Source organism: Lathyrus oleraceus, chromosome 2 (genome assembly GCF_024323335.1).
Source record: "Lathyrus oleraceus cultivar Zhongwan6 chromosome 2, CAAS_Psat_ZW6_1.0, whole genome shotgun sequence".
Lineage (NCBI taxonomy): Eukaryota > Viridiplantae > Streptophyta > Magnoliopsida > Fabales > Fabaceae > Lathyrus > Lathyrus oleraceus.
This window is the reverse complement of record NC_066580.1, coordinates 54,094,221-54,166,309: the sequence shown is the minus strand read 5'-3', so window position 1 is coordinate 54,166,309 and position 72,089 is coordinate 54,094,221. Positions and strand designations below refer to the sequence as shown.

At 35.4% G+C, this 72,089-nt stretch overlaps 1 protein-coding gene and 1 non-coding gene across 3 annotated transcripts; one reads left to right on the top strand and one right to left on the bottom strand.

Moving 5' to 3' along the window:
• The first annotated feature begins 24,685 nt into the window (after nt 1-24,685).
• Nucleotides 24,686-25,792, top strand: LOC127118070 (dormancy-associated protein 2). Of its 2 annotated transcripts, XM_051048213.1 has the most exons (3): nt 24,766-25,000; nt 25,109-25,229; nt 25,269-25,646. In XM_051048213.1, exons 1-3 carry the CDS (start codon nt 24,910-24,912, stop codon nt 25,405-25,407), a joined length of 351 nt encoding a protein of 116 aa, XP_050904170.1. In that variant the 5' UTR covers nt 24,766-24,909; the 3' UTR covers nt 25,408-25,646. The 2 variants fall into 2 exon arrangements, with proteins under 2 accessions (NP_001414270.1, XP_050904170.1); NM_001427341.1 differs by having other exon boundaries at nt 24,686-25,000; nt 25,109-25,792.
• Nucleotides 25,793-37,321: 11,529 nt separating this feature from the next.
• On the bottom strand, nt 37,322-37,429 carry LOC127125181 (small nucleolar RNA R71). The gene has a single exon (XR_007804638.1). It is a non-coding gene; the product is annotated as a small nucleolar RNA R71 (small nucleolar RNA).
• Between the last annotated feature and the right edge of the window lie 34,660 nt (nt 37,430-72,089).

Here is a 72,089-nt window from a genome sequence, read left to right as displayed (position 1 = left end):
CACTAGTGAAGAGATTTCCCATGAGTTATCTTCGCATATCATACCCCATGAGTTCTCTAATATGGAAAACAAATTGCACTATACTAAATAAGATGAAGATTAATATTAGAATATTGCTTATGAAAGAAAAGAACCATCATCAAGGGTCAAGAAGAATCATCCAACTGAGAACATTAAAGGATACCAAGTTGAAGGAGTGTCAAAACATGAAGAAAAGAGCCAGTTAATTTTAGGGATATGATATCTAATACGTGTTTTATTTCAAAAAATGAATAAAAAAATGTGAAAGAAGCCCTCAATGAGGAGTTATGGGCAAATGTTATGCATGAAGAACATATTCAGTCTAAGATAAATGATGTATGGGAACTTGTTCCTAAACCTAATGATGGAAATATTAATGACACAAAATGGATTTCGAAGAATAAGATTGATGAGAATGGATATGTTTATAGAAATAAATCTTGTATTGTGGCTTAGGGCTACACTTAGATAAAATAGGTTGACTTTGATGAGAACTTTTCTCTTGTTTCTCATTTTGAAGCTATTATATTATTACACAACTACAAATGACTGATTTCACTATGGTTGAAAAAGAAATGTACCCATGATTGATGAACCATGGTAAATTAGTGTGTGGTTGTAAGTTGGATAGTTAGAACCACAACCTACTTGTCAAAGTAAGAACATAATAACACGTACTATACCACAACAGCTGTTTAAAACAACCGTAGTAAAAGGTTGAGGTAAAGGGTTCAATACCCAACGTCTTAATTTTTGCAGATTTCAATATATTTTATGAAGGTTATAGAGTCCAACCATAGTAAAATACTTAGCAAACACCATTTCACAATGGATTTTGAGTCCAATCGTGGCGATACGCTTGATAGAGTTTATTATAACTTATGTGGAATGCTTATTTCATAAACTCCTCAATAAATACATAACCTTTCATTCCAATTTAGAAATTAATAATATGATAAATTAAGTTATATTAAAACAACAAGTTACATTAATCAATGTTTTTCAAGCTTTCTACTACCCATTATTTGTATTTCGTTCATTGACTGTTAGAATTTGGTTTAATGTTTGTAGTTCTTCAATTAATACATCCTCTTTCACTAAATCATTATGAAAAATATTAACTTTACAAAAATACCGTAGTAAAAAAGAAAGTGTTGATTGAATAACTACAAGCATTAAATCAAATTTTAACTGTCATAGAGCGAGATGCCAATAATGGGCTAAAGAAAGCACGTAAAATATTGATTAATGTAATTTGTTTTCTAGCATAGCTTAATTTTTCATATTAATAAATCCTAATTAAATTTGAATGATTATATATATTAAATGAGGGGTTGGTAAAACACTCAAACCACATACGATATTATAAACCCATCTTCTATGACATATTGAACGAACAATATGATAGTTGCATTGTACAAGTAATAACATTATCAATATCATAAACAATAACATCCCTTAAACAACATAATTTTTTTATCAAAAACATATAACTTTTATCAACAACAACATACTTAAAACAACATACAACATAGCTCAACAAAAACAAAATCATAAATAACATAGAACTGTTATCAACAACAACATACCATAAAAAACATACAACATAGCTCAACAAAAACAAAATCATCAACAACATATAACTTTTATCAACAACAACATATCATAAAAAACATACAACATAGATCAACAAAAACAAAATCGTCAACAACATACAACTTTTATCATAAAAAACGTACCATAAACAACGTAGAAATTTTATCAACAACATAACTTAAACAACATAAAACTTTTATCAACAAAAACGCGATGAGGGAGATAAAGATGGAAACGTCTGTGTACCTAAAATGTGAAGAGGATGAAGTGAAATATTTTTTTTTGTGTAACACCTTTCCTTGGTATGAAATTGTTCACGGAGCCGTGAGAGAGTGTTAGGGTTTTGTTAAGAGAGATATAATTGTTTGTCCTGAAAAAGCAAAATTTTGCTTAAATATAAGTTATATTTTCCACCACGGTTGAATAAAACGAACGTGATGAAATATAAATTCATTTCACAATGGTTGCTACTACAGACCATGATGAAAGTTATTTTAATTTTAATATAAGTATTAAGATTATAAGTGACATTCCTATTTTGTGACCAAAAAAAGGAAAACTATTGTTGTTGGGATTTAAAGTTAGTAACATTTAAGATATCCTTATGATTTCTATTATAGACCATAGTGAAATGTGTTTTAATAAAATAAATAAATTTGAATACGCCTAATTATGAGCTATTACTTCGGTTGGCAGAATATCTAAGGTAATAAATAGCATGTTACTTTAGGTGCTTTTTATAGTAGTGTTACTTGGTTTGTCTTGCCTCCTTTGGTTTAAATTCTATTAGATGGATGTGAAAAGTTCCTTCCTTAATGGGAATAGAATGAAGAAGTCTATGGTGAGCATCCAAAGGGATATATTGATCCATGAATTCCCCAACATGTATACAAACTCAAAAAGGCTCGATATGGCCTCAAACAAGCTCGCATAACTTGGTATGGGAGACTCATGCTATTTCTTACTATTTAATAGTTATGTTTTTATAGTGATGGACACTACTATGTTTATGAATAAGGAAAATGGTAATATTATGATAGATACGATATATGTTGATGATATTATGTTTGGAGGGATATCAAGCAAGATGGTGGATCATTTTGTCCAAAAAATGTAGGTTGAGTTTGAGATGAGAATGGTTGGTAAGCTTACTTATTTTATTGGGTTCCATGAGAAACAAATGGAATATTATATATTTATTTCCCATAGTAAATATGCTATTGTGAAATAATTTGGCTTAGAGAATTCACGAGAAGAGCACACATTTTCTCCCACTCGTGTCATGTTATCAAAATATGAACAAGGAGACTTTATTTATCAAAGCCTTTATAATAGTATGATTGGTAGCTTCTTGTATCTCATTTCTAGTCACCTTAAAATTACTTTTTTAGTGGGAGAATATGCTCGCTATCCATCCAATCATATGGTTAGCCATCTCACTCAGATTAAGCGTATCATTAAATACATAATTTGAAAATTTGACTATGGAATTTTGTAATCTTTTGATACAAACTCCTAAATGGTGCGATATTGTAATGCTAATTGGGAAGAGAATGCTGAATATGGGAGAATCACATCTGATGGATGTTCCTTTCTAGGAAACTATTAAATATCTTGGGTCAGTAAAACGAAAAATTGGGTTTCCCTTTCAACTGCAGAAGCGAAGTATATTTCTGCTAGAAGCAATTGCACTCAACTGTTGTGGATTCATATTTGGTGTCATGACATTATACTTTGACATATTCATAATATTCATAAAATAAGAGCAATATGACATATTCATAATATTCATCATCGTTTGTGAATATATTCATGACATATTCATAATATTATGGTTGAGGATCCATAATAGTCATCATAATTTCTTTTGGTAAATAGTTTAAGATAAGAAGATCACCCTTGAGCATGTTCAAAGAGATACATATTTGGTTGATATATTCATAAAATCTCTTGATTCTATTAAATTCTTGAATCTTAGGTCATCTTTAGGCCTTTGCATTATCAGCTAATAAAAAACACTTAAAGTGTGGTTGAATGGATTTTCTTGGTGTAACGGTAAATTATGACCATCAAGCTATGGATAAGCTTAATGTCAATAAAACCAGAGTCGTCACCACACTTTTATTGTTTCCAAAGGAAAAGGGAAAAGTAGGAACAAAACCCAAAGATAAGAAGTTTTCAAATCAAAACTAATAAAATGCCAGAGATTATAGGTAAGGAGGTTGGTTACACAGAGGAAAGATGTTAGCACACAAAGTGTCTTAGGTACTCCTAGGGAGCCCTTTTTTATGTGTGTATGTGTTTTTGGTATAAAAGATGTTTGAGAAAAATAGAGTGTGGGGATGAGAAAAGAATTCATTGATTATATTTTTGTGTTTGACAAGACCTTCGGACTTGTGCCTACGTACCAACATAAAAATGAGGGATCAAAACCTCGTAGTTCGTTGTAACAATTTCAAAGTTGATGAATTGCTTTTAATCAAAAGTTTGAATGAAGAAAGGCAAAAAAGGCCAAAAATTTGAATGAAGTTGTTAGTTCTTTTTGTCTTTTGAAATTTTAAGTCAATATGATTAAGTTTATTTACAAATTTGATTTAAGAAAAAGGTTTGAAAATCCATTGGCATAAGGCCAAAGTTTCTATTTAAAACAAGGTATAAGTTTGAAATCACAAGTAAAGAATTTTTTTGAAAAGGGGGAGAAATTTTGGAATTTAAGAAGTGGGAGGAGATAAAGAGGCTACCTTAAGCATAAAATTAAAAGTTAAGAGTTGAAAAGATATGACCAATGGGATGCAATCCAACAGACAAGAATGTCATATAGAAAACCCACTTTCCCTTTGGACTTTGAAACAAGCAATAATCAACAAACAATTAGCAATATCCAAACATCATGAAGATCAAGGCATCAAATAAAGATAGCCACGTCCAAGCAAGCAAATCCCATAGCTAGCAGTCTTCTTTGTCTTCTCATCTACTAGATGAAATATTCCTTGATCAACTCAGAACAAAGCATCAGATACAAGATAAAAATAATAATTAGCACCAAGACAAAGTAACATATGAATTCAAATAGAGTCCAAGGCTTGCATCAGGTGAAGTCTTGGTTCATAATAACTTGGTCTCATAATGTTGGCATTGGCCAAGTCCTTTTTGCACAAGGAATGTTGTCTAATCCTAAGTCCAAAAGTTCAGATCAAGATCAACAGTCCACCAAATATTTTTTAGGTTTTTTGTTGTTTATTAAGTGTTTTAAGGTCCTAAGACCATAAACAAAATCAAAATGCATAAACAATATATACAATCATGAGATATGGCTCAAATGAGCAAAATGAAAATGGCATAAACATAAACAAGTTAAATGAAATATAAGTGGCAATGAATGATAAATGACTGAAAGTTAAATTGTATAAAGTAAATCACTTGAAATTAAATAAATATTAACAAGAGTTAGTCAAATGTTAGTCAAAGGTTAGTCAAGTGTTAATGGTATTTTTTTAATTGATTAAGTCATTCTTTTGAGAACACTCAACCATCCATTCACAAGCATGAATCCTTAAACCAAGACATATTCTATGAGAAGGGCTCCAACTTGGATAATTCAACAAGTATGCCACTAGCTCTCATGAAAGGAAAAAAGGTCAAGTTTCCACACAATACCATGAAGAATGAGAGACTTAAAATCTCACTTACTAGAATGTTATGCCTTTATGGTCAAATTTAGCTTTATGTTAAGCAATCGTAATTGAACTTATGTAAAAGTCACAACTATCTGAGAGGGGCAATAAAAACTTAGGTGTTAATACATGTTAGAGACTTGGTATAATGAACCAAACTCCTAAAACATACCACACACTAAAAGAAAAGATCAAGAGGGATGGACCTATCTCAGTCATACTTGTATTGGTTCATCTGACACTAGGTCATTGATGAACCAATTAGCCTTAAGAAATTAGAGATTTCATTGGTCAAATGAGGGAATGGAAAAGAATAGGGATTAAGATGAAAAGGGATGGGAATGAGAGAAACACAATTTGGTCATGGGAGGAATTTTTTCAAATTAAAACCATTCATTCATTTTGGGAGATGAAATGTACATTTCATCAATCCCCTAAATTCAATGGTTTTAATCCAACTAAAGTAAAATCAACCTTGACCAAGGCCCAAACAAATAGTCAAACATCACAAGACCATAAAAATGACTCAACATAATTTTTACACAATTAATCAATTTAAAAAATGCATAAAAATACAATTTAATTTGGTCAAAACCTAAAATCTCTTCAAAACACAAAATAAATGGTCAAGAGATTTATCCTAGGTCAAACAAGGCCAAAGGATCTTAGGCAAAAAATTTCATGATTTTTGAAAAGTCAGAAGTATTTTTAAACAATTAAAAATATGCACAAAAACATTTAATTCATGAAAAATATCAAAATTAATTCGAAAAATAAATTTAATTCAGAATATGAAAGAGAAAAATATTCAGAGATTTTTGGTGAAAGTCCCTTATTTTTTGGATTAAAAATGAAAATTCTATGAATTAAATAAAATAAGTGGATTAAATGGAAATTCAGAAAATACAAAAAAAAAGGTTCATCAGATCTCCCTCATTAATTGAGGTGGCAAATCTGATGGCCACACGTGCGTGTTCCATGGTGGACCTTGGTCAAACAGATGTACGCGTGGTAATCAAATGGAACGATCCAAATTATAACATTTGAACTTGATCAGATGGCTAGGAAGGGTGACAACACACCACCGGAGCTAGGGCTCCGGTCATCTTCTCCCATGACCTCCACCGAATTGGTCCAACTTCATCTCAATGGAAAATGAAAAACAAGGACACTATTTCAAAGAGACAATGCTCAGGATCACGAATCTGGCTTTAATTTTCACCAATTCCAAGTGTATATATAGAGATACAGGGATTTGAACTTTGAGGATCATGAATTGAGTTGCTTCGATTTGACCTCAAAGCAACTCAATCTTGTTGCCTACATTGGTAGGACTTCAGCCAACCAAAAATCACAAAGAATAGTGAATAATTGAGAGAGAATTGAAATGATGAAAATTCTAGAAAATTACCTTCGACTGAGATTCTAACTTGCTTGATCTTGCTTCCAATTGACCTTAGCTTGGCTTCAGAAGCTTGTAGGAGATGAAGTGGATCAAGGAAAAGCTTGGACTCTTGGAGTTTCAATCTCAAAACAGAATAAGATTTGAAGCTCGATTTTCAAATGAAAACCTTCAAGATTATCCTTTAATGGTGAGGGTTTGGGTTGCAGGTTCAAAGCTTGGCATGGGGTCCTTAATTCTGAGCCAAGAGGGTTGTATTTATAGGCATTGCATTTGATTTTCAGACACTTCCAAATTTTGTCAAAATTAGCAATCTTCTTGCATAATTGCATGGACGTGTGATAGGACCATCAAATGATGCTATCGGGTACAAAATCACCAATGTGCAATGCTGAAATCATGTCATGTACTCATGAAATGGAGATTGAAAAGTGAATGTGAAATCCATCCAAATGATCCTTTGAAAAGAACCCATGTGCAAGTCCTTCATTTCCTGGGCAAATGAGATGATCTTTAAATTTTTAGAAAGTTGAGATCAAGGGGAACAACTTTCATGTTGAACACATGTCCATTTGAAGCTTGGATCATGATAAATTTTAAGGTGGAAGTTTGGAAATTCAAACATATTTGAAAATTTTCTAAGTATCAAGTCAAGTATTCACTTCTTCCACCTTGAATAACTTTTTCTATGTGCTTCAAATGGAAAAAGTTCCTTCATCAAAGTTGTAGCTCTTTCAAACCTTTTCAATTTGGTCACAAATTTTACCTTATTTGGATTTGTCATGAATGAGTTATACATTTTAGAAGTTGACAAAAATCACTTGTTCAATGGTAATGGCCCAAAATGACCTATAATGTTTCCTCTTGGCACATGAATTAATTGAATTTTAACTTCTTACAAGAATAAAATTTGGAGAGAACATCTTGAATTTAATCATGGAACTTGAATGGATTTCAGCTCATAAAAATTGAGCAAGTTATGGTCTTTGGAAGTTGACTTCCTAACTAGGGTTCAGACAAAATGACCTATAATCTTTCATCATAAGAAATGACTTTCAAAGATAAAATATCTCTTGAATTAAACATGAAAGTTGTTTGGAATGTCATAAGGAGTAACGTTTCTCTTGGAATCATTTTCATATGATAAAAATTGTAGGAGATAGGGTCTAGGGAACCCCAATTATGACCAGTTGACTTTCTCTGGTCAACCACCATGAACCATCTTGAAAACTTGACATTATCTTGATATTTGGGACTCATGGAGGATAATATATGTGTAAGGTGATATAATATGAAGTATCCCTTGAAATATTTGATCAAATGATGAAGAAACTTGTTGAGGAAGTCACACAAGATACCCAAATGAATTAGGGCTTCCAAGGCAAACAAGCTTAAAACTCTTAATGAATTCTCGATCAAAATAATATGTGAATATAATGGGAACCAATATATGATGTCTAGAACCAATATGCACCATCTCTTGATTAGTCTCCTTGCATTGAGGGTCTCAAACCCTAGATATGAGCTTGATGGAGCATAGGTGAACACACACACTACCTACAAAAGAATTAAACTATACATTGACATATTTTTGGCATTTGGTTAGTAAATAATAAAAAAAGTATGATACAATCAAATGTGCTTGGTGATCTCCCTCAATTCAAACCCAATGAATGAGGGGTAAGGAGGATGCCAAGGTGTGATCCTAAAGCCAATGCATATGATGAGATGGCATGAGGGATCTTAGGGTCAAAATTGGGGTCTTACACTTGGGCCTACTAGAACTCTTATTGGCCTGCACATCTTAGTAATGATGTCACGTGTCTCTTTAAGCCCAAGGAAATGTAATTTTTTTTTTAAATATTCAAAATGTTATAATTTTTTAGTTCCCTCTTTCATGCCTTAATATATCTATCTTTAACTTTCCATTGCAATATTATTGAAACATTTTGAAAGCACGGTAGGAACAAGTAGGGGGGCGGACACATAAGGAACTTAAGGGTGTAACGGTTAGAGAAAAAGCTAATGGTAATTTTGAAGGTGTTTCTTCTCTTAATAAACCTAAGGAGTTCAAATTTAAGACTCTAAAGAATGCATATCATCGTATCCCTCTACCCATGTGCGACCTAACTGGTGAAGTATCTGAGCCTCTTGGGGACATTGGAGCAGACAAGGAACACTCACAATCCTCCATTAGGTGTTGTTAATATTGAGAGTTATCTGATCGAAGGACCTCATGAGGTTGTCCAAGGTAAAACTTATTGAATTGTTATTTCTAGTGAAACTGTTATTACTGGTAATAATAATCATGATATAGTTGAAAAGATAAAGGGTGAAAATGATGATATAGATAACCTAAATGAGTCTAATAACTTGGATCAAACAATATAGGCCTTTAACGAGTGTGATAGTCCTACTAGTGAGGTTATGGTTTATGTTATTTAAAATGTTGATGTTCCAACTACTTAAACTAAACTAATAACCATATGTATGATGCCACCACTCATTTTAATCCAAATGAGGTAGGTGAATATGTTAATGATGATGTCTGTAAATCTATCATTGAAGATGTTAATAAGAATTCCAATGATGAAGTTAGTAAGCATGTCAACGAGGATACTATTGTGGAAATTGTAGCGAATTGGAAGTTTGTCTATCATAGGACATTGCCACCCGAAAGGGAGCTCTTTAATGATGCACATAAGTGCAGTGAGATTACTCAACTCCTTAGTAATGCTCAATTGTTAAAGATTGTAATCAATTTTGGTCCATATCATCAACAACTAGTGAAAAAATTTATATTTAATATTTCAATTGGTTTTTATAACGCGGAGAGTAAAGAATACATGAAGGTCCATGTTATAGGTGTTTTATGTTATCACCTGCAATCATAAATGATTTTCTTGGTCGTGGAAGAGTGATAAATGTTGGCTTTCTTCTGTCTGTAAAATCCATATTTTGAGAGATTACTGGTAATGTTCATGAGGAATGAACTTCAAAAGATCTTTTGGTAGTTGCCAACCTGAGTGTAAAGTTTGTTATTTTGTATAAGATTTGGATGGCTAGCCGGTCTCTTTATTTTCATGGATCATGTATCACTCATAATCTCATTCTTATTATTGCAACTCGTTCTTCCTTTGATTTTGGATAGTATGTATTTGTTAATCATGTCAAGTCTTATGACTTCAGGCTACCTATTGGGTTTCCCTCTTTGATATGTTGTATTTGGAGTAATCAAAATAATGATATATTGGTTTGTGATTATAAGGTTGGTGCTGCCTCAAGTGTGTTTAATTTTAGTTATAAGTTGTTTATTGGGAAACATGTTATTGGCATTGTGATACCCATTGCTTCCGTTATTGATGAAACTAGTATGAGTTTTAATGAAGAAATGAGAAGTCATATTCTCAAGGTTTTGATTCATGACGCAAAGGTTCTACAATAGATTATGACCGTGCCCATTTCAAGGAAGATTATGTGTGATCACGTTACCAAAATGTTGACTCCTTAATCTTCTAGAGCTTATTTATCTCAAACTATTATTCATGGTTATGAAAAATATATAGTTTATTATGAAAAATATTGACTCCTTAATATGCTAGAGCTTATTTATCTAAACCAATCGATTGACCAACTCATTTTTAATTGATTAGTATGAAAAATAAGAAATATTAGATAAAGAGTCATTGTATGTGATTAATGTGATGTCAAAATTTCTTAGCTAATTTATTAAATCTTCTCAAATCAATTGGCTTAATACTCCAATCGATTTGCTGGTTCATAAGTGTTTTGTCAATCGATCGACAAAACTTACCAATCAATTGGTTAGTTTAAAAATAGTTTGAAAATGGTTTGAACATATATTTTTAATTAATTGGTTTGGCTTAGAAAATAATTTTCAAGATAAAAATATTTAAAAATATATTTTTAGGTGTGTATGTGTGTGTGTGTGTGTGTGTGTGTGTGTGTGTGAGAGAGAGAGAGAGAGAGAGAGAGAGAGAGAGTTGTCTTAGTACTTATAAGATACTTCATTACTTTTATAATACTCAGGCCACTCAGACAGACAAACAGGCATGACCTAGCGAGCTTTCACATTTTATCAGACGCTTCAATATTCCTTGCTAGATTAATTTTGATCATATAAGGACTTTTAATCTTGAGTATCCCTATGTTGAAGATGCATAATATGTTTTCTTTGGTTAAACCATCATCATCAGGGTTGAAATCTATTTCCACTAAGTTTAACCATTGTTGTCATCTTCAAAGCTTCAGATGGATCTTCAGCGAGATTTTCAACTTAATACCTATAAACGCATAGATCCATATTCTCCTATTTTTTGATGATGATAATGTATCTCTCAAGAGGTAGTAACATAAATAACATATATATGTTTGGAGTTATTAAACTCCCCCTCAATTAAGTAGAGAGTATACTCTACTCCCCCTAAGAGTATACTTCTCCCACTTTGCCGAAATAAAAAAGATAGATAAAACTATGTAATGCATAAATAAAATATTAAAACATAAACACATAGATGCACATTTATCACATGTAGGCATTTTAGTCTATGCATGATTTGTTTAATATTCCTAACTAGAAAAATAAGGTTTTTTTTAGGAAGGGGTTTAATAAAAATATTTGCGAGTTGATTATATGAAGTTACAAATATAAGTACAAATTCCCCTTTTTCAACATGATATCTAATAAAATGGGGCCTAACTTCAATGTGTTTAGCCCGAGGGATGCCTAACTAGTGTTGTCACATTTTATTAGGATAAATCCAAGATTTACACCATGGTCACTGAGCTGTTGTTTCATCCAAATGATTTGAGTGTAACAGCTACCCACAACAATGTGTTCTTCCCTAATTGTGGATAGCGCGACACTTGCTTGTTTCTTACTATGCCATGAGACAAGCGAGTTCCCAATTAAGTTACATGTACTATTGGTACTTTTCCTATCCAATTTGTACCCATCGAAATCAGAGTGGGAGTATCCAACTAAGTCACAATCCGCTCCTTTGGGGTACCATAAACCCATGTGTTGTATATTGGAGAGATATCTCATAATGCGTTTGATAGCACTGAGATGTTATTATTTTAGATATGCTTGAAAACATGCACACATACATACAAATAACATTATATCAGGACGAGATGTAGCTAGATAGAGAAGAAAGCCTATCGTACCTCAATACTTGCTTTTTTCAACTAGTTTTCCATCTTAGTCTTTCTCGAGGTTGAATGAGGTTGGCATTGGGGTTGCTATTACTTTAGACTTCTCAATATCAAATCTTTTCAGTAAATTTTTTAAAATGTTACCTTTTTAGTTTGAAGGATTTGAAGTACTATAACGTACTTTAGCTCTCCCATCATTGAAATTTCAAACTCATTATGCACAATCTTAGGAAATTCCTTGCATAGGGATTCATAAGTAGCACTAAAGATAATATCATCGATATAAATCTGAAACAATATAATATTATGCTCGATTTTCTTGATGAAAAGAGTTTTATCAACATGTCCTCTTTGGAACTTGTTTTAAGGCAAGAATTTACTTAGACAGTCATACCATGCTCTAGGAGCTTGTTTCAACCTACATAGTTCCTTCTTAAGCTTGAAAACATGGTCTGGAAAAGTTGGGTAGATAAAACTGGAGGTTGGTTAAAAACTAAATTCTCTTGGATGTAATCATTTAGAAAAATAATTTTTACATCCATTTGGAATAATTTGAAATTCATGATGAAAGGTAAGGTTAATAACATCCTTATGGCTTTTAATCTAACTACAAGAGCATAGGTTTCATCAAATTCTATTACTTCCTAATCAGGTACATTTTCCCCCTTCACAATGAGTCTTGCTTTTTTTCTTCAAAGATTTCCATCTTCATCCATCTTATTATGAAAGACCCATCTGGTACAAATTACTAGTTTAACTGAAGCTTGGTTAACAAGTTACCAAAAGTTATTTCGTTCAAATTGATTTAACTTTTCTTGCATATCTAGAGATTAATGTTCGTCGACTATAACTTTATAGATTCCTGTTGGCTAAATTTGTGAAAAAAAATCTATAAAGTTATATACCTTGTTAAGAGAACAAAAAGTGGTGTCTCCCTTGATATATCTCCAATAACATTCTGGATTGGATGGTTTTTTGTCAATCTACATTCCTTAGGGAGATTTGGATGTTCTTGTAAAGTGTTTCATATTTGATCCTGAACTGGTTCTTCCACTATGACTTGATTTTCATTTTTCTCTTGGTCTTGTTCTTGATCATCCTCCATACTTGTCTTTTCCATAATACCTTCACAATCAACAACTTCTACTTCTACAGGTTTAGGGGTTAGATTCATCAAAGGTAATATAAATTGATTCTTGGATTGTCGTAGTTATTTTGTTATAGATTCTAAACGCTTTGCTAGAAGTGGAATATCATATGAATACGCCTTCATCAGCTTTTGAGTCAAATTTTCTAAGGTTGTCTTTTTTCGTTGTTAAGGTGAAGGTGAGAGATATTTGGCTTTCTTCCTTTGTATAGTTCACAGGGTCTCATTGAGCATCGTCCGCACAAGCACTGCTAGAGATCTAGTTTTTTCTCTCTACTACCCCATTTTATCAGGGAGTTCATGGAGTGAGAAAGGTTTGCAGAATACCATTATCATTTAAAAAAATCGAATTCCTCATTTTTGAAGTCTCTGTCATGGTCACTTCTTAAAGATGCAATGCTTACACATTTTTTTGTTATGGATAACCTGGGCTAGTTTTTGAAAGGCAGCAAACATGTCTCTTTTCTGAGATAAGAATAATGTCCAGATATAAAGAGAGTAGATACCCACAATTACAAGGGAATAGACGTTTCCACTTAGACTTACGGTTCTAGATGGGCTAAAAAGGTCCATGTGAAGCAGATACAAGGACCGATCAGTAGAAACTATGTTTTTAGATTTAAAAGAGGCCCTCACTTGCTCCTTGTTTTGGAACGCATCATATAATTTGTTCTTTTCAAAATGTAAGTCTAGAAGGTTGTCTATGAAGTCCTTACGAACCAATTTGTTCATGTAATCCATATGGATGTGATATATTCTCCTATGCCATATCCAAGATCCATCCTTGTTACTTAGAATACTTAGAATACATACATCACTTGAAGGAATATTATTTAAATTCATTGTGTAAGTATTTCCATTTTGTGATCTAGTAAATAGAGTTTCATTTGATTTTGATTTTGATTTTATGACCTTGCAACCAGAAGAATGAAATGTCACATTGTAATCTCTGTCACATAATTTACTTATGATGAGTAAATTATGCTTAAGTCCTTTTACCAATAGAAATTCCTCAATCGTTGGATTTAGGGACCTACCTAAAATCATTCCCTTATTATTATTTCAAACAGAGACAGATCCTCCTTATTTGGGAAAGAAGGTGGAGAATAAGGTTTTGTCACCTTTCATATTCTTTGAACATATTTTATCAAGATATCATTTGGTGTTTGAGACTGTAAAGCATTCCTGCAAAAATAATGTTAGTTCTTAACTTTAGGTACCCCTATCATCTTGGACCCTTGTTTGTTAGTTTCATACACATTTTTCTTCTTTGTTTTGGCTATATAAGCATTTTCACAATATTTGTTATAGAGGTTATAAGGATGATGTACTTCTTTAATTTCATGGTTTTTCTTTATAAAACAGAACATGTCAACATGACATTCTTTATTACAGTAGTTACATTTTATGGTTTTACAGTGAGACGTGTTTTAGTCTAATAGATGTTTTCAAATTTTCTAATGTTGTTCTTTGGTTCATAGCCTAATCCAACTTTTTTGTAAGAGGCTCTTTGATTCCATAATAATGCATTCAAGTTATCTCTTCCTTTGGTGAACTTGACAAGTGTTTTTTGAAGATCGCAAATTTCATATTTTAAACTCTCTCAGTTATCGCACTTGTCAGGCTCATCGTCTTTGTTTGAAGTGGATGAGTTTTGAATAAAATATTTTTGTTTCTCTCTAAGGAGTTCTATCTCCTTTTCTAGGGTTTTATTTTTATATTAAATAGAGGATATAGTATCCTTAGATGTAGAAATAATTTGTAGTTTGTTCGTTTCTGTTGTTAGTTTTTTCTGTAGATTCTAGATAAATTATGATAAGAGAAGTGAGAATTCACCTCATTGTCTTGATATTTTTATATTAGACCGAAGTTAGTTTTTTCTTCTCCTTAGTCAGAGGATTCCATATCGTTGTCTTCTCATGTGATATAAGCTTTTTTCTTTTTCTGAGTTTTTATAAATTTTTTATTTTCTTTCTTGAATAGGGGACAATATGGTTTGATGTGTTCTTTATTTCGACAGTTAAAACTTGTTCGAATGAATTGTGATTTTTCTGTATCTATTTCTTACTCCTCATTTTTATTTTTCTCGTTCTTCATCAATCTCTTGAAGTTCTTTACTATGAAAGCCATGTCACCATTAGAGTCAGATTCTCCAGCTTTAAGTGTTAGACTCTTATTTTTATTTTCTCCTTCTTCATCTATGGCAAGTCTTTGGAGTTTCATTTCATGCTCCTGTAATTTACCCAAGAGTGTATGTGTGTCCATAGTCACTAAATCCTTAGATTCACAAATTGCAGTGACTTTGTGTTGCCAACTACGGTTTAGGCATCTAAGGATTTTTATGATTAACTCCTCATTTGAGAAATTTTTTCACAGAGTATTCATATAACTCACGATATGGGTTAATTGTGTTTGGATTTGACTTATGTTCTCTTTAAGTTTCATATTTAAGAGTTCATACTCATGGATTAATGTGCCCAACCTTTCCCTCTTTACCTCAATAGTTCCTTCATGGGTAATTTGGAGTATATCCCTCGTTTCTTTAGAAGTTTTATAGGGAGAAACTCGCAAAAATTAATCAAGACCGAGAGCGGTTGTGATGATTTTTTTTGCTTTCAAACCATGTTACACATTTTATTTATCATCTTTGAACCAATCCATTTCAGGATTGTCTACTACAACACCATAAACATTGTGTGTAGGGACAAGTGGCCCTTGTTTCACATCCCTGAAAGTACCACGATCAATCCCTTCTATGCAAAATTTCATTTTCTCTTTTTACAAACTATACCCTTATCCATTGAAGGATGTGGGTTTGTTTAGTTAATAGCTTAAAGTCATTTTTCCAACTGAGAGGATTAATCCTTAATAGAAGTTGGGTTCTGATTCCATTTGTTGGACAAGTGACTTCAAGCACAAGAGGGGGAGTAGACTGTTGTATACAAAATTCGTGATTGATTTTATACTTTTATTGATTAAGATCATGTTAATAGTTTCTTAAGACTAAATCTTAGTGGAAATAAAAAAAATTAAATAGCATAAAAATAAACAGAGTAGAGGTTATAGAGATTGCACCAGAAAGTTATCCAGGTTTGGCCCAACATTGCCCTAGTCCATTCCACAAGAGGCCTTCTTGAGATTTTGACTATAAACTTTTAAGGTTTTACAAGTTATTCCCACAAACCTTAATACAAGCTGATATGTAGATATTTACAAGCTTATCCCTAACCAAAGATATATTTTACCACAGACTAAGCTAACGAACCTTCTTAATGATTTGTAGGCACATCTCAATAACCAAAGCATAAATTTTTTCGGAAAAACTCAATAAACCACATCAGAGAATTTATGACTAGTTTATCTCATGAACCAAACTCAATCTTCTAAAGTGTATCACATTCCCAAGAAATAAAAAAATAGTACGACCACTTACAAAAACTCTTCCTCACAAGTAAAGTTTCACTCATAAGCACTAAGAAAATTTTAAGTGAAAGAAATATTTTCTAGAGAGAGAGAGAGAGAGATAAATTCCAAATAAAATTTAAATCATTGGAAAGTGGCGTGAAATGAAGAGGAGGTGAGCCTCCTCTATATAGGAGTTGGAAAAAACAAAAAGAGAAATAATCCATGGGCTGAATTAATGAGCCAATCAATTAGTACAAAGCTCTAATTGACTGGTCAAATCATTTTTAATTGATTAGCAAGCCCAAATAGAAAATGTTGGATATAGATTTATTGCTAGTCATTAATTTGTTGTCCTAATTTATTGGTTAATCTATTAGCTCTTCTACAATCGACTGGCTTAATGCTCCAATCGACTGGCTTAATGCTCCAATCGATTGGCTTAATCACTTGGCTTGTTTTAGAAAATAATTTTAAAGAAAAAATTATTGAAGAGATATTTTTAGGTGTGCGTGTGTGTGTGTATGTGTGTGTGTGTGTGTGTGTGTGTGTGTATGTGTGTGTGTGTGTGTGTGTGTGTGTGTGTGTGTGTGTGAGAGAGAGAGAGAGAGAGAGAGAGAGAGAGAGAGAGATAGAGATAGAGATAGAGAGAGAGAGAGTTCCTTAGTACTTATAAGCTACTTTGTTACTTTTTCAATACTCGGGTCAGTATGACAAACAAACATGAACCAACGAGCTTTCACACTTTATCCGAGGCTTCAAGATTCTTTGTTAGATTTCTTCTGATGATATAAGCACTTTTGATCTTGAGTCTTCTTTTGTAGTTGAGACATAATATGTTTTCTTTGGTTAGACCAACATCATCAAGGTTGAAAGCTATTGCCACTGAATTTAACCATCATTGTCGTCATCAAATCTTCAAATGGATCATATGCAAGATCTTCAACTTCATACCTGCAAGCACATAGTTCCACAAAAAGAATGTAAAAAAATTCATGAATACAAAATAATACTTTATCTCTCAATGATTGGTGGAAAATGAAATATGAGACTGTTTAAACTATAGAACACACACGCATGTAAGAATAAGATTTGGTTTTGCATCTGGCCTTTAGTTTTAATGATAATAATGCATTTCTTAGAGAACAATTTTGTACACTAATGGTTTTTATCTAGTGTGTAGATTTTGCTAACAGGTTCTGACTCTGAAGCATTGACATGTGCCTCATCAGATTCTGGAATCAACACACTCTGACTCTGAAGAGATACAAGTGTTTTATAAGATATTGTCAAGTTCTAGAAAGCTCTTAGACAACAGTGTCGATGAACGTTTGTGCTAAAGCTTAAGACTGTGACTCTGACTAAAGAGTCTCTAAAATATTTTCATCCTTCAAGATTATGTGCTCATGTTCTGAAGATTTTGAATAACAAGATTTGTAGACTCTAAAGACCGGGTTCTGAGGAACTATGTCAAGACTCTGAAGACCGAGGTTCTGAAGATTCTGTTAACTAGTTTATTGATCCTTCTAAGAATGCTTCAACATCATTTCATCAGAAGCCTCTGAAGATTAGAAGATAATATCAAAAGGTTTTGCATCAGACAAAATACATAGTACAAGATCACCCTTCCCCCCACTACGCTGATTTTGTGGGCTAAGGATAGTACTATTGTACCATTTTGTCTACTATATGCAAACCGCTACACAAAGAGACAAGTTCAATTTGCTATTTCAATTCTACCATCCAACAGATCTTCTAACTTCTTATATAAAGGAGACTTGGAAGAATTGAAGAACTAACTAAAGCTTGCGTTATTGACTTGGTTTTAAAAAAGATTCTGTTTTTAGAAATCCAATTCAAACTCTCATTTCTTTTGTTTCTTGTCACCTTCAACACACACGTGCATGGACACACACATACACACACACACACACACACACACACACACACACACACACACACACACACACACACACAAACACACACATACACACACGCACACACACGCGCACACACACGCACACACAGACACACACACACACAAACACATACATGCATACACACACGTACAAACATACATAATTTGTAAACATTAAAAAATAGTCCATTAACCCATAATGTGTGTATACACAATACTAAACCGGTAAGGAATATTATCTCTTTATATATATTAGACAATATATCTAGAAGGCCCATTAAGGTTTTAAAAACAAATCTTTAGCAAATCTGATCTAATCCTTATAAGAACATTTAGAATCTGGAATTTCAAAACAAATCTACAGCAAATCCAATCCAATCCCTATAAGATCTCGCATAGTCTTTAATAAAAGATAATACAAGTTGTTTCCAATGAAATTACACAAAATCAAGAAAATGAATCTTTCCAAAAATATTGCACTAATATATTTTAGAATTACTTAGCTAGGTCGTCTTCAACAACTTACATAATAAGATCAGAGACATATTTCTTAATAGTTTGTTGATTAAAATAAGTTAATGCATATGTAATAACAACGCCTTCTTTGAATATTTTTAGGCTAAACAAGAATCCCAACACTTCAAGCACAACATACATCAGATAAGTCAAAAAATACCAACAACAAAAAATGCAATCCAACTCACAAATTAAAAGTACCAAAAATAGAAGTGTATGCCTTCTCCCCTTGTTTGCCTAAAAAAGGCCAAAGACAAGGATAACCAAAATAGAATAGTAGTTTGAGAACTGAGAAAAGTAGAAAGAACGTGGCCAAAAGAGCATGTATCCAATCGCACAAACTAAAATCCCAGTAGTCCAAAAACAAACATACTAAAATCAGAGTGACAAAGTATGATAATTAGTGTCTAAAGAATCTTCATTATTAGCAGCATCATCTTCTTTATTTAAGGTGTTGAACATATCCTTAGAGAGTTTCCCATCCCTCTTTAACAATGATTCAAATGTTAATGATCTTGAAAATATTCTTTTCAACTCCATTGTGAATAACATTAAGGACACAAAAATTTCCACAAGCAACTTCATCTTCAACAGTTTCCAAATCCTTCTCAAGTTTCACAAATTCAATACCACCATCGACTTTGGTAGTAGGATGTTTCCATCCATTGATTACAACTTTCCTGGTCTTGTTGTCCATGGAATTGAGAAAATAAAACCATGCAAGCCTTTCAAAAATCATGATTCATTCGATCAAGAGTTGGTGGATGGTTAATAAATTTTCCTTACTTATTATTGCCCATCTCAAAGAAAAAAGGTTGGCCTCGTAGAAAAAAAAAACATCCAAGAGGAACAATGTGCCACCTCTGATTCCAAATGAATTTTTGTTTAATCAGAGGGAAAATGACACAGACAATGTTAAGAAGACATTGAGAGAATATGGTTTGAAATAATATATGAAAAATTCAACAAATTAATAAACAAAATACACAATGAGTTTTTAACCTAGTTTGATTCAATTGACACCTACGTTTGGAAGGCAATAGCCCAGTAGAAAGAAAATTAACTAATAAAAGAATGCAATATTACACAATGGTCTATTCCAAATAATCGCCATCTAAGGCCTTTTTTCCTATTACCACTAATGAATTTCCACTCAAACACTCTCCTAAGTGTTTGCAATTTATAACAATAGGAACATGACAAACTTCAGGAGTACAAAACAAAACTATATCTCTCAATGCATGGTGGTAAATAACCACTACAATAAATAACGCTTTTTATGACGAAGATTTCAACACGAACAATATAAAACCAAGGGTGTATGTAACGAGAGCGCCTTTTTTTATTTATAAAAAAATCAATCTGTTACCTCGGTTTTATAAAAAACTGACATAAATATATACTCAGGGTGTGAGATTTGATTCCCAACTCCTGTAGTTTTATGTTTTATATGGAAACAAAAATGTGCCTTTAATTTTTTAGATTTTATGTCGGACATCTTACCTCGATTTTCATTAAAACCGAGATAAATACTCTCTAATTTTTTATTCTTTTTGGACAAAAAAGGCGCCTTTAGTTTTATAGATTTTACATCGGATATGTTACCTCGGTTTCCAGTATAACCGCGATAAATACTCTTTATATATTTCATTCACTCAGTGTCTACCTCATTCACTTCTCAAGCCCTATCAAAAGAACCCTTCTTCTTCAGCCAACGAAAGAATACTTATTCTCCAAGGAGCCCTAGCGAACGAAAAAACTCTCTCACCATTATTCCTCGATATGTTATTATTGTTGTTGTTCTTGTTGTTGCTTTAGTCCATTACCATTGTTCTTGTTATTCTCCATTATTGTTATTCTTGTTACTCTCTTTATATTTTTTATTCCTTCGGTGTCTACCTCATTCACTTCTCGATCCCTAGCGAAAGACCACTTCTTCTCCAGCCAACGAAAGAATACTTATTCTCCAAGAAGCCCTAGCGAACGAAAAAACTCTCTCACCATTATTGTCTGATATGTTATTATTGTTGTTGAGTTGGTCAATTACTGTTATTCTTGTTTTTGTTGTTGTTAAGAAGCATTATTTTTGTTGGCTGTGTACTTTTTTTTTCTTCCAGAAGCTTTATGTGATTATGGATCGTAGTTGGATGAAAGCCCGTAGATTAAGTAAAGAGTGTGACAATGGAGTGAAATAATTTCTTGATTTCACTGGAAAAAAACCTTTCTGACACTAATGGGTTTTTTTTGGTGTCCTTGTAAATACTACTTTAATACGAAAAACAACATAGAGATGTTATATTCAATCATTGTGGTTGTGATGGAATTATTCAAAATTACACAAAATGGGTATGGCATGGTGAAGCGAAAAAAGAGAGACCTCTGTCACATACAGTTGAAGATGATGAAGTTATGAATGATAATCTAGAAGACATCATTCATGATATTGGAGTTGATGCTTTCAAGAACACTAATATGGTAGATACTTTGCGAAGATACATGGGAGATTCGTTGTATCCGGGATGTAAAATTTGTACAAGATTGTCAGTTGTGTTAAGACTATTTAATCTTAAGGCAAGAGGTGGGTGGGCGTATAAAAGTCTCATTGAATTGCTTGAATTGTTGAAAGAAATACTTCCAGAAGGTAACACGCTGCCGAACCATACTTATGAGGCCAAGAAGATATTGTGTCCAATGGGTTTGGACTATGTCAAAATACATGTATGTCACAATGATTGTATATTATATAGAAAATATTTTGAAAACTTGAAGGAGTTCCCGAGGCATGGGGAGTCATGCTACAAGAAGAAGGATAATGGTGTTGATGATGATGATGGTGTAACTAGCAAGGGTGTTCCTGCCAAGGTGATGTGGTACCTACCGATAATTCCAAGGTTCAAGGGATTGTTTGCTAATGCTAGTGATTCTTTTTATGCTAGTAAGAGAGATTAGCATTTGTGGTCCAATTTTTAACGGTGGATGTATCTGGTACAACGTTACATGATGATTTTTAAAAGGTATAAAAAGAATCATCACCGTCTGAAAGCTTCGATCGTATAAAGGTACTTCATAGAAGAAGCTATTGAGTTTTGTACAAATTATTTGTCAGAAGCTTGCTTTATAGGAATTCTTGAGTCTTATCATGATGGATTTTATGATGGTAGAGGTATTCAAGGTTTAAATGTTAAGACATTTTCTCGAGAAGTAGTTCTTTAAGCACATTTGCATATATTGAATAACCTTACTGAAGTTCAACCTTACTTGACCGCTCACAAAAGTCTTTTAAAGGAAAAATTCCTCTGGATGAATGAAAAATGGTTGTTGACAAAGCATAACAAAACTTTCATAAATTGGTTTAATGAAAATATTTCTGAAAAAGAGAAGTGTATATGATATTTGCAAATGGTTGTCACGTATGCCTAAGTTTAATGTAATTACTTGGAGTGCATAAATATTTCTAAATATTCATTTTATACAAAATCAAAGGATGATCCTAGCACCATGCAAAATAATAGGGTTATGATTGAGGCTGAATCCATATAGTTTTCTAGTTCCAAACATAACAATTTTGTACTAGGATTTAGAGTGTACTTTGGGGTCATTGAGGAGATTTTGGAGAATGACTATGTTTGTTTTAAAGTGCCTTTATTTAAGTGCAAGTGGATTGATATTAATACTGGTGTAGAAACTGATGAATTGGGATACACACGGGTTGATATTCGTAAGGCAACTTATAAGAACGAACCTTTTATCATGGCAACCCAAGCAAAATAAGTTTTTTATGTCACTGATCCTTCTAACACTAGATGGTCAATTGTTCTTTAATGTAAACATCTTCCTGATAACACTGGTGAAAATAAAGATTTTAACTATGAGACGCCTTCTTTAGCATCATATGTATGTCAAGAATTTGAAGAAAATGATTCAAATGATGTGCATGCTATTCTTCGTGATCATGAAGAGGGGATATGACAAAAGTAGTAAGTAAATATTTTATATTTCTTTAAAATTTATAATTAATCATTTTACCCCTTTTAATTATTGTACTATATATTTAAAGTTGTTGTTGATTGACCTAATTGGTTTCAAATGTTATTCAAACTATAGGTGCTTAAGGACTAGTGACAAATCCTATCAGACAGCCTACAAAATTTTCCATTCTGGTTATTGTTTTTTTCCATAATCCTTTATTTTAGTTTTGATGTAAAATTATAAAGTGTGTGCCATTTTGGGTTTGTATTTGGTTTAATCAATGAATATTTGTTGTACAATGTTTCAGATTGAGAAATTGACAAAATGTACAATGTTTCTGTTTCAGGAATCTGTAAAATATGATTCTATATTCAGGGATATGGTTCTATAAATGTTTTGTAATACAAATGCAAACGACACTACAAAAAAAAACTTATTCCCTCGGTGTTTACATAAAACCGAGGTAATAATATTGAGATATTATCTCGGTTCTACAAAACACCGAGTATTAATATTGGATGCGTCAATGTTGGGGATCGAACCCACGACCTTTTAATTTCTAACCTTTTAATTTCTAACCTCAATTTTAAAAATACCGAGGTGACAAGTAATTGCTTTTCATGTCACCATTCGTTAGCTCGTCAGTGTAGCCGATATTAAATGTATTTCGCAGCCGACGTTAGATGTGTTAGTTGTAGTAGTGAACATAAGACATTTTAACACATACAATACACACAAACAACAAGTCCAAAAACCCAGATTGTGTGTATACAAAATACTAAACCACCGATATAATTTCAATAACATCACGTAGAATCTAGAGTTTGAAAACAAATCTACATTAAGTTCGATCCAATCCCAATTAGATCATACATAATCTACAACAAAAATAATACGATATGTTCCTATTAAGATTGCACAAAATTGAAAAATAAGTCTTTCCCAATATATCTCACTAATAGAATCCATAATAACATAGTTAAATTATGTTCAACAACTTAGACAAGAGACATCTTGCTAAATATTTTGTGAGAAGAGTGGCTACATCAACATAAGTATATATCATTATCATAATAATTAAATGTTCACATATTAATATAATAATAATGAAATGTCCACATATGAAGAATATTTCTTCTTCATGATTTTACATTTCCTTACACTAGACATTAATGATTTACTTTCCATCTTCAACAAATTCTATAGTATCAACATACTCTAATATTCATGTGAAAGCCGTATTGACATTGAAAATGCATAAAAATCTCACTTCCTGATTTTTAATTATACCAACAAAAGTTAAGGTAGTGTATACATGTAAACATAGTTTTAAATCCCGGTTGCGGTCGCAAATATGGATGCAATTGCGATAGCAGGTGTTGCTATTGTATTCACTGCACTTGTTATGATGCATTTGCTGATGTTGCAACATGAATTTTAATTGAAAGATCTTTCAAACATACCATTAAAAAACACTTGGTGTTAAAAAAGATTAAATTGAGCTTTGGGATTCTAGAATTTTGAATTTTGATGAAAAAAAATTTAAAAAATTGGATAAAATTGTATGATGTGATTTTTAATTGTGATGAAATGCAAAATTTTAATTCACACTATGCGGTTGTGGAGCAGCAATATTTTTACAATTTAAAACCATGCATATAAATTACATATAATTCCATGTTGAGAGATGTTCTAGCATTCCTCACAAAAATCGATTCCACCATGTTCATTTAGAAACTAAAACGGATTGTTTACTCAATTATTTGACCGTATATAAAAAATCTTATTAAAATGTGTAGATTATATTTGGAATGCAGCTCCACGAGAAGTACTATGATTTCAACACTGTCACTTTCCACTAGTAGACAAGAACAACAGCGCATCATTTCACAGCCTCAGCCTCCTATCTTTTCAAGTCTTAAAGATAAGATTGAATTAATACATACGAGCTACCACTCCAACCACCATGTAAAGGTTCCGTATTGATTCCTACTTCCTTCCATTATAAATAGACACCACTTTCTTGCTATTTTTCTCATCCTTCACTACCAAATATCACATTTCAATTCTTCTTGAGTTCAGTACAATGGATTCCAGAAAAGCAATGCTCATTCTTGGCCTATTGGCCATGGTTCTTCTTATTTCATCAGAGGTGTCAGCTAGGGAATTAACTGAGGGTGAACTAGCTATACATTATTTTTCTTAATTTGAGCTTAATATTTATATACACACATTATTGCTAATGACTAAGTTATAACTAATGTTATATATTTACAATGTTGCAGAGGTTGTTGAAAAGTCAAATGAAGTAAATGATGCTAAATATGGAGGTTATGGACGTGGTGGTGGTTACCATAATGGAGGTGGTTACCACAATGGTGGAGGAGGATACAATGGCGGTGGCGGATACCACAATGGTGGAGGAGGATACAATGGCGGTGGCGGTTACCACAATGGTGGAGGTGGTTACCATAATGGTGGAGGTGGTTACAATGGCGGTGGAGGTTACCATAATGGTGGTGGTGGTTACCATGGTGGAGGTGGACACGGTGGACATGGTGGTGCTTCCAACAACGGTAACTGATAATATCAACATTCTCAGTAATAAATATCATGAATTAATAATGTTGGATGTTGAAAAAAAAAGAGAGGTATAGATAGACATGAATCTTTTATGGTTATGTATTATCTATCTTGCAACTCTTTAGTATAGTTATTTCTCAACTCTATAAATCACTATGTATATGTGATGGATGATGAGTTTTATTTTGTACCAAAGTGTTGAATGTTCTATCATGTGTAATATATCAAATTTCATCTTTAGAGTGCATCTTCTTTAGGTGTAAAAAAATTTGCCACTATTTTCCACCAGCATTCCACAATCCACACACAAACAATTTTTTATTTACAAAAGGTTAATCTTTTAAATTGTCTTACAATGATCTATATTCCAACAATAACTTCTTTTTTTTAAATGATAAATAATAATTATATAAAAAAAGAGAATAATCTCCAAAGTATATCAATGATATCCGCTCGATATAAGAAGTGTTTGTCAAAAACATAAAAGTGTTTGAATCATCTATCACATCATACTATTAGAAAATTCTTGATTGTTTAGAAGAAATTTTAGTCAAATTTCAAATAAAATTAAATCAACTTTTGGTTGTCTTTCAAACACAGAACCTTAACTTTACAAGAACTTTAAAAGAAAATATTTTGGCACTGTACGGTAAAAATAATAAATAATGGTTTAATAATAAGTTAATTAAAGTGTTTGATATTTTTTACATTTAATATATAATTATTAATTTAAAATTAAAATAAATTATAAAGGGTAAAAGTGAATTTTAGTAAAAAAATAAAGTAAAAAACAAAAGAAAAAACAATAAGAAACTAGACTCTGATACCATGTTGATAATGCGTAAATAGGCCACAAACTCTATGGAAAAGTTGTAGTAATACAAGAAGAAGAGGAAGAAAGTAAAGATTAAAGATGTGATTATTGTTATATCTAGTAAAGTGGTTACACTCTATGCTATATATACACAAAGGATAATAACAGAAATAACTGATAGATAGAAGGATGTAACTAACTAGCTACGTGCACAGATCAGCTAAATATGTACAAGTCTAAAATGGCTAATATTGACATATACATTAAAATATGGAATTAATTACTATGCACTGTCAGTGTACAAATTTTTACACTATCAATCCATCACCATCACCTGTTTGCATTACTTTATAGATTTTTAAAATAAAAGTAAAACTTATTTCAATATTCAATGTCTATTATTAACTGACAATGTAAAATATTTTTATACTGTTAATGTATTTCAATTAAACTCTTAAAATATTATTTAAAATACCATTTAAAAAAAAAGTTATTAAATAGTAAAATAAATTATAAACTCTTAATAAAAGAACTTTTAATAAAAGACAGTTATCAAACAAATATTTTATTGTCATATAAATGTATAAGATATATGTTCAAAAATATGTGATGTCAAAGCAGAGTCTTTATCTAAAATACCCTTGGTGCAAATTAAAAATATCATCCAAAATAATGGATGGATTATATATTATTTTATGCAAAATTTAAACAATTTGTGATTTATTTTGATTATCAAACTTGTAATAAAAATAATTAATATTTTCTTTTCTCAAAAGTAAAAAATACTTATCGTTAACTTTTTAAACCCATGGTCCATGTCACAAATAATTATCGTTTTTTATGCAAAATTAATTTTAGACTAGTTTAATTATTATTCATTTTTGTTACAGATTAATTACTCATTCCAATAATTGTTATTATTTAAATAAATTTGTATTGTTATACCTAAAAGAGGGCTCATAAGATGCAAGGCAAGTACAAAAGACTTTAGTTGAATCCATAGTTCATTTGTGGTCATGCCTTTTCTTGTTTGAGCGCCGGTTTATTAGATGTGTCGTCCATTTTATTAAATATGTCATTTCTCTCTAGGAATGATAGTCAGGTATGGGAAAGTGGGGAAATGATGTGTCCCCATACGGTAACGGTATAGAGTGAGTCATTTGACAAAATTCTTCGAAATAGCGGTGGATTAATCGTCCTTTTATGCAACCTATAATTACGATAAAAAAACCACATACATATAGATTATCACCCCCTACATGAGATAGCTCTCATCCCCACACCAGACTTTAAAAATCTTTGAAAGCCTAGGTTTCGCGGGTGGAGGAGATCTAGTCCCCCCCCCCCCCCCCCCCCCCAAGATAGTACGCCCAACCGTTTTTTAGAAGTCAAAATCCCGGGGAAGGAACGAAAATCCAAAATCACATTCTTGAATGAAGACGTTGTTGATGTTCTTTCTCACAACAATGACCCTATGGTCATCAGGGTTCAAAGGCTCTAACTTAACCTCAACAACATTGGAGCATTCAAAGGCTCTTTGATTCGCCTTACCCCCTTATAATGTCACTTTTGGAAGACCCGCCTTTAACTTCTTTTGCCATATTTCAAATGAAATTCAAACAATTTCAGGATGTCTTTCAAACACGGAACTTTAACTTTACATAGGTTTTAAACAAAATTACATTGTCTAAAATACCCCTGTTGTAAATTAGAACATTTATTCTAAATATATTCAAAAACAGTTATCGATGTATTCAATATCATTTCATACAAAATTTGCACAAGTTATAATTTATTTTGATTATCATATACTACAAGAAAACTACACTTTAGCATCGACTAAAAAAGTGACTAATTGGTCGTTACCGTCGGTCTAGTATCGATGTTAGGATGGACGCATCAAGCCTAAAAGATAATAGTAGCGTCTTGCCGATGCTAAGTAGCTTCGGCCTTCGGGAACTCTACTTGAAAGCTAATACATAATTGAAAAATAATTAACTAGGGTCAACCCTCGCTAACATTTTTACTAAAAATACTCAAATAAATAAAGACATTTAAAATATATTAAATGAATACATGTTAGCATTCGCTTTTGAAAACGTAAATTTGACGCTAATAGTGTTGGAGTTGGGGTGACGCTAAAAAATTGTGTCTAAAATGCCTATTCTTGTAATAAAACTTATCAAAAAAGAAAATAAGATTTAGGTTATAAAATATCAAAATAAGTTTGTGGTCCCTATAAATATTTATCTCATAAAAAATTAATTTTAGACAAATTTAATTATTATTCTTTTTCGTTACAAATTCTTTAATCTTTTGATAATTATAATTTTGGATTAAATAAGTTTGTGGTCCCTATAAATATACCAAATTTCTCTTTTAGTCCCTCTTAAATTTTCCTTCAAACTATGGTCTTCATAAATTTTTCCATCAACAATTTTGGTCATGTTGCATCTCCAAAAAACGTGATCCTTCGCGAAGCGCTCGCTCGCACACGGAAAAGATGTTGGAACAAAGTATTCATCAAATTTAATTTATTTCAAAGGAGGAAAGGGAAAATATTGATAAAACCCTTTAAAAAGAAAAAGAAAATGGTCATCGCAACCAAATTCGGGTTCGGAAGTCGGTTATACAAGAGGAAGGTATTGACACCCCTCACATTTGTTGTACTCAACGGGGACCACTTAGTTAGATTTGCGATAGAGTGTTAGCTAATGTTAATTGTTATCTTCTACTTACTGAGCGAGAAAAAGAAAGAAGGGGAAATGTTTTTTATTAAAAAGGGTGTTTTTTAACATTAATATATCTGACAAGATTTCTCAGTCCTGCTCCTACGTATCTCCATGTGCTATGGAGAACTCAAGACTACGTAGTTCTACTAAAAGAGAAATACTGGATTAATTTATTTTAGAGGGTGATGCTTATATCACATTTGAGCGATTAAACCTTTACTTGTTACTCGCTCTTTGAGGCTGAAGTCTTTGTTTTTTTCGCGTCGAAATGGATATAGCATACTCGTTTCTGGAAACGTTTTTGATGTCGCGAAAGGGAAGAAAACAAGTTTGATGTGTTGAGTATTTTATTTGATGATGATTACTCGAATGGTCAAGTAAGGCTCTAGACCACCTCCTTTTTCGTCCAAGTTTATTTCGAAAATGAGTTTCACTTAAGGTTTGATTATGAAAAGAGTTTGGATGTGGCGGGGGTTAGAAGTATTTTAATAGATGACAATTGCTAGAATAGTTGAGTAAGATAACTCGTATCCAAACAATTGAGGAGAGAAATCATATGCTCTAGATCATCTCTCTTTTCACCCTTTTGAAATAGTGTTTAAGTAAAATTAAGTAATTTGATTTGATTAGGAAAAAGACACTCGATGTTGGGTCGAGGTTTTTATCATTTACGTTGGAACTGAAAATCGGATGGGATGATATGAGGGTTTTGAAAATGATGGAGAAGTGGATATAGAAATGGTTTTGATTTGTAAAAATTGTTCGACGTTGGATCAAAAATATTTTTTTGTTCTTTTCTGAAAGCGTTGATTTTAATCTTGAGTTAACAATTAATTAATATAATTAAATAACTGAAAGCGGTAAACTTATTACACTTTTACGGGAATAAGAGTATAGTTTGTTGAATGGGGATACAACACGATAACTAAACAATACAAGCTCAAAAGACAATTGTAAATAAAGAATCTCATTGTGAGAAGGCCGAAGAGAAAGCCAAGGGACTTGAAATAAAATCAGAAATTGAACTACATAACTTAGCGCTATGTTAAACAATCATAAAGAGATTCATGTTTGAACCACCCAATCTGAGGTCGATCAACAAAACTCTATGTGCTTTAGCATTTTCTGAAGTTAAATTGAATTTTTAACTCCGAAATTGCAAGGCATCTGTGAAAAAATGATTTTAAGCGACAAAAAGAAACGAAAATTAAACTAAAAAAATTTATTGTTATGTTAAGCAATCGTAAAGCGATTCATGTAAGAATCACCTTATCTGAGATCGATCAACAAGACTCTATGCGTTTAAGAAAATTTCTGAAGTTAAATTGAATTTTTAACTCCGAAATTATATTGCATTTGTGAAAAATCGACGGGTTAATAAATCGAATTTTTTCTATTTAACAATTAAAAATAATTAATTAATTAATCAATAAATAGATATAACAATAACAATAAAACAATAATAATAATAATAATATTAATAATAATAATCAACAATAATAGTAATAATAATAATTATAAATGACAATAATAAATAATAAATAATGATAAATAAATAAACAATAATCAATAATAACAATAACTACAATAAACAACAATAATAATAATAATAATAATAATAATCAACAAAATAAATAATAAAAATTAGTGAATAAATAAATAATCAATGATAAATTAGAAAATAATAAAAATAATGATAATAATAATTAAATGTTAGCAAAAATAATAATTAATAACTAAATTAACAATAAGAATTAACAAAAGTAATCAATAATAATAATAATAATAATAATAATAATAAAAGTAACAATAATAATAATAATAATTAATATGAATTATAATGGTAAATTAACAAAAAAAAACAATAATAATAATGATAATAATAATAATTAAAAATAGTAATATTAATCAAAGATAATCATAAACATAAACAATATACTAATAATGATGATAATAGTGATAATAATAATAAAAGTAAATAATTCAGAATAATAATACTAATAGTCAGAATAATAATAATAATATAATTTGAAACAATGAAACAGATAGAAAAATGTGTTTAAGAGACAAATGGTTATTTTAAGAGACAAGTAGAGAAGAAATTTGTTTCAAAATTTGAAAATAGACACATCCAATTCGGAATATACATGTGGCAGGGAAGTTTTTAATAATAAAAAAGATTTAATCCTTCTTCCCGATGTCCAATGTTTTACAGCAACAAACAACAATACTTGCACAAAATATTTTCAAAAGAACATTCACATCTCTCTCGATCTCCTCTCTCAGATTAAGCAACAACAACAATGTTCTTCAGACACAAAAAAAAAACTCCATTAATAAAAAAATCAAAACAAAACACAATTTTTATCTCTTTGCCTTTGTTCACAATGCACCAACAATACAAGGAAAGACTTTGTCCCAGCGGCAGATGGTGAAAGGAGTTGTTCTGTGATTTTATGGTAAGGTGGAGATATGTATTGGTGAAGAAGGAGAGTACCAAAGGGAGGTTTGCGGTTCTATCAAAGGTGTAATGGTGGTTTGGATTTGGATTGCTTAATCTTGTCCAAAATCTTCGAACCCTAAAGATCTTGAAGGAAAATCTCACCTTGGTTTTCTGATTTGAAACCCTCAAAGTTCTCAATCCAATATCAACGGTACAGATAACCTAATTGGACATTATCAACCCTAATCTAGTTGGAACCCAATCAAAAAATGATTATGTGTAGTTTGATTATGTGTATGCATAGAAGAGAGATTGAAGATGATGAGAATGCTTTGAAATTATGATTTCTTATAGGTTTTACTCACTAGAAACCTTGCTAGACAATGATGCATGTACCAAGTGTATATATATATGTAAACATGTATGAAAAAAAAGGAATAGAAAAAAAAAATCAAATTTTCCAGATTTTTTATCTATAGGTTGACCTATACAAGTCATGGGTTGACCTGTACATGATGTGTGTTGTCTATGTGTCAACCTGAAGAGGCAGCACATGAGTCAGAACTTACAGGCTTCATTACTGCAACATGGGTGTCGACCTACGCATCATATGTGTCCACTTGTAGTAAACAAAATTCTTATATAGGTCGACCTATAATCGTATGTGTGGACCTATAAATAGTTTTTTCTTCTATAGGACGATATGTAAAGTGTATGTGTCGACCTATAGGCAGTTTTTCACCCAAAAATGAATCTTTAATGCACAATACATTTTATTAATGCATAAATCTTCCCTAAACCATTTTCAACCATGTTGTCATGCTTCCTAATGCAAAATGCACAACTAGACTCAAGTTGATACCGTCCAATGTACATAAACGCTAAACAAAAAGTTTTGACATCATACAAAACAAATCTAAACAGAAAGTTTCACTCACATACTCCCCCTTTTGGAAGATGGTAAAACTTGAGACGATGCATTTCGTGTCCTTAAAATGAAAGGTTACCCCTGAGTGTATGCATCATATCTTCATAAACTTCTCTCCCTTTGACAACATAAAAAAGAAACACATCAAACTATTCACAATATCAAATCACATATGTTCTATACAATACAGAGAGAGTTTCAAAGATAAGACATGAACTCACATATTCTCACCATACATGAAAAATACACTAAAATAATAAGCAAACCAACATCACACATTAATCATTTAAAATTGTAGACATTATTACACAACCATTATCACAACTTCAAACAAAGAAGTAATATTTTTAATACATAAAACAGAATAAAAATAAGCCAATAAAAGGAACAATACATAATGACTCAAAACATGACCCAGCAAAATGCTTAATGAAAAATGAGACCAAAAGACACAATCCAAGACATCATCACAACACTTCATTTAAAAGCACTTCATCTTCCTCCCCGTTCCCTTTATTATCCCCTAAGCATTGGCCTATATCCCCTATTCCATCCTTGACCATCATTCCCATAATGATGATCTAAGAAATCACACATCTCTCTATAAAACTGAGCATAATGACGATGATTTTCATTCTGAGCTACAATTGTTTGGTTGATTCTAGCAATGGTTGCAGCATGATTCATGTTCATCTCATTCCTTAAGGACATAAGACTCTTTTTCACATATGAAGCAAAAGCCTCAAAGTTAGCATCCTGAGTAGTCATATGCTCTTGCATCAGATGAAACTGCTCCATTTGTGTAGCTTCAAAGACATCTCGCCTTTAATAATCCTCAATATACCTCTCATACATTGCCTCAATTGCATATTCTGAAGCAATGTCATAATAGAGGACGTATCTGCATAACCAGTACCAAAACTAGTAAGATGATGAACTCCATGAGGAGAATTTTGCATTACAACATCTCCCTCAATGACATCATGAGAAACTCCCATATGTTGCTCATCATCCATATGAGCTTCAGCTGCATCATCACCAAACTTAGTAGGATCATAAAAGTTGTAAATTTTTTGACCATTTTTACCTACATAGAAGTAATATGCTAGACATTTTATGTCCCAAAACTACCCTAAGTTAGTAAGGGTTTGTTGAGAGAACTCTTAAGCAGATCCGGGAGATTTGTAGATGAGATTTGGCATGCCGATGTTGAAATGATTTAGAATATTAGTTATCATGGAGACATAGCAAAAGGATGTTCCTTTGTTGCAATCTTTGATAGCAAACAACGAGAGACAAGATAGTGAGGCCATTTGGTCTTGATTTTATTCAACATAATGTATACCAAATGAATTTCAGCAAAGTCAATGCGAGAAAATCCTCCATTTTTAGGACGCGAAATATGGGATACTAGCCACAACAGAATTCTAGGGACCATTTTAAACTTCCTAGTGGTAATGGGATCATATCAATTTTCATCACGAGGAGCTTTGAGTAGTTCATTCATATGAACGTTCCACTTAAAGTGAATATGAGTGTGAATATCTATCACCAACGGATCCACTTCATCATCATCAGCATCAGCATCAGCATCAACAACTGTTATACCAAAAAGAGATTTCCATAATTCATTAGTAAATTCATAGAAAACATTACCAATAGTGAATTTGAAACAAGAACCTTCCCTAGCATGCAATCCGGAGTAAAAGACACGAATTAGGTCTTCGTTGTAGCCTTGAGCTAGCTGTAGAAAATAGTCAATCTGCTGATGTGCTACAAGATCCAAACTAGCAACCACACTTGTCTTCCAGATATATTGTTTCACCATAAGCCTATATTTATGTTTTTCTTCAAACTCAGCAACACACTTTCTAGAAACCAAGAAAAGTGGATTTTCCATAGTAACAGAGGATGAACTGGCCTTACTTTTTCCCTTGGCATCACCCTTAGTCTTAGAGAGCTTAGGAGCCATAAAAACTTTTGAATTTAAGTGTGCACTCCAAGTGTTTGGTGAAATGTTTTGATAAAAAGTGAATGGGTATGAGAGATTTATGAATACCAACACACTCAAATAGGACACACAATCAAGAAAACACACAAAGAAGTAAGGACAAGACACAAACAAGTGAGAATTCAGAGTTTTTGTGAGTTATGGTGAAATAGGGTTTTTGAAGGGAAAATGAGAGAAATTTATGAATAATGCAATGATTATATGAAATTAAAGATGTTAATGATATGGGATGAATGAAACATACAATATTTAATGTAAATTGAATTAGTTTCAAGGCTCAAGATGAAGTTAAGATATTTGAGGATTTAAGTGCATGAACAAGAGTGAAGGAAATGAAAGGAAAATTGACCAAATGAAAGGTTATAGGTCAACCTCCGAACGCATGTGTTGATCTGTCAAGATTATGTGTCGGCGCATACTGAAGCGCATACCAAAGAATTCAAAAAATCATTTTACGTGCCGACCTATCAGTTACATGTGTCGACACATACTGAAGGATTTTTAACAAATTCAAAACTTTGATTTTATGTGCCGACTATACGTATTCCGTGTCGACACATAATGTCCAAAACTTGAATTTTTTGTCATTTGTGTATATGGAATGACTTTAAAGGACTCAATTTGACCAATGCATGAATAGTTTGATGAGACACTTATGCATATGATTGTTTTTCATGATTTTCTAGCTTATAACATGCAACCATGTAAATGTGGGCATGAAATGGTAAAATCAAAACACACAATGGTCACATTTTAAATTTGTGGAAGTGAACATTTATTACATGCATCATACACACAATATCACATACCTTTGAAAAATAAAAAGGGTAAAAGAAGAACTTACTTACAAAACAAGAAAACAATTGAAAAGATATTACCCCACCATATGAATGACGGAGAATGCACTTGCATTCCACAAGAAACTCTCAAACGAAAGTTGAAATGAATGCAAAATATGCTACAAACTCAATGAAAAAATGAACACTCTTACCACTTTTCCCTTTCCAAGAGTACTTGAAAGTAAGATTAATAATTCATAACGTGAAAATGCATATAAATTTTGACCCAATTCGCATGCAATTTAGTGTCATTTTCATATGTTTTTTAGTATTATGCCGGTATTATTAAGTTATTTTAGGTATTTATCGAAGAAGAGCATTCGTATGAGAAAACCGAGAAAAAGAGAAAGAAATGAAGAAAAAGCGCCGAAATCACCATTTTCTGGTGCGGGGCGTTTGTCGTGCACCTCACTAGCCACGTATTCCACTTTTTAAGGTTATGGCATTCTCCATGGACCTCATGGTGTTTGCCGTAAACGTGCAGTTCAGAAAAATAAGGAAATCAACTTGCTCAGTCTTCACCAACTTCCTTACTTTTTCTCCACTATTTCCACAACACTTGTGGATGTTTTCCAGTAGCATATGACTATATATTGATAGTTTCCAAGTGATATAACTCTCGCATTGGGGGACTATCACACCTTAGTTCTTAGGTTTTTTTATTGTAAGCTTGGATTAAAGTAATCATGATGCTATTAGAAGTTATTTTTCATTTCGTTCTTTGGACGAAGTTATTTCCGTATTAATTCCAGTTTTTCAGGTTCTTTATATAATTGCTTTAATTTATTTCTACTTGTTTAAAATTTATTTACTTGAAATGTTGCTATTAATTTCCATTACCATGAATTGCATGTTTTTGTTTAGTACCATGTCCAGCTAAATTTCTTTGAGTCTGATATGTGAGGATCATCGTTCTGACGGGACTCGGTAATAAGTTGGCCTAAACCTTTTTATAAATTATTTTTCTGGTTTTGATTTTTAATTTTATATACTGAAAAGTTTTGCACGAGAGTGAAAGCATTAAGGTTTCGAGTCAATACCACAAGAATGTGAGGCTTGAACCAGATAGTAAAAAGTGGGCATTAATCCTAAACACGGCAAGAGCGCTTTAGGATTCATTAGAACTTATTAGTTTTTAAAAATTATTTATTGATTCATATGGGTTCGCCAGAGAAAACATATGGTCTAGAAGTATAGTTAAAGTGAATAACACGAAAGTGTGAGATAAAGGTTTTTAAATTAATATTTTTCTACTGAAAAGTGATTTAAGACATTAACACACGCCAATAAATTATTGAGCTCATGAGGTACACCAGGATCCACATTTCGGTCTCTCCTTTAAGATATATTTTCTAAATTTTATTTTAATTTTAGTTTTAATTTCCCCTAAATAAAATTTTCATAAGCCTTATATTTACATAACACCAATAGATAGCGATAAGTTTGATTATTGGTCCATGTGGATTAGATATCTTTTAAAACTACATGATACAACTGTGCACTTGCAGTTGGATAATTCGGTAGACGAATTAAGTCGCGATTAAGTTTTTGGCGCCGTTGTCGGTGACCAATTTAGTCAATATCATAACTCCGTTGTTGTGCAGTATAGACTAAGGAATCTATTTTCCCCTTTTATTTGTTGGTTGTATACCAAACACTCATTCCTCCGAAGACGAGCCAATACAACCCATAAACGGAATCAAGCATTTTATTCTAAGACACCGAGTTAGACAACTTCGTTTAGAATACAATATCCCAACTTCTGATATGGTTGCAAATTAAAACCGTCCTCTCAAGTACCATATTGCTCTGTATGAAGAGGAGCCACACTCGAGCATTGCACATCCTGCCATCGAGGAAAATAATTTTGAGTTGAAACCTTCACTGTTGCAAGTTGTGCAATAGAACCAATTCTCTGGTAGCCCTACGGAGGACCCAAAACTTCATTTGTCAGTGTTTATGAAGTACATAGACACATTGAAAGCTAATGGTGTTGATCCCAAAGTCATAAGGTTACGTGTCTTTCCCCTTTATTTGAGAGATAAAGCTAGAGCTTAGCTCCAATCTCCACCATCTATTTCCATAACTACATGGAACAAATTGTAAAAATGTTTCCTAGCACGATACCTCCCACCTAGAAAACTGAATATGCTAAGAAGCCAAATCAAAGGATTTAGGCAAAAAATACAACGAATCTCTTTTTGAAGCATGAGAGAGATACAAGGATATGTTGAGGCTCTACCCACATCATGGACTTGATCCATGGCTATCCATACTTTCTACAATGGTCTCTTGTACAACACCAAACTAACCTTAGACGTTGCAGCTGGCGGCGCTCTAATGGATAAACCCTACGAAGATGCCTATTAACTCATAGAAAATATGGTGCAAAACCACTATCATTGGGGAGGTGAGCGAACTTCTGTACAAAAACCACTGATAAAGTGCGAAATGTAAAAAATTAATGGCATAGACCATGTTAATGCTAAAGTGGATGCCCTTACTGAGAAGATCGAGAGTTTGACAGTAACTTCAGCATCTACCATAGCTGCTGGAACATCTAATTGCGAGTTATATGGAATCCCTGGACACAACACTCCCGAATGCCACCTATTGGCTGGAATTTCGTCCGACCAAGTAAACTATGCCTAAGGGAACCCATACTCCAATACTTATAACCCTGGCTGTAGAAACCATCCAGATATTTCCTATAAGAGCAACAACGTGTTGTTTTCTCCAAATCCAACACCTGCAGTTTCTCCAAGTTATCAAAAAAGAGTCCCCGCTGCTCCTCAAGCACATAAAAAGGAAAACCTTAGACTAATGATGAAGAACTTTATCGCAACCCAAATACAACAAAATAAAGAATTTACAAACCAGAATATTCACATGAGTGAGCTAATTAAGCAATTGCCGAGTAAGGTTGACTCTATGGTTTCTCATAATATAATGCTAAAAACCTAAATTACTCAAGTAGCCCTACAACAAGCAGCAACAATAACCCCAACTAGAATATTTCCTGCCCAACCATAACCTAACCCAAAAGTTCATGCTAATGCTATCACATTGCGAAGTGGGACAAAATTAGATGGGCCAGTGGATCCAAGAATTCAAAATTCGTCCATGTCTCAAGAAAATGAAAAAGAAACTTAAAAGGTAACCAACAAGAACCAAACGACAATGGGCAGGATAATAAAACCAAAGAGGCAGTCGAGAAAGAGAAATCATACGTGCCTCCACCATAATATAAGCCACCATTCCTTATCCTCAAAGACTGGATAAATCTAAAACTAAAAGTTAGTTTAAGAACTTTGTAGAACTTATGAAACAACTTAATATTACGATACCCTTTACATAAGTTATTACACATATGCCTTCCTATGCCAAATTACTTAAAGAGATCTTATCCAATAAGAAGAAACTTGAGAATAATGAGAAATGACGCTTACTGCAGAGTGTAGCACCCTCATTCAAAACAACATGCCCCCTAAGTTTAAGGACCCAGGTAGTTTTTCCATACCTTGTGTAATTAAAAAATTTGTCATAAACAAAGCTCTTTGTTACTTAGGAGCTAGTGTTATTTTAATGCCCCTTTCGGTTTGTGAAAAACTCAAATTATGCAAACTAAGACCCACGAGAATGTCTCTCCAACTAGCTGATCGCTCTGTTAAATTTTCTGTATGTATGCTAGAAAACATTCCCATACGAATTGGAAAATTTTACATTCCCACAGACTTCATAATAATGGACATAAACGAGGATTCCAACATTCCAATCATATTAGGAATACCCTTTTTGGCCACTGCTGGTGCCATTATTGATGTCGGTGAGGAGAAAATCGAATTCATTCTTTCATAATTCCGAAAGGAACCTTCTATAAAACACACGTGTTGCTCCATAGGCATCATCGACGAATATGCAAAGGAGATGGAGATGGAACCACCTAAGGATACTGAAGTCTTAAAAATTCCAACACCTCATATATTAGAAGATGATGAATAGCGTAAACCATATGTGGATGACAACTTGAGAGAGTGTCTCACACTAACTCCCAATCATATGCCTTGCCTAAGAAACCTTATGTAAAACTTAAGACGCTTCCCAAAACCCTAAGGTATGAATTCCTAGATAAAGAGCTTGAACGCCTAGTAATAGTCAACACTGGCTTAGGTAAAAATGAAACTGAGCAGTTATTGGATGTTTTAAGAAAGTATCATACAACCCTAGGATATAACATTGCTGATCTCAAAGGGTTCAATCCCTCTGTGTGCATGTATCGAATTATGCTAGAGGAAGACTTAAAAACCTCAACAAAACACCAACGGAGAATAAACTCCATTATGAGTGATGTAGTTAAGAGGGAGGTACTAAGGCGGCTAGAGGCAAGGATTATATACCCAATATCCGATATTAAATGGGTCAACCTAGTACATGTCGTACCTAAGAAGGGAGGTGTTACAGTAGTCAAGAATGACAAAGGCGAAGCTGTAGTAAAGTATGTTGATACAGGGTGGAGAATATGCATAGACTATAGAAAATTGAACAAAACTACCTGAAAAGATCATTTCCTTTACCCTTTATCGACCAGATGCTTAAACGACTTGCTAGGCACTCTCACTTCTGTTATATGGATGGATACTCGGGATTTTTCCAAATCCCAATTCACCCTGACGATCAAGAAAAGACCACTTCCACATGTCCTTATGGCACATTCTACTACCGACGAATGCCGCTCGGATTATGTAACACTCCCGCAACATTTCAAAGATGCATGATAGTGATATTTGGAGATTTTCTAAATAAAATGGAAGTGTTTATGGATGACTTTTCAGTTTGCGGGCATAATTTTGAAGGTTGTCTTGCAAACATGGAAATGGTACTAGAAAGGTGTGTAAAAGTCAACCTTGTACTCAATTGGGAAAAGTGCCACTTCATGGTTCAAGAGCGAATCATACTTGGACACATAGTGTCAGATAAGGGGGTTAAAGTCAATAAGGCAAAGGAAAAAGTAATAGAAAACCTTCAACTGCCCAAAACCGTTAGAGAAATAAAAAGTTTCTTAGGTTACGTCCATTTTTACCGACGTTTCATCAAGGATTTCTCTAAAATAACTAAACCCCTAACTAGTCTATTGATGAAAGACGTTGAATTCATCTTTGATGAAAAATGCTTAGACGCATTTCAACTACTCAAATAAGCTTTAATCTCTACACCCGTTATACAACCTCCATATTAGAATGAACCCTTTGAAATAACGTGTGATGCAAGTGATTACGTCGTAGGTAATGTCTTGGGACAACGAAAAGATAAGAAGCTTCATGTCATTTATCATACGAGTAGAACCTTGGATGGGGAGCAAATGAATTATGCCATCACAGAAAAGGAACTCTTAGTTGTAGTGTTTAGATTAGATAAATTCCGCTCTTATCTAGTAGGAGCTAAAATAATTATCTATACTGACCATGCCACTATTAGGTACTTATTAAGTAAAAAGGATGCTAAGCTAAGGATGTTAAGATGGATTCTGTTTCTATAAGAGTTTGATTTAGAAATCAAAGATAAGAAATGAACTAAGAATGATGTAGAAGATCACCTCTCCAGACTCGATAATGTAACAGCTGAACAAGTTCCCATCAATGATGACTTCCCATATGACCGACTTGTTGCCCAGTTAGAAAATACACATCTGAATGCTCTCAAAATAATGATCCTTACGAAAAAGGAAACTCCGGAATTGAAAATGATGAAATCATGGAAGCCGCATTTTCTCAATCCAAAATCCCTTGGTATGTTGACGTTGTCAACTACCTAACGACCAGAGTACTTCCATCGGAATTAACTTACCAACAAAAGAAAAAGTTTTTCCATGACCTAAAATAATATTATTGGGATGAGCCCCTCCTATTCAAGAGAGGTGCTGATGGTATTTTCCGTTGATGTGTCCCTGAAGAAGAGATAAATAATATTATAACCCATTACCATGCTGCACCATATGGGGGGCACGCAAGCACGTCCAAGACCTGTGCAAAGATCCTAAAATTTGGCCTCTATTTTCCTAGCCTATAAAAGGATGTCCACACTGTAGTTATTAAAGGTGACTGGTGCCAACGCACTGGAGACATTTCTAGACGCGACGAGATGCCATTGTAAAACATCTTAGAAGTGGAAATCTTTGACGTGTGGGGTATTGGTTTTATGGGCCCTTTCCCATCCTTATTCGGAAACAAATTTATACTCGTTACCGTTGACTATGTGTCAAAATGGATCGAGGAAATAACTTCTCCTATAAATGACGCACGAGTCATGACTAAACTTTTCAAGAACATTATCTTACCTAGATCCGGTGTACCTAGACTCGTCATTAGTGACGGTGGATCTCATTTCATTTCAAAAATCTTTGAAAAAATGTTATTTAAATATGGAGTCCGACACCAAATAGAAATGCCTTACCACCCACAAACAAGTGGTCAAGTTGAAATTTCCAATAAGGAAATTAAGTAAATATTAGAAAAGACTATTGCAACATCTAGGAAAGATTGGCCTTCTAAACTTCATGAGATTTGATACGATTGTTACGCGATACTACACTCATAAGAGTCTCTCATGAGAATATTTTTGGAATACGAGTAGTCGTTTCTCCGATAATATCCGAAAGATGGGATGATGACTATGGGAACCTCTTGTAGAACATGTTTGGCAGGTTTAAACCCTAGTACACTCCCTTTGGGTGGTTCTTAACCGAGACTCCATGCTCGTGACTTGCAACAAACCCTTGATTCATGGTTGATCTGTTCTTGTATACTTAATATCAATGGAACTTGGGTGTTGATAAGGTGTAAACCATAATCCACCAAAATGGATGATTGATATTAAGGATGACATGATCTATCCCATGACCTTTGTTTGGTGTGCTTTGCTTGATCCTTTAGTGTGTTTGTTGCATTCATGCATTCATGCACCCATTTGCATCCATATCATCAATAATAAGAAAATTTTCAAGGAACTTAAGAGGTCTATTTGCAAATTTTCAGACATGGAAAGACAAAGAAGGAATACGAAGAAGTACAGTTTTAGACAACCCGACTAGAAAGAGCTAAGGAATTTGACTTCCTATGTATTAGATCCCTTGGGTTTCAAGGCCCGTTTTGGGAAGCTCCTATCTTTTCTGACTACTCAAGTGGACGAAGGATTGATGAGTGTATTGGTGCAGTTTTATGATCCCTTGTACCGTTGCTTCACATTTCCAGATTTTTAGCTTTTGCCCACGCTTGAGGAGTATGCCTACCTTGTGGATATACCTATTCTAGACCAGTTGCCGTTCAGTTGCTTAGAGAGTATTCCTAATTCTCAAGAGATAGCTGACATGTTGCATATAGCATAATCTCTGGTTGGTGCGCATATGACTACCAAAGGTGGAATTCAAGGTCTTCCTTCTGAGTTCCTCATTGCTCAAGCTATAATGTATGGGAAGGCCATGAGTGAGGACGCCTTTGAAGCCATATTCGTACTTCTCATCTATGGGCTAGTGTTATTCCCCAACATCGACAAGTTTGTGGATGTGAACGCTATTAGGATTTTCTCTACTCTTAATCCCGTTCCGACTCTGTTGGGTGACACTTACTTTTCTTTGCATATGAGGAATGCAAAGGGTGGTGGTACCATTGTGTGTTCTTTGCCTTTGCTATACAAGTGGTTCATTTCTCACTTGCCGCAGACGGTCGCCTTCAAGGAGAACAAAGGATGTCTACGGTGGTCCACGAGACTTATGTCTCTCACCAATGATGATATCTTTTGGTATAATCGTGTGTATGATGGTGTGCAGATTATCGACTCTTATGGTGAATTCTCCAATGTGCCTCTTCTTGGTACATGTGGTGGGATTAACTACAACCCTATTTTGGCACGTCGTCAGCTTGGGTTCCCCCTAAAGGATAAACCCAATAACATTCTGTTAGAGGGTGTGTTCTTTCAGGAGGGTAAAGATCCCCAAGACTTGAAGGGCATGATGGTCCGCGCTTGGCGCAAGATTCATAAGAAAGGAAGGAAGGAGTTGGGTCCGAAGAACTTTATCGCTTTGGAGCCTTATACTTCTTGGATGAGGAGGAGAGCTTCTAAGTACCTCATGCCTTACGAATATCCAAGACCTACACCTTTGGTTGTGGCTGGGCCTTCAACCCTCCCTGACCAAGGAGTAGAGGAGTTGAGAGACGAAGATCGTTCGTGTACTTGGATCCGTGAACGAGAGGAGTTGCTTCAGCAGATCAAGGAGAAGGATGCTTTGATAGAGTTCCTCGAGCACCAGGTTATCGATGATCCTGATGATGCATGGACTTCTCTACTGCCTCAATCTTCCAAGTTTTAGAAAAGAAAGTATGATTGACTCGCTAAAGAGAAGGCAGACATGGAGGCAACCTACGAGGAGGAGGTAAAGAGGCTTCGTGCATCTTACTTCCTGTGTCCAGAGCTTTAGATGACTGCTTCTAGGGTTCCATAGGATGTTCATTTTCCTTCCCTCTTGTATTTGGTTACCAAGACTGTACTCCTTTGGTGTAAAAATATTTTCCAGATATTATTGATGTGATATTTCCATATGTGATAAATGTTTAATATTTCCAATATTTCCAAATAGAACTCTAAAAGTTCCTCTGATATAAAAATTAAATCATATGCATTGAATGCATCATGTGCATCAACATGTTTTTCTCCAGGTTTCTTGGTCTATGGTCTAACATTGTGTTCTTCATTTATTTTGAAGACAAGCTGACTCACCGGTACTACACCCGAGCCAACATTTCAAGACTTATGGATCATTTGGAACAAGAGAACCGTGAGCTGAAGGAGGAAGTGGCCAGATTGAGTGCCCTGATGGAGTCATTCATGGCTGCCCAGAGCCAGTCTTCTCCGACACCTTCAACTCCTCCCCAGAGGACAGTCATCTTTGAGATTGTGTCCTCAACTTTGCCTGCGGCCAGCGTACACTTTGCTCCAACGGCCATGCCAGCCGAATTCCTATGGGGGATGCCTCCTAATTTCATGCCTGAGGGCCCTGCACCCACCTTTGCTTCTCTGCCGGCATCTAGCCCTGTCTTGGCTGTTCCTCCTCCTGTCGTGCATACTATGCCCAGAGTAGATGACACCATCTATCATTCTGAGCCGTATGAGGGCCCAGATGTCTATGAGAAGATGGACGCTATGAATGATCAATTTCTTGAGCTCCGCAAGGAATTGAAAACCCTTCGAGGAAAGGATCTTTTTGGCAAGTCTGCTGCCGAACTTTGCCTAGTTCCGAATGTGAAGATCCCTGTGAAGTTCAAGGTCCCTGACTTTGAAAAATACAAGGGAAATACTTGCCCTCTCAGCCACCTGGTCATGTATGCCAGGAAAATGTCGACTCAGACCGACAACGACCAATTGCTCATCCACTACTTTCAGGACAGCTTATCTTGTGCTGCCCTACGTTGGTATATGGGCTTGGATAGCGCGAACATCTGATCCTTCAACGACCTTGGCGAGGCCTTCATCAAGCAGTACAAATATAATATGGATATGGCTCCCGATAGGGATCAATTGAGGGTCATGTCCCAGAAGGACAACGAAACATTCAAAGGGTACGCCCAGAGGTGGCGAGAGGTGGCATCACAGATCGTGATCCCGCTAGAAGAGAAAGAGATGACCAAGATCTTTTTGAAGACCTTGAGTTCTTTTTATTATGAGCAGATGATTGCCAGCGCTCCTTCTGACTTCACCGAGATGGTGAACATGGGGATGCGACTGGAAGAAGGAGTCAGGGAAGGGCGTTTGACTAGAGAAGAAGGCTCTTCTGCCAAACGGTATGGGATGTTTGGAAAGAAGAAAGATGGCGAGGCACATGTTGTGACCTCCCATGTGAAACCAAGAAGACCCTTTGTGAGGAGGAAGACCGTGCGTCCCGCCGGTAACCAGCACCAGGTGGCTCATATAGCACCTGTCTTCAGAGATAATCAGCAATATCAGCAACACAACAATAATCAGCAACAACCACATCCACAATATCAACAACAACAACACCGTCCGCAATAGCAGGCCTACCAGCCTCGAAACAGTAATTAAACCAGCACAAGTTACGAGAGGAAAAGGGTCACCTTCGATCCTATTCCAATGACATATACAGAGTTATTCCCCTCTTTGATAGAGAGGGAGTTGATTATGCCACGAGACCCACCGGCTATACCTAATAACCCCCGGTTGTGGTATAAGCCCAAATTACATTGTGTTTATCATTCCGGTGCTCCCGGCCACAACGTGGAAAATTGCTACCCTTTGAAGACCAAAGTTCAAGACCTTGTGAGATGTGGAATTCTGTGTTTCGAGGACGTAGGTCCTAACGTGAAGAAGAACCCATTGCCCGAGCATGGGAAATCTGTCAACATGGTCCAGGGTTTCCCTGGCAAGTACAAAGTCAAATACGTCATTCATATTCGACAATCTCTGGTCGAGATGCATCGTTTGCTGTGTGATTATAGTCATTACGAGCACGACCACGATAGGTGCCGAGTTTGTTCTGTTAACCAAAGAGGTTGTCGCCAGGTGCGTAAAGATGTTTATGAAATGCTGGATGAGGGAGTCATTGAGATCCTTCAAAACAGAAATGTTGACCAAGATGCTGATGAAGTCAACGTAATTTCTCCAATATTCCGGATTCCTGAGCCTGTTATCATCAAGTATGATGGTAGCAAGCAGGAGGCTTCTCCTGCTTTGATCATTAAGCCGACCAACCCCGTACCATATTCTTCTGAGAAGGCGGTCCCTTATCGCTACAATGTTGTATCATTGGAGAATGGGAAAGAGGTGCCCCTTCCCTCTTCATCTATTGTTAATTGCCGACGTCAGCGGCTTGACCCGCAGCGGTCGTGTTTTCTCGGCTCCGCCAAAGCCATAAGCTGATGCTCGAAGGAATGATAATGCTGATTATGCTGAACGCCCGATTGGGAATGCTGTGAACGCTCCAAATCCGGCACTTGTTGCTAACCCTACCTCTACGTTGAGAACTCCTGTCTCTGTTGGCCCGAGTGTTAATGCGAAAGAAGACTGTGATGAGATGCTGAGGCTCATCAAGAGAAGTGAGTACAACGTTGTAGATCAGCTTCTGCAAACGCCATCCAAAATCTCTGTATTATCCTTGCTGATTAATTCAGAACCACACCGAGAAGCTCTACAGAAGGTGTTAGATGTGGCGTATGTGGATCACGACGTCACGATTGAACAATTCGACAGTATTGCTGCAAACGTCACCGCTTGTAACAATTTGAGTTTTTGTGATGCTGATCTCCCCGAGGAGGGAAGAGACCACAACCTGGCATTACACATATCTATGAGCTGCAAAGATGACACCATGTCCAATGTGTTGGTGGACACTGAGTCATCATTGAATGTATTGTCGAAGACCACTCTTGCAAAGTTATCATATCAGGGGCCTCCCATGAGGCAGAGTGGAGTAGTTATGAAGGCTTTCGATGGGTCTCGCAAAACTGTGATTGGAGAGGTTGATCTCCCAGTCAAAATCGGACCAAGTGATTTCCAGATTACCTTCCAAGTTATGGACATTCACCCATCGTATAGCTGTCTCTTAGGCAGACCATGGATTCATGAGGCAGGCGTCGTGACATCCACCCTACACCAGAAACTGAAGTTTGTGAAGAATAAGAAGCTGGTGGTGGTAGGGGGAGAAAAGGCTCTCCTGGTTAGCCATTTGTCTTCTTTCTCTTATATAGATGCTGAGGATGAAGTTGGAACTCCGTTCCAAGCTTTATCTATTGCTGAGCCTATTAAGAAAGGAGCTTCTTCATTTGCGTCCTATAAAGATGCAAAGTTGGCCATTGAGCATGGTGCAACTGCTGGATTGGGGCAAATGATTGAGTTGGAAGATAACAAATCCCGGGCTGGCATAGGCTATTCTTCTGGGGTCTTCAACAAGCAAGGGTTGTTTAAGAGTGGTGGATTTATCCACATCGGTCAAGATGAAGAGGTTGCTGCCATTCTGGAAGAGGATGAAGAGGATTCTTGCAATTTCATCATCCCTGGAGGGATCTGCAATAATTGGGTCGTTGTTGATATTCCAACAGTTATCAATAAGTCAAAGTAATGTTCATTGTGTTTAAAAACCCTTCTCCCGTGCCAAAAGGATAAGTGATGATATTGTTGGCGCATAAATACAATGATATTTTCATTCAATAAATTCATGTTAAATGTTTGTTTTTCCAATTATTTTCCCTTTTCGCTTTTGCATGAAATTGGTGATCACATAAAACCCTAAAAAAAATAAGAATAAAATCAATCTTTTCATCTGCATAATGATTTGCCTTGCTTGAATTCTAAAATCTCTTTTATATCCAAAATCATTATGCAGGTTGATCAAACCCATTGAACGTAATGATCCAACACCATCTCCCAACTTTGAATTCCCTGTATTTGAGGCGGAAGAAGATGATGTTGAAGAGATTCCTGACGAGATTACCCATCTACTCGAGCATGAAGAGGAGGTCATTCACCCGCATCTTGAGAATCTGGAAACAGTCAACTTAGGGTCTGAAGATTGTGTGCGAGAAGTGAAGATTGGGGCACTCCTGGAAGAGTCTGTTAAGAAGGGGTTGATTGAGTTGCTACGAGAATATGTCGACTTCTTTGCCTGGTCATATGAAAACATGCCTGGTCTAGATACTGATATTGTGCAACATTTCCTGCCTTTGAAACCTGAGTGTGTGCCTGTAAAGCAGAAACTTAGAAGAACTCATCCTGATATGACAGTAAAGATCAAAGAGGAAGTTCTGAAGCAAATTGATGCGGGGTTTCTGGTGACTTCTACATATCCTCAATGGGTGGCCAATATTATACCAGTGCTTAAGAAAGATGGAAAAGTCCGAATGTGTGTGGACTATAGAGACTTGAATAAAGCTAGTCCGAAAGATGATTTCCCTCTACCACATATTGATATGTTGGTAGATAATATAGCTAAATTCAATGTCTTCTCATTTATGGATGGATTTTCCGGATATAATCAAATCAAGATGGCACCTGAGGATATGGAGAAGACAACATTCATCACACCTTGGGGAATATTCTGTTATCGAGTGATGCCCTTCGGTTTGAAGAACTCCGGAGCCACGTATCAACGAGCTATGACTACCTTGTTTCATGATATGATGCACAAGGAGATCGAGGTATACGTTGATGATATGATTGCAAAGTCAAGAACGGAAGTTGAACATGTAGAACACTTGTTGAAGCTTTTTCAGCGTCTGAGGAAGTATAAGCTTCGTTTGAATCCTAACAAGTGTACATTTGGAGTTCGTTCTGGCAAGTTATTGGGCTTTATTGTCAGCGAAAAAGGTATTGAGGTTGATCCTGCAAAGGTCAAAGCAATACAAGAGATGCCTGCGCCCAAAACTGAGAAGCAAGTCCGAGGTTTTCTTGGCCGCTTGAATTATATTTCTAGATTTATATCCCACATGACTGCCACATGTGCGCCAATATTCAAGCTCCTCCGGAAAGATCAGTCTCATGATTGGACCGAGGATTGCCAAAAGGCCTTTGATAGTATTAAAGTGTATTTGTCCGAGCCTCCGATTCTGTCCCCGCCTGTGGAAGGGAGACCGTTGATTATGTATCTGACAGTTCTTGAAGACTCGATGGGTTGTGTCTTTGGTCAGTGTTAGTTGTAATTTTAAGTGTCGGGTTTTTGTTATCGTATCCACAGGGATTGTAAGATATCACCGCCGTTCGATGGTTGTATTAATCTTAGCTTAAGTAACACAGGGGGTTTTGGTTTTAATCACGTTATCTTGCATAAAAAGGTAATACAATGCGGTAAAAGTTTGATTTGAATATTTGAGAAATATTGCCAATGTTAGGGTTCAACGATCACTTTGCATGTATTTGTTCGGTCAACAATCTTATAAACTCCTTTAGATGATAAATTATTTCACAAAGTCCTCCCAATGTGTTTCTCTCGAACACACATTGTGAGTTTTCCCATTTTGATCGATTGTTTATCTCTAACACAACCAATCAAAATGACAACTTTTTGGTTCAACCTTATGGTGAACAAAATCATTCATTACTATCTCTAGCTAACAAACAAGATTGGATGAAAACCTAGGTTAAGAGTTGGTAAACATCTCTCGATCATAAACCAACACAAAGAGTTTTGAATAAGAATAAAGTTTTCATCATATATTCACCATTAAAGAGTTTACACATGAAGATCCTTACATTTACACGCAAAGCTAATGATCGTCTACATCTAACCTTGACAAATGAGGACTTAGCTACTCATTTTCATGGTAGCTTGGTCGGCAAGTTTCGGAAGAAGGTTGATCAACATCCGAGTCGAATAATCGAGATTGGATGGGAATCCACCTTCTTTTTGTAAAAGATGGTTAAGAGATGAAGAGAAATGAAATTTAGGGCACAAAAGCTTCCAAGAACAATGCTGTAAAAATATCTAAAAAAAGTGCAAAAGTATGGAAAAACTAGGTATGGCTTCAAAAAGTGGCACTTGCTACTTATAGAGCTGTACTGGGATGTCATGCTCGCTAGGCGAGCAGAATGGCTCGCCTAGCGAGGGTCTAATTGAGGCACATGAGGCACCTGCGCCCAGAGAAACAGTCTATCTCAGACTGTCATGTTCGCCTAGCGAACAAAACCTTCGCCTAGCGAAGGGCACGCTTCAACCCTCGCTCCAGCGAGGTTGAGAGGTTTGGCTACTGGAATCCTCGCTGGGAACTCGCTAGAGCCTCGCCTAGCGAGTGAGTGCTGGCTGCGCTTTTCACCAAGTCTGGACGCGTTCGCTGCAACGTTCGCTGGAATCTCGCCTAGCGAGTCCTTCGCTACAGCTCTCGCCTAGCGAGCGAGCTGATGAATGCATCTTCTCTTTGGTTCCTTTGCCAACTTTCTTGTGTCTTCATTTTCAATCATTTCATGCCTTCTTCCTGCACAATAACACACAAATCAAAGGTACCAAGATCGTTTATCAATGTATTGCATTTCATCTAAAACAAAGGTGGTTTTGACAATTTAGCAAGGAAATGGAGTGAAAGATACCCATATTTGATAGCTCAAATAAGCACTTTTGGGTATCTAACAATCAGCAAGACAGATCGGGAAAGAAAGAGTATGCTATCTACTACCTGAGTAAGAAGTTCACTGATTGTGAGTCTCGATACTCAATACTTGAGAAGACATGCTGTGCTTTGGCTTGGGCTGCTAAGCGCTTACGCCAATATATGTTGAATCATACGACTTGGTTGATATCCAAAATGGATCCAATTAAGTATATCTTTGAGAAGCTTGCTTTAACTGGGAGGATTGCCCTTTGGCAGATGTTGTTATCTGAGTATGATATTGAGTATCGAGCTCAAAAGGCTATTAAAGGTAGTATTATGGCTGACCACTTGGCACATCAACCAATCGAGGATTATGAGTCAGTTCAGTATGACTTCCCAGATGAGGAGATTCTGTATTTGAAAATGAAAGATTGCGATGAACCTACACTTGATGAAGGGCCAGAGCCTGGTTCCAGATGGAGTATGGTGTTTGATGGCACTGTGAATCAATATGGAAATGGTATTAGGGCAGTGATTATTACTCCTCAGGGCACATATTTTCCTTTTACAGCAAGGCTAACTTTCAAATGCACGAATAATATGGCTGAGTATGAGGCCTGTATTATGGGTTTGGAAGAATGTATTGATCTTAAGATCAAGCATCTTGATGTTTATGGTGATTCGGCCCTTGTTGTTAATCAGATTAAGGGTGAATGGGAAACGAATCAGCCTGGCCTCATCCCATATAGAGATTATGCGAGGAGGATTTCAACGTTCTTCACTGAGGTTGACTTCCATCATATTCCTCGAGATGAGAATTAGATGGCAGATGCTCTTGCTACACTTGCTTCGATGATTGTGGTTAGACTTTGGAATGAAGTGCCCAATATCACTGTGATACGCTTGGATACACCAGCTCATGTATTTGCAGTAGAGGAGATGCAAGATGACAAGCCATGGCATTATGATATTAAGTGCTTTATTCAGAGTCAGATTTACCCGCCTGGGGAATCTGTGAAAGATAGAAAGACTTTGAGGAGATTGTCAGGCAATTTCTACCTCAATGGCGATGTGCTTTATAAGAGGAACTTTAACATGGTTATGCTCAGATGCGTGGATAGACACGAAGCAAACCCGTTAATGAATGAGGTCCATGAGGGTTCATTTGGCACTCATTCCAATGGACATGCCATGGCTAGAAAGATGTTGAGAGCAGGCTACTATTGGCTGACAATGGAGTCTGATTGCTGCAAATATGTGAAGAAATGCCACAAGTGTCAGATTTATGCAGATAAGATTCATATTCCCCCGATACTTCAGAATGTGATTTCATCACCATGGCCTTTCTCTATGTGGGGAATTGACATGATTTACATGATAGAGCCGAAAGCGTCCAACGGCCACAGATTTATTCTCGTAACAATTGATTACTTCACCAAGTGGGTTGAAGCGACATCGTATGCAAATGTGACCAGGCAGGTGGTCGTGAAGTTTATCAAGAATCAACTCATATGCCGTTATGGTGTGTCAGATAAGATCATTACTGATAATGGATCTAACTTGAACAACAAGATGATGAAAGAGCTGTGTAGCGAGTTCAAGATCGCACATCATAATTCTTCTCCTTACAGACCCAAGATGAATGGGGCTGTTGAAGCTGCTAATAAGAATATCAAGAAGATTATCCAGAAGATGGTTGTCACGTATAAAGATTGGCATGAGATTCTGCCATTTGCTTTGCATGGATATCGTACGTCTGTCCGCACTTCAACATGGGCAACCCCTTTCTCTCTTGCTTATGGCATGGAGGTTGTGTTCCCAGTAGAGGTGGAGATCCCATCAATGAGAGTCTTGATGGAAGCCAAGTTGACTGATGCTGAATGGGTTCAGAGTCGTTATGACCAGTTGAATTTGATTGAAGAGAAGAGATTGACTACCATGTGCCATGGTCAATTATATCAGCAAAGGATGAAGAAAGCCTTTGATAAGAAGGTCAAGCCTCTTGTGTTCCGAGAGGGTGACCTTGTGCTCAAGAAAGTCTTGTCTTTTGTTCCCGATTCCAGGGGCAAGTGGACTCCAAACTATGAAGGGTCATATGTTGTCAAGAGAGCCTTTTCAGGCGGTGCTTTGATACTTATAACTATGGATGGGGAGGATTTCACTCGTCCTGTGAATTCAGATGCAGTCAAGAAATACTTCGCCTAAAAGAAAAAAACAGAATTGCTCGCTAAGTTGAAAACCCGAAAGGGCGGCTTAGGCAAAAATGGCGCCTAAATCCCTGCTGAATTGAATCCTCACCCATGCCAAAGGAACAAACTTCATTTTTCTCTAAAAATTTCAGATCTGAAATTCAATTGCATTGATTGATTTTTAAGATCTAAAGTTCCTAGACCTCTTCACCTTGATCCATTGAAGCTTCTGCTTGCAAAAGGAATCAAAGAGAGTGACTCAATTCTTCACAATCCAAAGGTTTTGCTCAACTGAATTTTGCTTCGAATCTCATCATACATTGCTCCATTTGCCTTGATCTTGTGTTGTCTGAAGTCCTCTGTATAGAGGCATCATTATTGTGTTCTTAATTGTTGAAATCGAGCAAGTTCAATTGAACACCACCAAAGTTCCATCTCTGATTTCTCTCTTAATAGGGATCTAGAGTGGAATTGAGTGGCATAGGAGTGATGTACATCACTCCACCTTTCGAATGGTGCCTGGATCGTGCATTTTAGTTAATATTTTTTGACCTGCAATTTTTGATCTCCACCGGAGCTAGCCGGAAAAGACGGTGGCGCTGGCCACCGTCTGGTCTCCAGATCCAATCGTGGCCGTCCATGTTTATTTCCAAATCTAATCTCAGCAGTCCAAACTTATGACTTATTTTAATTCAGCGTGTGGTGGCATTGACCGTGGAACACGTTGGACGTGCGCTTATGGATGCTTGGATCTGCCAGCTCAATTAATGAGCTCAGATCCAAGGGCTCTCGCTTTTCCATTTATTTTAATTCTGATTTTAATTTCTATTTCTTTTTTTAATTCCATTTCATTTTCTAAAATTCATATCTCTTTTATTATTGGTCCAAAAATTATGGGACCAATTGCATTATTTCTCTTTTAATTTCTAGTTTCTAAAAATTATTTTTAATATTTTTTATTTTATCATTTGCTATTTTTTAGTAATTTTCTCTTTTCTGGTTATTTTTAATTCATTTTAAATAGTTTTTGATATTCAAAAAATACAAAAATATTTTCTCAACCTCTTTGAATGATGATAGATCTATGAAAAATATTCTTATCAATTTATTAATTTATTTGAGATTTATTTGAGATTTTAGTTCAATTAGGTTATTTTTATTCATATTTAATTGATTAAAAATAGTTTCTGACTTTTAAAAATGCTGAAATTTTTTGTCAAACTTTGTTTGACCTTGTTGAACTTGGGATAATTCACTTGGACTTTTCAAAGTTGATTTGAAGTGAGTTTGAAGTTTGACCTTTCTTTAATATTTTAATTCAAGTTTTATTTTAAATATTAAAAATGCCAAAAATATTTTGTTTATTCCTTGACTTCCAATCTTCATCTTGCTTCTGTTTTCTATTGTTTGACCTTGATCTTCCCTATCTTTGGTCAACATTTGTTGATTGGTACATTCCATTTCATTTAATGAACTTTAATTTTTCATGTATATTCTTTATCTTCTTCTTCTTCTTCACCTTCTTTTCTTTTTGATCAATGAGTTAAAGGTTGATGGTTAGCATTGATTAGGGAGGTTTAATCTTCCTTGATTCAAATCTAATTCATCTTGATCAAATGATCAAGTGAATGGCTTTGCATTAAGGATAGATTGCTTTCTAAATCATGCAAAGGACTTAAACCAATACAAGATCATTTCTCATCTTCTTTTTGGCATGGCAAGTTGTTGGAGTTTGATTCACTAATCAAGACCTCTAACTTGTATTGTTGCCTACATTATTATTGACCAGCCTCAGATAGTTGTGACTTCTACATAAGTCCAATTACGATTGCTTAACATAGCGCTAAATTTTCCTTATGGCACACTAGCTATTAACATTTACTTCTTTCTCTTTACATTTATGCAATTTACTATTCTTGTACATATTATTCATTTGCTTTTCCCCTTTGCTCACTTGAGCACATGTTTATGATAATGCAATTTGCCTTTTGGTCACTTGAGCACATAATTGTTTATATATCATTGTGCTTGTGTTTTGTTTTGATTGTTGTGGACCAAATGCAAAGAAATGTACAAATGGACTTAGACTTTAGGACTCCCCCTATGCAAATTTGGAGTCAAAGAGCAACTAGGCATTGGGCCTTTAGAATGATATAAGTGCTAAAGAAAACTTTGAAAGGACCAATTTCTAAACTCTTGCTTGTTCATTCTTGATTTGTTTGATAGAACTTTTTAATGTGTGTGTTCTTGTGCTAGGGATTCCAACATTGAGCCTAAGTGAGGAACCATTGCAATGAGCTTCTAAGAGAGAGAGATCTAAGAGCCATTGAGGGACTTTCCAAGAGCTTAATTCATTGTTGATTGCTTGAGCTTACTATTATTTTTCTTGCATATTCCAAAGGATAGGAGCTACTTGGATCATCAATATGATCTCAAGAGAGGAACTCCATGTGTGGTTTTGTTTCTTATCCCTTATCTCTTGTATGATTAGAACTTTAGCCATTCTTCTTCTTCCCTCCACTCTAACCCAAGCCAAAACTTTTGTGCAAACATTTAACACTTCTTTTCAAACATTAGAAACCTAAGCCTTATGCTTTTGATTTTCAAACTTTCTTTTCATAACACTTATTTTGAATTGAACTTCTAAGTCAACTTTGACCATATTTTGTACATACTTTTCATTGGTAAATATAACTCATTCAAATACCTTTTGTGGTTTCAATGGCCACTTCCTTAATCAAAATTTTTCATAACCTTTAGCTGTTAGGTTTGAGTTATCCTTGAGGTAGATGTAATACTCACCTATATCCTTAGTGATGTACAATGAGTCTTCCATGCTTATTATAGGGTTAACCCCTCACTAGCATGTTGAAGCTATCCTCACATGGTGGATTTGTGGTTTTAGGTTGAGTTTTCTCCCTTTGATAACAAAAGACCTTAAGGCTTTTGGACCAAATCAATTCACCAACTCATTTTGAGATTTTTACCCCGAACTACGAGGTTTTGATCCTAATCTTTTTTTAAGATGGTACGTAGGCAATGGGTTTATCCATCCAAACACAAAAATGTAAATAACTTGTATATTCTCTTCTCATCTCTTCAATCATGTTTGCACAAATAATTTTTCACAAAATACCAACCTTACCACAAAATGTGAAAAGGGCTCCCTAGGAGTACCTAGGATGTTTTGGGTGCTTAAAACCTTCCCATTGCATAACCAACCCCCTTACCCCGATCTCTGACATTTTTACTAGTTTTTGATTCGATAAAACTTTTAGGTTTTTGTTCGCTTTCTAACCATTCCTTTGGATAAATAGAAGTGCGGTGGCGACTCGACTTGTATGGTTTACCTTAGATTTAGTCAATATCTCTAATGGTAACGAATACCCCGCTACAGCACCCAAAGTGTCCTAGGTACTCCTAGGGAGCCCTTTTTGTGTGCATATGTATTTTATACAAAGTGATGTTTACAAACAAATAAAATGAGGGGATGAGAAAAGAATTTATTAACTATATTTTTGTGTTTGACAAGACCTTCGGACTTGTGCCTACGTACCAACATAAAAATGAGGGATCAAAACCTCGTAGTTTGTGCTACAAATTTTAAAGTGAGTATGTTGGTTTTAACAAAAATTAAGCTTTAAACGCACAAAGGCCTAAAATGGTTTTAATGGGTTAGTTCTTTTTGTCTATTTGAAAGTTTAAGTCAAGTATGATTAAGTTTATTTACAAGTTTGATTTAAGAAAAGAAGTTTGAAAATGCGATGGCATAAGGCCAAAGTTTCTATCTCTTTGAAAGTGGTCAAAGTTTAGAACAAAAGGAGTTCACACAAAGAAGGTTTTAAAATTGGAGGGAGAGATTTTGAAGTTAAAGAAATGGGGAGAAGATGAAGAGGCTACCCTATGCACAAACTTTAAAAGTTTAAAGTTGAAAAGATATGACCAAATGGGTAGTAATCCAATAGACAAGCATGTCAATAGAAACCCAGAATTCCCTTGGACTTTTATTCAAGCAACACACAAATGCACAATTATATCAATCTTGAATAGCAAAGGCTTCAAATAAAGATGGCCTCATCCAAGCTTATCCACTTCATGATCTTCTTCAAAATAGTCATTGCAACAGATGAATTCCACAAGTCAGAGGTTCAACATAACAGCTTAACATTGATCAATGTTGTAGATGAATTGGAAAGATCTTGAATGATGTATCAGATGAATTTCAAATTTCAAGCACTTGGTTCTTCAACAAATTGGCATTGGCCAAGTCCATTAGCAAAGGAATGTTGCCTAAGTTCTAAGTCCAATTGGGTAAGATCAAACCAACAGTCTACTCAAAAGTCTTTTAGGGCTTTTGTTATTATTATGTACATTAAGGGTCAAAGACCATCCAAACAAACAAGGTATATACAAACACAATATATCACACAATATGGTCCAAATGGACAAAGTGAAAATTACATTAACATAAACAATTAGAATGATATGTATAATGGCAAATGATATAAAGTACTAATAGTAAATTGCATTAAAAGTAAAGACTTGATATTAAAAGTTAATGGTTAGTAAGTTAGAAGTTAGTTTTGTTTTTTGCTTTTGATATCAAGATATTCTTTGGAGAACACTTAACCCACTTGCCACAAGCATGGATCCTTGAACCAAAACATCTTCTAAAGGAAGGAAAGAAGGCCAAGTTTCCACACAATACCATGGAAGATGGGAGACTTACAATCTCACTAACTAGAACGCTTATGCCTTTTATGTAACAAATTTAGTGCTATGTTAAGCAATCGTAATTGGACTTATGTAGAAGTCACAATTATTTGAGGCGGGGAAATAGAATTTTGGTGTTAATGCATGTTGGAGACATAGTATTATTAACTATGCTCATTAAACATACCACATACAAAAATATGCAAAAGGTGTGGCCTAATCTTATCCATACTCATGTTAATCTTTCAATCAACTAGCATTAGGATTTTGAGATGTCATTGGCCAAATGAAAATGAATGAATGAAGAAGGGGAATTAGATGAAGAGGTAAGGGGATGAATGAGATCACAAATTGGTCAAAGGAGGACTTTTACCAAATTAATATCATTCATTCATTTTGGGAGATGTAATGTACATTCCATCAATCCCCTAAATCCAATGATATTAACTTGACAAAGTCAAATCAACCATGACCAAGGCCCAACAACAAACAATTAAACTCAATTAAGTCAACACAAATGGTCAACACAATTAAAATGACATTTATTCAATTAAAAATAATAAAATAGTGCATTAAATTCAAATATGTTTTGTCCAAATCCTAAAATCTCATCAAAACACCAAATAAATGACCATGAGATTTATCATAGGTCAAACAAGATCAAAGGACCTTGGATAAAATATTTCATAATTTTTGGACACTTAAAAATATTTTTAAACAATTAAAAACGAATGAAAAATCAATTAATTCATGAAAAATATTAATAATGATCCAAAAAATAATTTTAATTCAAAATATGAAAGAGAAAAATATTTGGAAATTTTTGGTGAAAGTCCCATATTTTTTGGATCAATATTGAATTTAATATGAATTATTGAATAAAATGCAATTAAAATAAAATTCAGAAAATGCTAAATTACGTGGACCATCAGATCTCCCTCATTAATTGAGGTGGAAAATTTGATGATCCAAAATGCGCATTCCACCAATGTCCTAATCAACCGCGCGACAAATGAAGTAATCAACATCAACGCTCCAGATTATAACGTGGGACTTGGATCAAGTGGTTCAGAGGTGAGACACCTCATCGTCGGAGTCAGAGCTCCGGTCATCTTCCCCGGTGAGCTCCACCGGACTGGTCAAGATGAACCATCACCAAAATAACAAACAGGGACGTGATCTTAAAGAAAAAACATCACTGAGTTCAAATATCACCTCCAATTCTTCCAATTCCAGATATATTAAGTGATATGTGGAATTGAAAAATGAGGTTCATTGGTAGGACTTCAAACAACTCAAGAATCAATGGAATTGAGCAACAATTTAAGAGAATCGAAGAATTTGAAATTTCTGTAAATTACCTTCAATGGAGGTCTGAACTTGCTAGATCTTGATCTGAATTGTGCTTGGCTTTACTTCAATTGCTTGCAGGAGAGGAATGGAAAGGTTTAGAAGCAATGGACTCATGGAGAATTGAATTCCAAAACAATGGAGATTCAAGCTCAAATTCAAAAGAATTTTTCAGGGTTATCCTATGAGAGTGAAGGGTTTTCAATGGAGATTCAAAGATGGCGCAATGTGTATGTTAATTCTGAGCAAATGCATTTGTATTTATAGCCAAATCCATGTGATATTTGCACACTCTTTTCAACCTTCCAAATTTGGCAAATGATGATAGCATGGTGCATGGGCGCGCATAGGCCCATGAAATGATAGCTTAAAGTCCAAAATGAATGATCATATGTGTTGGAGCAATCTTGAAATGCAAGGCAATTGTACATTGTTGTTTGAAGTTGGATCCATGCCAAATGATATCAGCCTGTTTAAGGCACATGCAGCCTATGCATTTCAAGTCCAAAATGAATGAATCTGAGCTCTTTGGAAAGGTGAGATCAAGAGAAACAAGTTTTATGTTGAACACCTTTTCATTTGGAGCTTGGAACTTGGAGAATTTTGAGGTGGAAGTTTGGAAAAATTTGACATATCAAAAATTTTCTAAGTGTCAAGCCATATGTCTCAATATTCCACCTTACTTAACTTTTTATGGAAGCTTCAAATGAGAAATTTATCTTCATAAAAGTTATATCTCTCTCAAATACCTTCAGAATGGTCACCAATTTCATGTCATTTAGATTTTAAATGATTGATTTATTCATTTTTGAAGTTTGGAAAATCACTTGATCAATGGTATAGGTCAAAAGTGACCTATAATGTAGCCTCATATCACATGCTCAAAAAAGTTGAAATAGCTCCCACTCCAAACATAAAAGTTGAAGTACGCACATTGAATTTGATTGTGCAACTTGTAAATCTTTCATCTCATAAAAATTGAGCAAGTTATGGCCTTGGGAAGTTGATTTTCAACTTAGGGTTTAAACAAAATGACCTATAATGTTTCAACATAGAAAATGATTTTCCAAGAAAAACTAGCTCTATGTCTCAACATGAAAGTTGTTTATAATGTAATTTAGAGTAAGCTTCATCTTAGAATCATTTTCATATGATGAAAATTGTAGGAGATAGGGTCTAGGGAGGCCCAGTTTTGATCAGATGAATTCATCTGGCCAACCACCATCAACCAACTTGCTAACTTCCAATTCTCTTGACTTTCTTGGCTCATGGTAGATAATATATGCATAAGATGATGAAATTTGAAGTTTCCCTTGAGGATTTTGATCAATTAGTGAGATAGCTTGTTGGAGAAGTTACTCAAGATACCTGTAACACCCCGAATATTGTTGGACTAATTCAAATATTATTTTAATATGATTATTTGAAGGTAAAATGATTTATTAAATAATATTGGGAATTATTATTATTATTATAGATGTTAATTATTTAATAACAATTAAATAAATAAATGGAATATGAAGAGTGGAAGGGTAAAAGTGGAATTTGGATAAAAAGAGGCCAAAGTGAGAACTTAGGGTGTTTTCACGTATTGTTGCCTCAGAGTCAGAAGAGGGGAGAAACGCTGAAGAGAAAGAGAAGGAAGAGGAAAAGGCCAAAGATTGCTCAGAGCTTCCTTCAATCCAAAGAGGTAAGGGGTCTGAACCTTATTAAACGATAATATGCGAGCAAATTCATGATATATGTTGGATTGTTGATGGATTTCGGGGATTTTAGGGAGATTGGGAAAGTTGGGGTTTTGATGGAAATCCCCGATTCGTGAGTTTCGTTGAGTTATATGCTTTATAACCGAAGTATGTTGTGTATGTATGACTGTTAAATGTTGATATTGGGTTGTTAGCTATGGAGTATGAGTTATGGCAAGTAGAGAAGCAAAGCTGCGCTAGGTTCTGTAGCAGAGGGCTTCTGTTCGCGCGCGATTCGCGGCGCGAAGCCCAGTTCGCGGCGCGAACTGGGCAGAATCCAGAGGAGTTCTGGAACGCACCGTTCGCGGCGCGAACCCTGCTGCGCGGTGCGAACTGTGCTGTGCAGAAGTTGATGTTGGCGAGTTTTGGGTACGTTGAGTTGCGAGACTCTTAGTAAGTCGCTGTATTTGTATTATAAACAATTAATAGTGATTATATGATTGTGTATGAGGTGTTTATGATGATGAGATGTTGAATTTACGTGTTTAGTTATAAATGTGTTATGTAACGATGTGATATCGTTGTAATATTGTTGTTGTTTTGTTGAGTTGTGTGTCATGTTATTAATGATGATGATAACATGACTATATGATGCTGTTGTTGCTATGTTGATTATGATGCATGTTTGATGTGCATGCATTCATGAAAGGCCGATGCCTAGTGATGAACGGACTGAGTTCCAATGATGTTGTTGACTCCGGGCTTGTTGAGAGGCTTGGTTCCTTGCGGGGAACTCGGATTCTATGGTGATGAATCTGGGAGTGGTGATCCTGTAGTTGGTCACAAAATGGGTATACCGAGTCGTGTTGAGTCATGCATGGGTGTGTGCATTGCATTTGATGTGTTGTTTTGTTGATGTTCATGAGTATGTTGATTATGATGATTATGATGAGCTGTGTTGGCATATGTGAAATATATTTACGTTTATATTTCTGTCGTTATATTATTATTTAATAATGTAATTCTCACCCCTTCTGCATGTGTTTATGTTCATCTATGATGAGCAATGTGCAAATAAAGAGGAGTAGCTATTGTTGAGGTTTGAAGAATAAGTGTAGAGTTATTCTACAGAGTCGAGTCAAATGCTCTGGTCATGTGACACCGGGGTTATGGGATTCGATAGATAATTGGTTATTATTTACGTTGTTTATGATGACTAATATGTTGAGATGCTTTGTTGAGATAATGTTGAACATTATTATGAATAGTTATATGATGAATTATAATATTGTGTTGTTGTCCGCTGCGAAGTTTTAAATATTGAATAATATAGGTTATGTTGAAATGAAATAAGTGTTATGTTGTAAGGAATGTAAACTCTTCTACATGTTGTACTCTGATAATATAATTAAATATGTCGTTCGGGTAGAAGGGTGTTACATTAGTGGTATCAGAGCATGGTCAGTCTAGTCGAGTCATAATGTGATGTTTTCCCTGTTGGTCGATTAGTGTAAATGACACTGTCGATATTTAACGGTTGTAGTGGTGTTGTGCAGAGTATGGCTGGAGAAAATGACCGTGCGATTGCTGAGGCTTTGGCTGCTATGGCGCAGGCTATGCAGGCGCAGCAGAATCCGCCGGTCGACGAGTTTAGGAATTTGGGAAGGTTTCTGAAGAATAACCCTCCTACATTCAAAGGGCGCTATGATCCAGATGGTGCTCAGATTTGGCTGAGGGAAATTGAGAAGATTTTCCGGGTGATGACGTGTACTGAAGCACAGAAGGTGCAGTTTGGTACGCATATGTTATCTGAAGAGGCTGAAAACTGGTGGGATAACACTCGCCAGAGAATCGAAGTACCAGGTGCTGAGATGACTTGGGAAAGGTTCAAGACGGCCTTTCTGGAGAAATATTTTCCTGCTGATGTGCGATGTAAGAAGGAGATGGAATTTCTAGAACTGAAGCAGGGTAACATGTCTGTTGCTGATTACGCTTCGAAGTTTGAGGAGCTGGTGCAGTATTGTCCTCATTATAATAATGCTGATGCTGAGGAATCCAAGTGTGTCAAGTTTGAGAACGGGTTGCGTCCCGAGATCAAACAAGGCATTGGTTATCAGGAGATTCGTAGATTTCCTACACTGGTTAATAAGTGCAGGATATTTGATGAAGATAGCAAGGCTAGAACTGCTCATTACAAGAGTCTTAGTGAGAAGAAGAATAAGGATCGTGGTAGTCCTTATGCATCTCCAAATGGTAAAGGTAAGTAGAAAGTGGCAGATGAGAAGAAGCCAAGTGGGGGAGGATCTCCCATAGCTGGTAAATGTTTCAAGTGTGGCGAGCCAGGCCACCGTGTTGACAGCTGTACCAAGAAAGTGCTGAGATGTTTCCGATGCGGTCAGGTTGGACATAGAGTTACGGAATGTAAGGATGCTGGTCCGACATGTTTTAATTGCGGCGAGAAAGGTCATATCAGTTCGCAGTGCTCGAAACCGAAGAAGGCGGCTACTGCAGCTCATACTACTGGTAGGGTGTTTGCTCTGAATGGGACTGAAGCTCCTAAAGAAGATAATCTGATTAAAGGTACTTGCTTGATTAATAATGTTGAGTTGCTTGCTATTGTTGACACTGGTGCTACTCATTCGTTTATTTCGTATGAGTGTGCGACCAGGATTGGTGTGATTATGTCGTCCCTAGGCGGAAGCATGGTGATAGATACTCCTGCTAATGGTTCGGTGAAAACTTCTGTTGTCTGTCGAGGTTGTCATTTGACGATCTTTGAGAGAGAGTTCGTGGTTGATTTGGTGTGCTTGCCCTTGCACCAAATTGATATTATTCTGGGAATGAATTGGCTAGAATTCTATGGCGTGTTTATCAACTGCTATAGGAAGACGGTGCGATTTTCTGAAGTTGGTGAGAATGATGAGGCAAGATTTCTATCTGCTAGGCAGGTGGGGGAATTTGTGAAAGATGAAGCTCAGATATTCGCTTTATTTGCGTCTCTACAAGCGGATAAGAATGTGGTGAGTGTAGATTTGCCTGTTGTCTGTGAATTTCAGGATGTGTTTCCGGAGGATGTAAGTGATTTACCTCCAGAACGTGAAGTCGAATTTGCCATTGACTTAGTACCAGGTACGAGTCCAGTGTCGATGTCTCCTTATAGAATGTCGGCAACTGAATTAGTTGAATTGAAGAAGCAACTTGAAGAATTGCTTGAGAAGAAGTTTGTGCGTCCAAGTGTTTCTCCTTGGGGTGCACCAGTATTGTTAGTGAAGAAGAAAGAAGGTACGATGAGGTTGTGTGTCGATTATCAGCAGTTGAATAAGGTGACTATCAAGAATCGGTATCCATTGCCGAGGATTGATGATTTGATGGACCAGTTGGTTGGAGCGCATGTTTTCAGTAAGATTGATTTGCGGTCGGGTTATCATCAGATCCGAGTAAAGTCAGATGATATTGCGAAGACTGCTTTCCGTACGAGGTATGGTCATTATGAATACACTGTGATGCCGTTCGGTGTGTCTAATGCTCCAGGTGTGTTTATGGAATATATGAATCGTATATTTCATCCGTACCTTGATAATTTTGTTGTGGTGTTCATAGATGATATATTGATATATTCTAAGACGGAAGAAGAGCATGTAGGACATCTGAGAATTGTTTTGCAGGTGTTAAGAGAAAAGAAATTATATGCAAAGTTATCTAAATGTGAGTTCTGGTTGAAGGAAGTGAGTTTCCTTGGCCATGTGATTTCGAGTGGTGGGATTTCTGTTGATCCTGCTAAAGTTGTTGCTGTATTACAGTGGGAGACTCCGAAGTCTGCTACTGAGATACGCAGTTTTCTGGGGTTAGCTGGTTATTATCGCAGATTTATTGAGGGCTTCTCTAAGTTGGCATTGCCGTTGACGCAGTTGACTAAGAAGGGTCAAGTGTATGTGTGGGATGCAGCTTGTGAAGCGAGTTTTGTGGAGTTGAAGAGGCGGTTGACCAGTGCTCCAGTGTTGATCTTACCTAATCCTGGTGAGTCCTTCGTTGTTTATTGTGATGCTTCGTTGATGGGTCTTGGTGGTGTTTTGATGCAGAATGGTAAAGTTGTAGCTTATGCTTCTAGACAGTTGAAAGTTCATGAGAGGAATTATCCTACGCATGATCTAGAACTTGCAGCTGTTGTATTTGTGTTGAAAATGTGGAGGCATTATCTGTATGGTTCCAGATTCGAAGTGTTCAGTGATCACAAGAGTCTGAAGTATCTGTTTGATCAGAAAGAGTTAAATATGAGGCAGAGAAGGTGGTTAGAATTACTGAAGGATTTTGACTTTGAATTGAGTTATCATCCCGGTAAGGCTAATGTAGTTGCAGATGCGCTGAGTAGAAAGTCTCTACATATGTCTATGATGATGGTTCGGGAGCTTGAGTTAATTGAACAGTTCCATGATATGAGTTTGGGTTGTGAAGTTTCCGCTGATAGTGTAAAGTTGGGTATGCTGAAGTTGACTAGTGGAATTCTGGAAGATATTCGGAATGGTCAGCAAGTTGATGTCGCTCTAGTTGATCATATTACTATGGTTAACCAGGGTAATGGTGGTAATTTTGAGATTGATGAGAATGGCATCCTGCGATTTAAAGGTAGAGTTTGTGTTCCTGAGGTGTCTGAATTGAAAAAGAGTATTCTTGAAGAGGGCCATAGGAGTGGATTGAGTATCCATCCAGGTGCAACTAAAATGTATCAGGATTTGAAGAAGTTGTTTTGGTGGGCGGGTATGAAAAGAGATGTTGCTAAGTTTGTGTATGCCTGTTTGACTTGTCAGAAGTCGAAGATTGAGCATCAGAAACCGGCAGGTATGATGCAACCTTTGAAGACTCCTGAATGGAAGTGGGATAGCATTTCCATGGATTTTGTGACGGGATTGCCGAGGACGGTGAAGGGTAATGATTCTATTTGGGTGATTGTGGATCGATTGACTAAGTCGGCGCATTTCTTGCCGATGAAGATTAATCACTCCTTAGAGAAGTTGGCAGAGTTGTATATTGAGGGGATAGTGAGGCTGCATGGTATTCCATCCAGTATTGTGTCTGATAGAGATCCCAGATTTACTTCTAGATTTTGGGAAAGTTTGCAGAAAGCGTTGGGGACTAAGTTGAGGTTGAGTTCAGCTTATCATCCTCAGACTGATGGTCAGACTGAAAGGACTATCCAATCCTTGGAGGATTTGTTGAGAGCTTGTGTGTTGGAGCAGAGTGGTTCTTGGGATAGTTATTTGCCGTTGGTGGAGTTTACTTATAATAATAGTTTTCATGCTAGTATCGGTATGGCTCCGTATGAAGCATTGTATGGTAGGAGGTGTAGAACTCCATTGTGTTGGTATGAATCAGGTGAGAGGGTTGTACTCGGACCTGAGATTGTGCAGCAGACGACTGAAAGGGTTAAGATGATTCAGGAGAAAATGAAGATTTCTCAGAGTCGTCAGAAGAGTTATCATGATAAGAGGAGAAAGGCACTTGAGTTCCAAGAGGGAGATCATGTGTTCTTGAGAGTTACTCCGACGACAGGTGTGGGTAGAGCTTTAAAGTCTAAAAAGCTTACTCCGAGGTTTGTGGGTCCGTATCAGATTTTGAAGAGGGTTGGGGAAGTGGCGTATCAGATAGCTTTACCGCCGTCGCTTTCTAATCTGCATGATGTGTTTCATGTATCTCAGTTGAGAAAATATATTGCGGATCCTTCGCATGTTGTTCAGTTGGATGATATCCAGGTGAGGGATAATTTGACCGTTGAGGTGTTGCCAATTCGGATAGATGACCGAGAAGAGAAGACCCTGAGAGGTAAGAAGATTGCTCTAGTGAAAGTTGTTTGGGGAGGTCCAGCTGGTGAGAGCTTGACTTGGGAGCGTGAAGATCAGATGAAGGAGTCGTATCCGGCTCTATTTGCTTGAGGTATGTTTTCGAGGACGAAAACTTCTAAAGTGGGGGAGAGTTGTAACACCCCGAATATTGTTGGACTAATTCAAATATTATTTTAATATGATTATTTGAAGGTAAAATGATTTATTAAATAATATTGGGAATTATTATTATTATTATAGATGTTAATTATTTAATAACAATTAAATAAATAAATGGAATATGAAGAGTGGAAGGGTAAAAGTGGAATTTGGATAAAAAGAGGCCAAAGTGAGAACTTAGGGTGTTTTCACGTATTGTTGCCTCAGAGTCAGAAGAGGGGAGAAACGCTGAAGAGAAAGAGAAGGAAGAGGAAAAGGCCAAAGATTGCTCAGAGCTTCCTTCAATCCAAAGAGGTAAGGGGTCTGAACCTTATTAAACGATAATATGCGAGCAAATTCATGATATATGTTGGATTGTTGATGGATTTCGGGGATTTTAGGGAGATTGGGAAAGTTGGGGTTTTGATGGAAATCTCCGATTCGTGAGTTTCGTTGAGTTATATGCTTTATAACCGAAGTATGTTGTGTATGTATGACTGTTAAATGTTGATATTGGGTTGTTAGCTGTGGAGTATGAGTTATGGCAAGTAGAGAAGCAAAGCTGCGCTAGGTTCTGTAGCAGAGGGCTTCTGTTCGCGCGCGATTCGCGGCGCGAACTGGGCAGAATCCAGAGGAGTTCTGGAACGCACCGTTCGCGGCGCGAACCCTGCTGCGCGGCGCGAACTGTGCTGTGCAGAAGTTGATGTTGGCGAGTTTTGGGTACGTTGAGTTGCGAGACTCTTAGTAAGTCGCTGTATTTGTATTATAAACAATTAATAGTGATTATATGATTGTGTATGAGGTGTTTATGATGATGAGATGTTGAATTTACGTGTTTAGTTATAAATGTGTTATGTAACGATGTGATATCGTTGTAATATTGTTGTTGTTTTGTTGAGTTGTGTGTCATGTTATTAATGATGATGATAACATGACTATATGATGCTGTTGTTGCTATGTTGATTATGATGCATGTTTGATGTGCATGCATTCATGAAAGGCCGATGCCTAGTGATGAACGGACTGAGTTCCAATGATGTTGTTGACTCCGGGCTTGTTGAGAGGCTTGGTTCCTTGCGGGGAACTCGGATTCTATGGTGATGAATCTGGGAGTGGTGATCCTGTAGTTGGTCACAAAATGGGTATACCGAGTCGTGTTGAGTCATGCATGGGTGTGTGCATTGCATTTGATGTGTTGTTTTGTTGATGTTCATGAGTATGTTGATTATGATGATTATGATGAGCTGTGTTGGCATATGTGAAATATATTTACGTTTATATTTCTGTCGTTATATTATTATTTAATAATGTAATTCTCACCCCTTCTGCATGTGTTTATGTTCATCTATGATGAGCAATGTGCAGATAAAGAGGAGTAGCTATTGTTGAGGTTTGAAGAATAAGTGTAGAGTTATTCTACAGAGTCGAGTCAAATGCTCTGGTCATGTGACACCGGGGTTATGGGATTCGATAGATAATTGGTTATTATTTACGTTGTTTATGATGACTAATATGTTGAGATGCTTTGTTGAGATAATGTTGAACATTATTATGAATAGTTATATGATGAATTATAATATTGTGTTGTTGTCCGCTGCGAAGTTTTAAATATTGAATAATATAGGTTATGTTGAAATGAAATAAGTGTTATGTTGTAAGGAATGTAAACTCTTCTACATGTTATACTCTGATAATATAATTAAATATGTCGTTCGGGTAGAAGGGTGTTACAATACCCAGTTAGACTAGGGTTTCCAAGGCAAATCACCCTCAAACTCTTGAAGCAAACTTGATCAATATAACATGTAGAGAACATTGGGACTCATATATGATGTTCATAACCATTCTTGAATCAATTCTTGGTTGTGCTCTTTGTTCATAAGGGTCTCAAACCCTATATATGACCAATGAATCAATGAGATCATGCCCTACCTACAAAAAGAGTTAGATAGATGCAAAGACATATTTTTGGTATTTTGGTTAGTGATATGATAAAATAAAAGTATGATATAATCACAAAGTGCTTGGTGATCTCTCCCAAAACAAACCCAATGAAGGAAGGGGTAAGGAAGATACCAAGGCATGATCCCAATGCTAATGCTTATGATAGAATGCATGAGGGATCTTAGGGTCAAAATTAGGGTCTTACAGTTGCCCCTATTTAAGGACATTCTAACTGAGTAGGTAAAGGTTAAAATCTTTGGCTCAACTCAGTAGAATGGGCTTAAATAACAACATAGAGAAACAAATTTTGGTCCCTAAGAGACCTCATGATGCATATGATATGAATGTAAAAGTTAATGCTTTGTGGGGAAATGTTGCCACAAAGGAAAAAGAAATCAGAGAGACCAAAAGTCCGCAGGAGCATAATGCATTCCATAAGGAAAACTCGTTGGGGAGACAGACACTCTGGAGGGACAAAAAGAGTTATGCGTAGGCCGGACTACGACTTAAAACTACTGGGGGACTCGAGGGATTCCACACAAAGTGGAAAGACTCAGCCAGGGAAACAACAACATCTGCAGGGGATACGAGTAAGTCAGGATAAAAACTGAAGCACTCGACTTATGCATGGGGAAGCAATTTCACTAAGGAAATGCGCACTCAACTCAATTGGGGAGAAATAAACTTCAACATAGGAGGAGGTGAAATCTATTATCCACTACCTGCTACTGGGTAAGGAGATAATAAAGATCCGACAGAGAGACCATCCGTCACCGGTTGAGATGAACATATCAAGGATGACTCGCTGGGAACCGCCAGGAGGAAGTATTCATTACCGGTTACTAGGTAAGAACAACCTTGCTTGGGAAAACTGCAAACAAGAATAGGATTTACAACTACCAGTTACTGGGCAGAAGACCAAGGGTGAGAGTATCCGTCATCGGATAGGATGAACATATCAAGGATAAACTCGACAGGAAAGAAAATCCGTCACCGGTTAGAGTGAACATATCAAGGATATACTTTCCTGGGGATGTCAAGGAGGATACCCGTCATCGGTTAGGATGAATATATCAAGGATAAACCAACTGAACAAAAAGGCTAGTAATTACATCTATAAAAAACTGGATAGAAAACCGTCGAAGAGAAAAATCCTTCACCGGTTAGGATGAACATATCAAGGCTTAACTCTGCGAGGGGACAAAGATAGGATTTACAACTACCGGTTATTGGGTAGAAAACCAATCAAAGAGAAAATTCGTCATAGGTTAAGATGAACATATCAAGGATAGACTCTGAAAGGGGAGAAAATAGGAATTACATCTATCTGTTACTGGATAAAATACCAACAAGGAGAAGAAAACCCGTCATCGGCTAAGATGAACATATCAAGGATTAACTCTGCACATGGGAAAAATAGGATTTACAACTACCGGTTACTGGGTAGAAAACCACAAGGAGAAGAAAACCTGTCATCGGTTAAGGTGAACATATCAAGGATTAACTCTCTGAGGAACAAAATAGGGATTACAACTACCTTTTTATTGGGTAGAATACCAAAAAGCGAGAATATTCGTCACTAGTTAAAGTGAACATATCAAGGATAGACTCCATGGGGGAAGAAAAGATATCCGTTGATCAGTGCATTTTGATGCACATTCTTCTATAATTATACTTAGGCATTTATCTAGTTTATTTTACTTATTTTAATATTTTATTAGGTTTTTAGATTTAAGTTTATGTTTGCCTTTAATCTATTTTCGTTTGCTATTTTCAGTTTTAGCGGCTATTTGATACCTGTTGACTGTTTAGATTATAACTTGAGCTATAGGATGCTATTTTGCGCGTTCTAACATGCAATGGAAAGATAAGAGAAAGGGCTACAACTTTCACGTTGAAGCCAAAAGCTGATTCGGAGTGCAAACGTCTCAAATAATTCGTTGAAGTTTCGTACTTTAGGAAATAATTTCTTTTGGGCCATTTGTTGGGCCAAATTTAGGTTTTCCGGCCCAGTTTGAATTATAAGTGAAACCCTTATTCTGATTAATAGGGCAGTCGTGGTACTATAGCAAACACACATTATTCACGATAACTTTTTGCTTTTGTGCGATCATGAAGAGGAACTAATCTTCTAGAGTCAATCAGCTGTAACCGAATTTCCAAGGCTTTGAGGTTTTTATCCTATTAATTTAATTTCATTTCTCTTTCAATTATATTCTATAAAAATTAATTTGCTTAATCTGTATTTTATGGAATGGTTTTGATTAAATTCGTATGATTGCATTCCTAACTATTAATCGTTGTTTTCGTCGCTTTGTCGTTAAATTGCGTTTGTAAATCATGTTTGCTTAATTCACGATTGTATTTATCCGTTTGCTTAATTCGGAATATAGGAATATAAATATGTCATATATCTATTATGCCTTTCAATCGGAATTGAATCGAATAGAGATCGAAGCCGCTTAGGGAATTGGTAGGTAAAAACCAATGATTAGCCGAAAATCGGAAATAGTAGATTGACTTATTTTATAATCGCTTATTTTAATCACTTTTCATAATCACTTATTCTAAATCAAATCGAAATCCCCATATTTTGTTTTCATACTTGGTTAATTTGTCAAGAGTCCTTGCGATACGATACTTGAGGTGTCGCTTTCCGTTTACTATATATTATTATTCGTTTTTGATCCGTGTGCGACAGTGGATCAAATTGGCGCCGTTGCCGGGGACTCTTGTAGATCTTAACCATTATTATAGTCTAATCATTATTATAGTCTAATTATTATTATAGTCTAATCATTATTATAGGTTTAGATGTTATGTTTAGCATTTTTTTGCCCTAACTTTTTTGCGTACGGGTCTTTTTGCGGTTTAGAAAAAAAATTGTTTTTAAGAAAATTGTCTCAGATTATTCCGATTATTTGTCAATTTATTAGGAAAAAATCAAGGATCGAAAGCCTCTATTTAGAGACTAAATAGTGGACACCACCTTAAAAAATCGCAATTCCCTAATTTTCTATTTTTTATGATTTATTTTCTATTTTGGTAATTTTCGAAAATTCCGCAAAAATTCTCAAAATTCTTAATTGACGTTATTAGATTAATTTTCGTGTTTTTGTATTTTTTGTATTTTATTTTAATCGTTTTTTTTTTGTATTTCAATTGTTTTTACTTAATAGGGACATTGTCGGTATTTTTCTATTTGTTGCTGCATTGCTGTATTAGTTGTGTTTTCTCATTGTTTGTTGATTTTTTTTCTTTTCTATTGAGTTTAGCATGGCTGACCAAATAACCCTCAGAGAACTTGTTGCCCCTGATGTTAATTATAATGCTTTTTGTATTGAATTTCCTGTTGTTGTTGTACCTTTCGAATTGAAATATGGTTTAATACACTTGTTGCCAATGTTTAATGGTTTTGCAGGTGAGGATCCGCATAGGCATCTAAAAGAATTTCAAATTATGTGTTCTACATCATTGAGGCCTCAAGGAATTACTAAAGATCATGTTAAACTTAGAGCATTTCCATTCTCACTACAAGGTGCTGCAAAAGATTGGTTATATTATCTTGAGCCAAATTCTATTACAAGTTGGAATAATATGAAGAAAATCTTCTTAGAAAGATTTTTCCCTACTTCAAGAGCTTTGTAAGACCCCAATTTTGGTCCTAAGATCCCTCATGGCATCATAACGTTGCATTTGCAAAGCCTCAAGGATCATGAGCATCTTGGTTCCCCTTTGCCTTTGGTTGGGACCTCTTGTGAGTGGTTTGAGATCACCAAGCATGCTTGAATTGTATATTATTGCTTTTCTCATTTTTATTCACTAACCAAAAGCACAAAAATATGTCACTAACATTTCTTTTTTGGAGCTTGAGCAATCACAAGGTCTACAGGCTTCTAGAAGATCCTTTGTGTAATGATATGGTCAAGAGAAGATGAAAGTAAGCATGGTAATGGTTCCCAAAGCTCTCATCCATCAAA

Bases quoted from the DNA above. Each gene is read 5' to 3' on its own strand.
- LOC127118070 (NM_001427341.1), top strand. From the start codon at position 24,910: ATGGATTCCAGAAAAGCAATGCTCATTCTTGGCCTATTGGCCATGGTT. The intron at 25,001-25,108 runs GTGAACTAGCTA...ACAATGTTGCAG, and splicing joins AGCTAGGGAATTAACTGAGG to AGGTTGTTGAAAAGTCAAAT.